At 45.6% G+C, this 69,024-nt stretch overlaps 2 protein-coding genes and 1 pseudogene across 4 annotated transcripts; 2 read left to right on the plus strand and 1 right to left on the minus strand.

Annotated features, from left to right (window-relative positions):
• Positions 1–6,133: 6,133 nt before the first annotated feature.
• LOC133922437 (uncharacterized protein At2g34160-like) lies at positions 6,134–8,753 on the plus strand. Its single transcript, XM_062367781.1, has 5 exons — positions 6,134–6,466; positions 6,725–6,773; positions 8,161–8,223; positions 8,301–8,365; positions 8,441–8,753. The coding sequence occupies exons 1-5, from the start codon at positions 6,320–6,322 to the stop codon at positions 8,534–8,536; spliced, it is 420 nt and encodes a 139-aa protein (XP_062223765.1). The 5' UTR covers positions 6,134–6,319; the 3' UTR covers positions 8,537–8,753.
• A 508-nt stretch (positions 8,754–9,261) lies between these two features.
• On the minus strand, positions 9,262–11,610 carry LOC133920662 (adenine nucleotide transporter BT1, chloroplastic/amyloplastic/mitochondrial-like; annotated as a pseudogene).
• A 14,421-nt stretch (positions 11,611–26,031) lies between these two features.
• Positions 26,032–60,003, plus strand: LOC133922438 (nuclear pore complex protein NUP205). 3 transcript variants are annotated; one of them, XM_062367782.1, is made up of 45 exons: positions 26,034–26,327; positions 26,426–26,521; positions 27,645–27,719; positions 27,820–27,924; positions 28,017–28,127; positions 29,655–29,814; positions 30,006–30,088; positions 30,210–30,332; positions 30,412–30,612; positions 34,391–34,480; positions 34,646–34,801; positions 36,698–36,814; positions 36,885–37,091; positions 37,827–37,928; positions 38,041–38,172; positions 39,565–39,695; positions 39,780–39,899; positions 40,382–40,487; positions 41,310–41,507; positions 41,600–41,718; positions 41,881–42,031; positions 42,118–42,230; positions 42,303–42,384; positions 42,467–42,553; positions 42,638–42,715; positions 52,470–52,664; positions 52,973–53,065; positions 53,141–53,254; positions 53,330–53,488; positions 53,575–53,630; positions 53,701–53,773; positions 53,862–54,052; positions 54,158–54,290; positions 54,365–54,442; positions 55,224–55,388; positions 56,425–56,595; positions 56,662–56,796; positions 57,295–57,438; positions 57,517–57,639; positions 57,732–57,824; positions 58,014–58,136; positions 58,352–58,452; positions 59,106–59,225; positions 59,315–59,390; positions 59,669–60,003. In XM_062367782.1, the coding sequence occupies exons 1-45, from the start codon at positions 26,181–26,183 to the stop codon at positions 59,750–59,752; spliced, it is 5,517 nt and encodes a 1,838-aa protein (XP_062223766.1). In that variant the 5' UTR covers positions 26,034–26,180; the 3' UTR covers positions 59,753–60,003. The 3 variants fall into 3 exon arrangements, 2 of the variants coding, with proteins under 2 accessions (XP_062223766.1, XP_062223767.1); XR_009910464.1 differs by lacking the exons at positions 59,315–59,390; positions 59,669–60,003 and having other exon boundaries at positions 26,032–26,327; positions 58,378–58,452; XM_062367783.1 differs by lacking the exons at positions 26,034–26,327; positions 26,426–26,521; positions 27,645–27,719; positions 27,820–27,924; positions 28,017–28,127 and adding an exon at positions 29,456–29,479.
• The last annotated feature ends 9,021 nt before the right edge of the window (positions 60,004–69,024 follow it).

Genomic DNA, 69,024 nt, shown 5'->3' on the forward strand with positions numbered 1-69,024 from the left:
GCGGCGGCGGCACCTCTCGCCTGAAGCCGGCCGCCACCTCAGCGGCGGTGCTCCGGACCGCTGCCCGGGCGACCTCCCCCTCAGCCTCGACCACTCCCTCCTGCGCCGGCTCCAGTGGGAAGTTCGGGTCCCTGCTTCGGTAGCAGGCCAGGACGTGCTCGGCCACGGCACGTGCCAAGCCACGTCCCTCCCGGGCAGCAAGTTCCTGGACTGCCCAGGGCAGGGTCTCGAGGCGCTCGCAGACCTGCTGCAGCCCCAACACTTGTCGTGCGGGGCCGTCGCCCTTCTTGTCGTCGACAAGCCATCCAAGACCACCCTTCTCCACGGCCCGTCGCATCCGCCGGAGTATGTCCTCCAGCATATGCTCGAGGTTGACCCGCGAGACAAAGGCAGTCTCGATTTTCTCCTTGGCGGCCCGCAGCTGTGCCTCGAGTCCCTGGTCCCCGGCCGGACCGGGAGCACCGCCAGCCACGGTGGGGACGGCAGCCTGCTTCGTCTTGGCCACCATCTCGGACAAAGCGCGTTCGCGCTCGGCCAGTTCCGCCTCGTGCTTCGCATTCTCCTCCGCCCTGGTAGCCGCGGCGGCCGTCACAGCAGCAGCTTCGCCCTCTCGGCGACTCAGTTCGCCTTCTCGGCGACTCAACTCATTCTCCCGCCGGGCCAACACATCCTCCTGCTGGGCCACCGAATCCTCCCGGGCACCAAGGTCCGACGCCGATAGCTCGTTGTCCACTTCCCGGACGGAGACGTCCTCCTCCCAGCGCTTGATTTCTTCTCTGATCTTCTGGAGATCGTCTTCCCAGCGCTGGAGATCGGCGCGCGTCTTCTCGGCCGCACCCTCCCGGCGGGCCAGCTCGGCTTGCCGCTCCTCCGCGGCCTGCTCCCGGGCTGCGACAGCCACCTCCCTCTCCTGCACCTGCCCCATCCTGGCAAGGGCCTCGGCAGCTTGTTGCCTCGACGCCTCAGCCAAGCGGGCGGCGTCTTCTCGTTCCCGCGCGGCCTCTGCCCGCGCGGTCTTCAGAGTTTCTCGTTCCCGCGCGGCTTCCGCGCGGATGTCTTCTAGGAGTTTCTGCTCCCGCGCGGCTGCCGCACGGGTCTCCTCCTGGGCGCCCGCCAGCTGCGCCTTCTCCAGTGCCAGGCGGGCGCACTCGGCTTCGAGCTCCCCCTCCTTGGCCCTCACCACTGCGCCCAGCTGCCCGACTGCTACTTGGACGCCTTTAATGGCGGCCAGGAAGGGATCGACAGGCCGGCCGGGCACTGGGGGGGCCAGGCTTCTCCGCAGGATGCCTCCAGGGGGGCCAAGCTCTCCGCCGGGCCTTGCGCCGCCATCCGCCCCGGGCTCTGCCTAACCGGGGTAGGCTCCGCCGGAGCCAAGGTTTCGGACAGCGGCCACATTCCCGCATCGGCCGCCCTGTCCGCCGGCCCCGGCAGAACATCCACCTCCACCATTATCCGCCCCGGGCTCTCCGCGTCCGGGGTAGGTTCCGCCGGCGCCCTTCTCTCAGCCGCCGCCTCCGCCTCTCTCCCAGGGGCCGCCACGTCAATTGGCATCTCCGCCGTTCCTATGCTGGCCTCCGCTGTTGCAGCGGGCAGGCTCGGCACTGGCCCCGGCGCCTGCTCTCTCTCCGTCACAGCAGCGCCTGCAGCCGGCCTACGGGAGACGAGTGAAAGTTGTCAAAACTCAGTTCGGGCCGGAAATGCCCATGGAAAAGCAAGCAAGAAGACTCACCGATACCGCCATTTTGCCGCTGGGAGCCTGATGTCCGGGTCCGGCGCTGTCGGTCCTGACTCCTCCCGCCGCCTCTTCCGTTGGGGGCTCGGCTGAGCCGCTGCGCGGGGTACGGGCGCCGTCGTGCGGGCCACGGGTGCCGCCGCACGGGTCTCGGTCTCCGCCGTGCGGGTCGCGGGTGCCGATGCAGGCCCCATCCGCACCAGGCGCGGCTCCAGCACCGGAAATGCCGCCGCTGCCGTCGGCGACGGCGGAGAATCCGGCACTAGGATCAAGGCCCGGGGACGCTTTCGCCGATCTCCCGGCGCCAACTCCTCAACAACTTCAGTGGCGCCCTCCTCTCTGGTACGGTGGCTGCCGCTTGCGGCGACCCCTTCACCAGCCTGCGCCGAGCTACCAGCGACCTCATCGCCAAGTAGTTCCTCCAGCCCGGGGAGTTCGGAGGCCTCAGGACTCCGGCTTCTTGGCCGGTCCACGGGCCCCTGGGCATCGAACTCCGGCAGCCCCGCCATAATGGCCACCCGGCTGGGGTTGGCACAGAGCGCCATCTCCGGCCACGGGAGTTCCGCCCGGCTCATATCCTCCGTTTCGGTGATCACCCTTGTCATCCCCCGCAGTTCCGCCGCCCCCAGATCCCAGCTCGCGCCAATCTGGGTCCTGGTGATGTCCTCCGACCCGGTGTAGAACCAGATCGGCCGGGCCCGTTCTCGCAGAGGCGCCAACCGACGACGCAGAAAATCCGCCACCACCATGACTGAGGTCAGCCCGCCCTCGCGCAGTTCCAGAATGCGCTCCAGCACCGGCTTCAGTCTCGCATCTTCTGGTGGCGGCGCCTCCCACGTTGATCGCCGAGGTTCCGCCGCATTCTCTGGCAATTCGAGGCGCTCGTGGGGGTCGATGTCGACGAAGAACCAGTCCCGTCGCCATTCCTCCCACTTGCTGCGCATCACCTGGGGAATGTAATGGTCCCCCAGGCCTTCCCGGAGCCGAAGGTTGCAGCACCCCGCGACGTCCGCCGTGGAGTGCCCCCTCTTCTTCCCCACCGGCCGAAGGACGAAGAAGTGGCGAAGCAGCGTCGCCGACGGCATCACCCCCACGAACATTTCGCAGAGATGCGCGAAGACCGCCAACGCCACAACGGAATTGGGGCTTAGATGCACCAGTTGAATGCCGTACGTCTCCAGCACTTGCAGAAAGAAGGCGGAGAACGGCGGCACTAGCCCCGCCGCCACGAAGGAGGTGAAGAGGACGGTCCGCCCAGGGACAGTCGTCGCCGGCGTCAGAGTCGCCGGCCTCACCGCCACAGCACCCTCCTGACCCTCCGGCACCAGCAGCTTCCTAATCTTATCCGCCGCCTCCTCGTTCCTCAGACGAGACTCCGGCAAGATACTGTCCGAAGTTTTGTCCCGTCGTCCTCCTCCAACCCTCGTCATCTCGGCAAGATGGGGGATGTTTTTTGGTGGTGAAAAGAGAGAGAAGGGAGAATGCTCCGGTCGCCTGGGAGTTTCCTGAGGGCTTCGGAGCACGAAGAAGGCAAGTGCAAGAGAGCGTAAAAAGGGGAACGGACCGATCCGTTCCCCCTTTTATATCTCAAAATTCGAAAACTGCCGCCCGAACGGTTCGCTCGGCGAAGCGTCGCCTCGATCGGCGCAACTGTCAGGCGAATCTCCCGCCGATCGCGCGATGTCAGCGATTGCCAGGCGTATTTTCCTCGATCTGCGCGGCAACCGCGCGTGCCGCCCGGATGGATATCATACCCTTCGGAAATTGTGTAGACACGCGTCCACTCATTTTCCGGTTGGAACATACTTGAGGTCTAGGTCCGCAAGGGCCACCCCTCGAAAGCTTGCCACATGGCGTCCGCGCCAGCCTTGGCCTCGGTCACGACGAAGGGCCCATTCGCAGTCTCCGTCCCATCGGCTACCAACGGGCCCGGGGGCTACTGTCGGTGTATTTAGAACCAGGGGTCCCTAAGTCCCGAGGCCAGGCCGGCCATCCACCACATATCACCACCCTGCAAGGTAGGTAGAAGCTAAGTCCCGGGAGAAGGTGCTCGGGGCCGCCGCTTCTGGTTCCCGAGCACCCTAGTTCCCCGATGATCCGCAGAGCCAAAATACCAAGAAGGAAGTGCTCGGGAGAGAGTGTTCGGGGCTGCACGTGGCAGCTCCCGAGGACTCAGTGCCCCGAAGGTCCCATCAAAGTGCTCGGGAGAGAGTGCTCGGGGCTGCACGTGGCCGCTCCCGAGGACTCGGTGCCCCGAAGGTCCCATCAAAGTGCTCGGGAGAGAGTGCTCGGGGCTGCACGTGGCAGCTCTCGAGGACTCGGTGCCCCGAAGGTCCCATCAAAGTGCTCGGGAGAGAGTGCTCGGGGCTGCACGTGGCAGCCCTCGAGGACTCGGTGCCCCGAAGGTCCCACCGAAGTGCTCGGGAGAGAGTTCTCGGGGCTGCACGTGGCAGCCCCCGAGGACTCGGTGCCCCGAAGGTCCCACCGAAGTGCTCGGGAGAGAGTGCTCGGGGCTGCACGTGGCAGCCCCCGAGGACTCGGTGCCCCGAAGGTCCCACCGAAGTGCTCGGGAGAGAGTGCTCGGGGCTGCACGTGGCAGCCCCCGAGGACTCGGTTCCCCGAAGGTTCGCGCAAGATCATTCAACGACCCGAAGGGTCCCGTCGTCAGGGTGTTATCCAGTCAAAGGCCCAATGCCGCATTTAATAGGCACGCGCGGTCTGACATCCTGACATCCTGATATTCTCAACTGCCCACGCCCCAGTGTCAGACCCTGCCATACACTGGCAGGGGGGCGTGGGTCCATTAAATGCACGGGTCCCGTTCCGTTTCATCCAGGTGCCTCGGGATAACGTTGCCAAAATCGAAGCGCTCGGCCTGCCACCCTGCCCTGGCAGAAGAACAAGACAGGGTGGGCGCACCGGGCACCTCTGAGGCTGCCCGGTGGGCCCCTTTCATGGCGCCCCGAGGCTCCCGCAGCGGCTGGTGGTCGAATGCGCGCCGCATCTCTCCACCGCCCCTGTCACTTCGCCAAGATGAAATGATTACGCCTTTCTCCGTGGCACCTTGGCATTCACGTCCCCTCTTTCCCATTCAGGATATGTTGAGGTCGGCGCGCCTATAAAAGGAATGGATGGAGAACACTAAAGGGGGGAGGAGAGAGGAAGAGCCCCCGACCACAAGACGACCAAGAGACCAGACAACCAACAATCTCCGGCGAACCAGGCCAAAGATAGATCAACAGACACTCGAACCAGCTCAAGTTAAGCTAGAACGGAAGAGCCTCAAGCTCTTTGTAAACAGTTCTCCCCTTAGAACCAGATATCTCCTTGAAGAATCCCCTTCAAAGATAAATATAGCGCTCATACAGGAGTAGGGTGTTACGCCTCCGTGCGGCCCGAACCTGTCTAAAACCCGGCGTACCCACTTTTCCTTGCATTAGGGTGATCGTCTCCCACCAGCCATCGCATTTATTTCCGTTCCCGATTATTTCCCACACAAGCTTTTCCAGGATCATCCCCCCGGCCGAATCTCTAAAAAGGGGTCTCTCGGGATCCCTGCGATAGGAGTTCACTCTCCGACACAGGTAGGCATGATAGAGGAGGCGGGTGCAAGGGCGGGTGGTGAGGCGATAGTGACGCCACCGACCACGAGTTGCGGAGGAAATCCGGTGGGCCAACGTCGGTGCGGGGGCGTCAAGCAAGCTTGGTTAGCGCGGTAGGGACGGCGGGAGCATATCAACTGCGGGAGCCGCCGAGATGGCTGCAGGCGACGGGAGGGGAGGGCGTTAGGATGAGATGGCTACGTCGCGATGGCGCCGTTCAGAGGTTGAAGATGACATTGTGATCGTCCATAATCGTTGACTGTAACCAACTAGAATTTTAGTCGAGTGAAAATTAGCAGCTCTTGTACTCTTATCCCTTTGACAATTTAGTTAGCCAATGCATAACACAAATACTATCTCGCATCCACAACTCCAGCCTATATTAATTCATAAACCCGACATGTGGATGACATGCCACACAAACATGTTGTGATTTAAATGGTTACCTTACATTCCTAACAAGTCCAACGTAATCTAATGCGGGAGAGAAATGTGGTAGGATCCTCTATCGAAAATTCATGGAACTAATTCCTTTAAAAAACATAAAGAAATCCTTCGCGGTCGATCAGTCAAAATTCCTAATCGAACATGATAGTCGCCATTAACTATTGTTCGAGCTAAAAAAAAGGCAACTCCGTATAAAATTGTGGATATACGAATTATCTCATATATCAATCTCTCACCTATTATATATCAATCTATTAATTTTCTTCCCTAATTTATATTTTTTATTTATTTCTCTCCAACACAAATCTTCAGCTAAATAAAACGGCAGTGGGAATGGTGGAATCCCCCCTGGAGCCAGACACGGTGCCGGCACACAGCACGCAAAAAAAGGGAAACCCCTCAACCCCCTGTAACCCTACCCTGTATAAAACCCGATGCAGCGATAGGGCTTCCCCCACCTCCATCGCCGCCGAAATCCCATTGCCTCTCCTTCTCTCGACACACCCAAGCTCTCAAGTTTACTTCTGCGGCGGCGGCGATGGAGGAGGTCACGGAGGCCGTGAACAACCTGAGCATCTCGGGAGGACCGGCGGCGGCCGGAGGAGGCGCGGAGGGGCACAAGAAGAACCGCATCCAGGTCTCCAACACCAAGAAGCCCCTCTTCTTCTACGTCAACCTCGCCAAGGTGAGGAGAGGGGAAACAAATCCAATCTTTTCTTTTGTGGTGGGAAGGACACCAGAGTCCGCGGTTTCTTTTGTGATTTTTTATCATGGGTTTTGATCTGCTAGCGGGGTTAAACCCTGGATAGAAGGGCTGCTTCCCGCGCTGGCAGGGTTTTTGCCTGAGGTATTCGCGAACGATTTGGCTGGATTCGCGCGTGCTCTGAGTATAGACGATGCAAGCGGAGGTGCTAATCTGATGTGTGGTGTTGTTTGTGTGCAGAGGTACATGCAGCTACACAACGAAGTGGAGCTCTCGGCCCTCGGCATGGGTAAATCTTTGCCTCCCGGATCTTCTCTTTTTATTAATTTAGGCACATGTTCCATTAATTTAATCTCCGCAAAGCTATGCTAGTATGCCACGAGTGTGTGCTTGACATTTACGAGTAGATTATTTGGGGAAAGATGTGTGGCATGGCTTGTATTATGGACGATTCATGATTGCATCTTATGTTAATGATTGTCATTGTGTGGTATCCTTGTACTTGCCAAAAGTTGCGGATGGTTACGTTGGTTCTTTTTTACTAGTTTATTGTGGCTCTTTATTTTTGGGTAGCATGGTTATGTGCTTGTATGCTGCACAGCTTTCCTTAACTCTACATCTGTGGGCAAAGCACTTATTGTAAAGTTATTCGTTAACTAAAGAACCCAGTGGCAGAACTAGTAATTGAGGACGGCCAGCATTCAAATTACCCCCAGGCCATATTGGCACGCCAATCATCTAGCGGCATGGAGGGAGTCAGTGGGGTGGTATGTGTAGTGAACTGGGGACAGCTATGACTGGCATCTTGTGGTGACCTCGTAGGAACAGAGGTGGCATGGGAGATGTGGAGAGGGAGGGTGCCGAGGACTTAAGGAGGTGATAGGGCTGCTAGGCAAACTTGAGAATTGGCCACATGGAAGGATGGTGTGGGCCACACAGTAGACAATATCGAGTTGGGCTCAGAAGTGGAAGTTGGATTTGGGCAACATGGGAGGGGAAGGGGGCATTGTGCCAAGCCAAACCTGGCCAGGCCTAACTGAATTCCAGATTACCATCTTATATCACTTGTGCGTTCAAAGGGGTTTATGTGAACTGTAGAAGCTAGGGCCAGGGTGGAAGCTTACGTATCCCTGTGCTTGTGTCACCCCTGAACAAACCAATATAGCCCCTGAACAGTTGGCGGTTGTCCACAACCTTGGATTTGGAAAATATGTAATGTTGGTTTCTTAGTCACTTTTGGCTGGCTTCTCTGATAGAAGGGTATTTCCTTTAGTTCTTAGACTAATTGTTTATGGAGAGTTATATTTGTGTGCAGTTGTTTCTGTAAAACTAGGCTGAGTGGATCACATAGATCAATTCTGAAACTACCAGGGTACACAATACACGTTTACCAAGAATTATGTCCTTTCTAGCTTGATGTTGTAAGTTGTGACTGAAGTCTTCGTTCTCAGCTATTGAAACAACCAAGGGCATTACTACTTCGGCTACAACTTGTTTTTAGCACCTTAGTATGGTATTTGACTTTAGCTTCTGTTGTAGACAATTTTTTACTTAAATTTGCGTAGTGCTTCAGGCATTGTGTTAATGCATACCTATTTTGTTTTCTTTGACTTTCGGTTGTTGTGTATCTACATTCCTTCTTTAGCTCTGCTAACATGTTAACTTTGTCCTTTCAGCCATTGCAACTGTGGTGACTGTAGCTGAAATTCTGAAAAATAATGGTCTTGCTGTCGAGAAGAGTGAGTCTTGCTTCTCATACTGTTTGATTTAGTCCGTATTCTCTTTCCTGTCTAACCTTATCAAGAATTACTTGCAGAGATCATGACATCTACTGTTGATGTCCGAGACGATACTAGGAGCCGCCCTATCCAGAAGGCCAAGGTAAATGTTCTTCCCATTCTTCAAAGTTTATTTTTAGGACTGTTTCCTTACTCCTATAACGTGTGCTCTGGTCAGATTGAAATAATGCTCGGCAAGACAGAGAAATTTGATGAACTGATGGCAGCGGCTGCAGAAGAGAGGGAGGCTGCCGAGGCCGAGGAGCAAAGCTAAATAGCTGGGAGGTACCTGTTGTAGCTTATTTTACTGTTCTTCAGCTAGACGCGTTGTGTTTTAATTTGTTGAGTCGGCAAGGGACAAGTGTTTGTATAATCAGTTAAGGGCGCAGCTTATTTAGTGTGCTTTGGTAACTTGTGTTCATGAGATTTATGCGTATGTACTCTTGATTCGTCTCGATAATTTCCATTTAAAAGATATCCTGTTGTTTCTACTTCTGTCTGATAGTGTTGCGCTTTTTGTGCTCTCCTTTAGGAATTAGGGGGTCTCTTTGGAATGCATGAATGGAAAAACATAGGAAAAAGAGGATTTTGAGAAGGCCAATCTTTACCTCTATAGAGCTTGATAGCAAATTTTCATATAGGAATTGAATCCTTCAAAATTCCTACAATTTTCCTCCATTCCACCAAAGGAGGCCTAAGCAGGCATGGCTGCAGTTTCTAAGGCATAGAGCCAGGATTTGCTACCCATGGATCTTCTCACTTATGAATAAAAAGCTGATTATTGTGCAGTGTATCAGGACATCAAATCTGATACTACTGTACCAACTTGATCAATTGTTTATTCCGAATGCAAGTTCCAACGCAACACTTATTTAAGGGTCTATTTGGTACAGTCTCTAAGCAGTGTTTCAAATAATTTTAAAGAGAGAGCTGATTAAAGTAATCTCTCCTAATTTTCTTTGTACACAAAATCACTTACTCTGTAAGGATTACTAACACATGATGCTTCACTAAGCACATCAAATCAAACTTCAAATACAGTACTCGTTGAACATAGACATGCACATTGCACATTGAACGTACGAAATCAAACTCCAAAGATGCTCCTGAACACACCAAATCAAACTCAAAATTTGTTTAAGCGTCAGATCCAGCTCAACATGCATGCTTTGCTCCATACTGTTTTTAACACAGAACTTCTCCATATCTTTTCCAAATCCATGCTTGATCGCATTCATGATTCACCATCTTCTTGGACTGTAAATCCACTTGATCACGCAACCTTCTTGTCCTCGTCGGCGTCTTCGCCATCCTCGTCCTCCCTGTCGACAAGGATCTTCTTGCAGGCCTCGTAGCACATGAAGGAGATGCCGGCGGCGGGCATGAGTTTGATGCAGCTGGGGCCGAGGCCGCGGTACAGGCCGCCGACGCCCTCTTTCCTGAGGATGCAGTACACGGCGTGCAGGACGTTCCGGTACGCCTGCCTCCCGGCCACGGCGCCCACCTGCATCTGCTTGCGCGCCACCTCCAGCGGGAACGTAGCCGTGCTCGCGATGGCGCCGGCCACCGACCCGATGAGCAGCGTCGCCGCGCTGCCTACGTCACCGCCGCGCCGCCCGGACGCGCGCCGGTAGAGCCTCTTCAGCGTCTCGTAGGCGTAGAAGTTGCATGCCGCGTGCGGCACCACGCCGATCAGGCTCGGCGCCAGCCCGCGGTACAGCTCCGACGGGCCTTCCTCACGCAGGATCTTCACGAACGCGTGCGCCACGTTGTCGTACGCGTCCTTCTGCACGCCGTCACACAAGGCGCACGTCCATGCATGAGGTTACAGCGTGATTTTTTCCCCATTTTGAAAATAGACCGTGGCAAAACTATTTCTAGTTTTGATCCAGTGATATGTGCCGCTCAAAACTGATACACGCCGTTTATCGGGGTCAAAACTAAAATAGTTTTAACCGTACTCCGTGTCACAACCAATAGTGCGGATATTAATCGTATACACGTCAGCTGTGATGGCACGAACACAATCAACATCCGTGTCGTTGACCGTGGCACGTAGTCTGAAGACACGTGAGACTATTTTAGAAAAAGTTTTCAAAAAAGGTCGAAATAAGGGAGAAAAATGCGATTACAGCTAGTGATAAGCATTGCAAATTTGCGAGCAGTGCTCACCTCGATGGTGACCCTGGTCTTGATCAGCTCCATGGGATAGGTGCACAGGGTTGAGGCGACTCCGGCGAGCGCTCCGGCGACAAGCGGCGTGGGGATGGGGATCATCGGCGGCTCTTCGGCCTTCGGGGTCAATAACTTCTTGGCCATGTCATAGGCGAAATGCTGCACCACCATGCAAACCAAAAACAGAGGAAGGTGTCACTGATGCGAACAACCGGCCATCACCGATTCAATACTCCGATGCCCTACCTCGATGGCCTTGCTCGGCGCGACGCGGAGGACGTTGACGGCGTTGCCGCGGAACAGGCCGATCCACCCCCCGGCCTGCATGATCCACCGGAACACCCCGGCCATGGATTCGGCGCTGCTGGTGCCCACCATGAGGTGCGTCCGGATCGTCTCCAGAGGCGCCACGAAGGTCCTTGACAAGGCGCCGGCGACGGCGCCGCTGACAAGGCGCCGCAGGTGCGGGTTGGCGATCTTGAACCTCACCTTCCTCAGACCGCCCTGAAGGTTCTTGCTGTCCTTCTTCTTCTCCGTCGCCGCCACCACCGCCTCCTCCTCTGCCTTCCCGGCCTGTTGCTCGGGCACGGCGGCGCCAAGCTGGCGCGCGATGTCGCAGTTGTCGACGGGTCGAGCCTTCACATCGTGCTCCCGCGGGTCGCGCGCCGCCGCGGCGCCAGGGCACGCGCTGAGGCCGACGCTGGCAAACAGCGCCCGGCGAGGGAACTCCAGGCCGCTCTTGCCCTCTCGCGAGTTCCAGGGGAGCGGGAGCTCCGGGAGCGGCAAGGACCGGCTCTTCTTGTTCTTGGTCACCATCGTCGTCATCGCCATTGTCGCCGCCATCGATCAATTCAGATCAAGTCCTTGCCTGAAAATGCCATGGTGCATCAATAAAATCATGTATGTAATCAGTCTAATGATCACGGCCAGAAAGGTCTACAGATTAAGGATGGCCTCGAGGAAGAAGCCCAATCTGACGGCTCTCTTGATGAGGCAACGGCTTCTCTTGCTCTTGAGCTGTGGCGAGGAGCAGAGCGCCATTTTATACCCGTTCCTCCTTGCTCATAGGTGCCGTGTTCACTGAGGAACAAAGCTCTCCTCGCCACTCCAGTGGCTTTTGTCCTCTATGCCCCTAAGCCGCAGGCAATCTCACATCACCGTCACGTTACTCAGTGTAGGCTGTTTCGGTGCAGAACTGCAGATTTGGCAGCCCTGTGGGTTAGCTAGCCAGTGTTTGCTTTCCAGCTGCAGGAATCCATCTGCTTGGCATGCACAGTGGACGTGTACTTGTGTGGACACGCACGTGCTGCTGCGTCTGGTGTGCACTCGCGACAGAAATGGCGCGCTTTGCCGCTTCAGTTAGTTCTCCGGGAGGAAGAGGCCGAGGGTGCCCCTTGACCCCTAGCGCGCCGGCGACGGTCACGTTCCGGGCGCCGCCGCTCGGCCTGCTGTTTGCTGGCGGCGAGCGCGCGTTCCAGCACTCAAGCCATTGCGTGGCATGTCGAAGCATGGCTGGCGACTGCGCCGCGGCAGCAATGCAGATCAAGCTAGTCCAAGCAAGGTGACAGTACGCCGCAACGCGCGCGCGGACGACGGGCGATGGGAGAGAGAGAGAGAGAGAGAGAGAGAGAGAGAGAGAGAGAGAGAGAGAGAGCGCCCGCGTGTCGCTTGTCTGCGTCCGAGTTGCCGTTGGGGGCGAGCAGGTAAAGGCAGTGGCGTGAGAGGGAAAAGAGCAAGGCTGAGACGTGCGCGAGGCGGTCGATCGTCTGGACGGCGGCTGGCCGGGGCATGAGTGCATGGCACGGGCGGGCGCGTGCGCGCCGTGCGGCTGCTCTCGCCTGGCGTCGCGCTCCGGCTGGCCTGAGGCCGGCCGGTGCGATCTCGCGAGCCCCGCGCCGCCTCGCGTGGTTGGTGGAGGACTAGGCGCGCCGTCTGGTCAGTGGATGCTGTCACCTTCTTCGGCGCTGCCGACGTGGTTCTGCCTGGCTGACACGTTGTCCACCCGTGAGCAGGCGCTGACGTGGCATCGAGGTGTCAATCTGACTTGGCTTTTCATGATTGGTTGGACACTATCCATATAGGGTACCAATCTCACGTTCTCACCCATCGTCCATGCGAACACTGATATGATGAACGGGCATCGGCACAGCTCCTCGTTTCCACTAATTTTCATTCAAGAATCAAACTTCATAAACTTGACCAATAATTACTTAGCAATATGTAAACTTTGCGATACAGAAATAGTACAGTTGAATTCGTAATCGAAAGTTAATACTACGATAAAAACTCACAGTCAAATCAGGATTTACTCACAGTCTATCGCATCATCGCTTTCAGATCCTTTGTACCAGCACTTTAGTACTCCAGTGATTTTGTCACGGCTGAGCTCACGCAGACGGTGGGGCCATGAGCTGGCGAATGTTCCATGGGAAATATTTTGAACCCTTGCTGGTTTACAAGTTGCCAGGAAGTGGACACCATCGGGCAATACCTGATGCTTTTCTAGATTCTTTTTGCCTTCGAATTCCGGATCGACTCCATGTCTCCATCGGGCAATACCTGTTGCATTCGGGTGTTTCTTTCCTCTTCGTCGTGCTAAATTACTCTATCCGCGAACGAACAACCTTAAGGGTTTTTTGATTTCCTGAAATCTTGGTATGGAACATTAACATTTCGTAGTGACAGATTCGGTTCTTTTATTAGTTCACACGGAGAAGCTGACGTGGTGTTGAGGTGTCAATCTAACTTGGCTTTTGACGATATTCGTGCAGGGTGCCAATCTCGCGGTCTCATTGATGCCAACAGTCATGTGATGAGCGGGCATCGGCACAGCTTCCTCTCGTCTCCGTTTGTTGGGGTCGCCTCGGTCTCCATGAATTTCATAGCAGAATCAAACTTTATAAATTTTGATGACAATTACTTGCAATATGTGATAAAAAAAAATACCGATGAATTCACATTTGAAAGTTAAGGCTACAGTAACAAATATTTAGTCAAGATGACAAGGTTTACTCACAATTTACCGTATCATCACTTACAGATCATACGAACACTTTAGTAGTGTGTTCTACCGAGTCAACTGAGAAGGCAGACCACGTGACAGTAAGCAAAACGTATATTTTGACTGCTCATAAGGCGAATATCTAGCTACAAAACCAGGCCGATCAACCGAGTAGCTTTCATTTTGTAAAGAGGAAGCCCCACAAAAGACGCCAATATCACATGTGCGCCGTTCCATCTGAGTAAGCTGGGATCCTGGTAACGCTAATAACGCTCGTTGTCCAGTTATCCATCTGAAGCCGCTAATCACGTCGGGTTCCTGATCACTCTGCCACCGTTCCATCTCAGTACGCCTAGGCGTATTGTAGTTATAATGGCGTGTATATTCTGGGTCTACACCTATTATAGTCTACCACTGTGTATCTCTAGTTACAACTCAAAAATCTATCAGACGGCCCTACAGAGACTGCTTTCTGTAGAACGGTGTAAGCTTAATGGTCGCGGGTGCCATTCGAGCAAGTATTGGCTTCGATCTTGCGGTCACGACCGCAACAAAAACCTTGTCCGGAAGCATCGCGGCACGCGAATCTTGGGTGGGAGGTAAATCCCCATCCGCCGATTCATCCAAAATCGTTAACCTTCCCTGTGAAAAGGGAGGGGAGCGCGCCATGACCTCAAGGTCTGTCTACACTACGAAGCCGAGTGCGAGTCGGGATAAAGAAACTGGACTCTAGGCGCAAAAAGGCTTGAAGGAAAGAAGGAATACAAGAGGATAACTCGAAGGACCTTTAAACACCCATCCTTTAAAAACACTACAGCGGCATCCCAACCAACACAGCATTCAAACCGCTCGAAATCCGAGTAGGCACGCAGAAAGAGACAAGAGTCATTTAGGTCCAATGGCAATAAATGTGCCTCCCCCTTTTCTCTCTCTCCCAGGACAATTAAAACCTCCCCCGTGATGCGGAATTCAAAATTGAACTTTGAGGACGGACGACGTCAATAACCACTCCTGGGACGAACTACGTTTGGCCTGAAACCCAAGTGGTAGGATCAGGCCGAACCGCGATCACGAGTGAGCTTGGGGGCTACTGTCGATGTATCAAGTAAAGGGGTACCCTTGCTAACAGGCCCCACGAAAGGTGCAAATAGCTAGGGGAACATGCCTCCTAAAAAGCTAAATCGGTTGATGGGTTACCACGGCCAGTGCAAGGCCTCCAGCGACCAATCTCGCTACGCCTTCACACGAACCCACGACCAGCCCCCTGGTCGCAGGGCCGGATTGGACGTAACTCATTCGAAGCGCCTTTATTGGACACTCGCCCAAACGCTTCTCTTCACCAAGCACCAGCTCCGACGGATAAGATCGTGGGCAGTGCAGGGGAGCGTTATCCCATCCCGTAGTATTAAAGGCTATGGAGTGAGACTCTATAGGCTGGCGCAGAGCTGCAGGCAGATGGAACGTTGTCAGACACCCGGCAGGGCAAGTGGACGGAGACGACGCAGAGAGGCAAGTGGACGGGGACGGCGCAGAGGCAAATGGACGGGGACGGTGCAGAAAGGCATCGTTCCATCCCGTCGTATTAAATGCAACAAGATAAGGCTCTACGAGCTAAGCAAAGACGACGCGCAATAGCACGACATACAATGTCGTCAGAGTAAGTTGCATGCCTGTTACTCCGTAATGATGATTTGAGTTAGATATTAGAATGAGCAGAGGCCATCTGTGTAGGGCCCGCATGTAAGTTCTCCCTCTCCCTACTATATAAAGGGATGAGGACCCCGTCTATAACCAATGGAGATCAATTCTGGCAAATTGCTAGAACACCGTCTGTAACCAAGTGAGATCTACGATAATACAAACACATGACGTAAGGTTGTTATACTCCGGGAGACCCAAACCTGTATAAACTCTGGTGTCCCCGAATACATTATCTACACACAGACGCACCCAGTCCCCGAAACACCGTTCACGCATCCACTGTCCAACATACCCCAGAATCACTGTCAGGGATTTACCCTTTAACATATAAGCCTGATTTTGTAATAGTGACTAAGGGTGTGATCTATAGTGAGCATACATGCGGGTACTTGCAGAATGCGTATAGGTTGCGCGCGCGTCCAACCGAGCAACCAAATAGGCTTTGGCGCGCGCCAACCCTACTAGCCTACCCTGTGGGACCACTGGATAATTGAGCGTGTTCCCACCTAATGAGTAGCGATTATAACGAGTCGCAACTATGTGCATAGAGATGTTACAACTATAAGCATGTAGTGATTACAACTACTTGTTGCAACTATAGACATAGAGCGGTTATAACTATATGTATAGCGAGATTGTAACTTAACTGTCCAGGTTGATTGATTATAATTAATTATGACCATGTTGCAATCCGTAATATTGTAACTATGTTATAACTATAGTGTCTACCATGTCGTAATTAGTCCACACTCGATAATGCATATCATAACTATATTGTAACTAGAGTGTTCACCATATTGTAACTAGAGTGTTCACCATGTTGTAACTAGTATTCACTCGACAATGTGTTTTCGTAACTAGAGTAACTATCATGATGTAACTATATTATTGTAACTAGAGTGTTTACCGTATTGTAAATATGTTTTTCAACATATTATAACTCGGTTGTTTCTAAATCATAACTGCAATCCAAATTATAACTGCAGTACGTAGTATAGCACAAAGCGCAATTAGATGACTTACATGGACGTAACTCTGTTACAATCTTAAAACTTTATCAAAATATAGTCTTCATGAATATGATTTTATTAAGCATATTTTTCCCAACAATATGCTTCAAATAGATCGAAAATCAAATATGTGGTTCTAAAGATATTGCATTTTAACAATTAGAATCAACAAAAGATTCCGAACATACAAACTTGTCTCATGAGTGAGATGATTGGCGACATGGCGCAAACTGATTGGCTGTCTCATTTTTTTTTTCATGTTGGAGGTGGAAAAGGAGCTAAAGCGCATCCATCCTAACTTATGCGCAACTTGAGTGTGCTCTGCGCGTATGTATATTTTAGACTCACTGTATATATATATACACCTTTTCTCCTACACAAAAGGAGAGAGGGAACAAAAGAATTGCTACCTCAATGCCACAACAACGGGATAGTTTCACGTGGATGACCTATCAAATGAAGCAAAAATACCCTTCAAGTTGTTTGAAATGTTTCAAACAAGATCGTAGGCGTATGCCTAGTATTTCAAGTTATGGACCTATTTGCATCTCATTCTGCAAGGTTGGAGGCATACAGTGCAGTTTACTCTTTTAGACTAAAATTGAGTAGCACACGAAATATCATATGACCCATGTCCGATAAAACTTGTTTTTCTTCCGGCCAACCACGTAGTGGTACTACAGATACATGACTCTCGAATGATATATCAAGCGTCAGGTAAAAAGAGGAGGGGCGAAATTCGTTAACTCAAACATACACTATGCCGAATTTCTTATCGAATTCTTGATATGTGCCATCGGAAAGTGTGCAATTTTTACATATGTATGCCATTTGATGGCTTAATAGTTGTGTGGATTTTGTTTATAGGATACTGTCCAGTGAACCCATATAAGATAGCGCTAATTTCGATCTTTTACCTCTTTAAACGAGAACACCGTTGGTGTCCATTTAGAGTCTCAAATCTGTCTTATAGTGGATTCGAGAAGTTGGCTATTGCTACTATCGATTGGGGATTGTTATCACAATTGGTAAAAAATTCAATTCTAATTTCGATGTTCTACTTTGCTCAGCTATTATAGAGAGGTGAAGAACTATGAATGTTATTAGAGGTGAAGAAGAGGATCTTGTTGTATTATATTTTTTATCTTCTTTGTCTATGTAATATGTGGTGTATTTCAGTTCAATATAGCCCTATTTGCAAAAATAATGTATGCGGTACTCGCACACCATATTTGAATGATAGTATATTTTTATATTTTAACCTTGTTGGGATGAATTTTACATAAACATAATTCAATTACAAAACTCAGAAAAATCCCGGTTTCGAAAGACACCTCAGAAAACAGAATGAGTAGGCAAGAGACAACGGAAAACCTGACGCGTTCTGGGCGATGCATGAGAGCTTTGAAACTTGTCATTGCCCACGCCCCCGTACTCCTCACGCTACCACTATGGCGTGTTTGGTAGTCTGGATGAAGCTGATCATGCTCACCGCGTGTAGCCATGTAAGAACATTGTCAAGCGTTTCTCTTCACAGTCCAAATTTTTATCGTGAAGGGATTTTCGTTTCCTTCACGATTTTTGTCACGAAGAAATTCCCAAGGTCATTCCCTCCAGAACGGAATTCTCTCTCCTTTCACTTCACGATTCCCCTCGAAAGGAAGATGTTGGAGATGAGAGAAAATAAAGAGAATGGTAACGGGGAAGAGAATTGTGAGGAACCGTCCAAATAATATTCTAATTAATCATTAGGAGGATCATTATTCATAATCACAGCCTCGATGATTAACCAGAATATCATCCCGGTAGTCCCGGCACGTGTTTTGTATCCAAGATCAAAACACATGCTTTTTTCAACATATACATCACAACAAAGCTTAAGAAAGAGCGAGTAATCAATATTATATTACAAGTTCTTAAGCATGTAATAAGTTATCACAATTTACAGCAAAAAAGAGCTAGAAGGAGACTAAAACATGCTCAATTCCTAAACAACAAAGAATTAAGCAGCGGAAGACTAAAAGCTATACAACAAAAGGATATGGAGCCACATGCCCTTAGGCTCCATACCAGAACACTGAGTTCGGAGTAGAGTGTGCTACTCCTGCTCGCCACCCTGATCGGCAGGCACAAAGTAGCCAAACACCGCCTCTTCCTCAACGACAAGAGTACCTGAAACCGCAGGCATGAGTACGAAAGTACTCGCAAGACTTAAACCATATAGAGCACATATACATAGCTCGACTCCAAGGATTATGCATTGATCATTAGTAAAGATGAACCACATGTTAAGTAAAACATATACACTAAGCATCCTAGACATATGTGTGAGCGATTAAAACTTTACCAAGCATATGAAAACTACCCTGCACCTAACAACTGAAACATGTAATTGTAACAACATGTATATCAATAAGTAACAAGTGCCACATCACCATCTCCCACATATCAAACCACAAACCATACTCGAAACTCTACGACTGGATGCAAATGAAAGAATAGCATGCTCATGACCGAGAGCTCGGCAGTTCAAACTGTTTATACACCATGCAAGGTATTCCTGTACCCACACGACACGAGGACCATACGGCTTGTGCCACCCGCTAAAGTGTACACAAGGGTACCCGTGATAACCTTTCTCAACCAGCTCCAACCGTGTGTGACATGCAACGCTCGGCGTGGCGGTACCAGAACTACTTCTGGAGCAAACTAGTACCGCTTACAAGCCCGCCCGCTCACACCGTCATTGTTCAGGCCCCACAAAGCCACAACTGCAAAGGTATTCAACTCGCTTTACCATTAGATCGGCATGTGGTGAGTAAGGTAAGTGCTAAAGCCAACTACCCGACGATCGGCCTTAAACGATGCAAGCGGTCTACAGTGTCCGGTCTTCCTCTACCGGCCTACCCAGGGAAACTCCACAGCCGGGCAGGACAAAACACCATCATAGCACTGCCCACATCTCGTCTCATACTCACCACTCATACAACCATCCCAACCTCAATAAGTGTGCGTAACCATAAGAAGGTCCTATGCTCGCGAACAACATGATGAGCTGTCGTTCGACTTCTACCGAATGATCTAAGCATGGCTAAGTATATAAGTCGAACTCGTGTCTAAACATTGACAATACCTCACGGCTACAAGGAATGTAAATACACAAGTATTCGAAATAGAAAAATGCAATCGGCATGGGTTCTACCCATTGGTACCCGATACTGACTCACTAAACATGTATACATACATAAGTATAATTTATCAATTTTAGACTTATCCAATTGCACAAGAGGGATCAATATGCTTAGTTGCTTGCCTTGCTATTCAGGTGGCTGTCCAAAAATCTCCTTCGCTCTCCTGGAAAACCGACTTGACGTTCTCTAAAAAGAATAACGCGTGCAATGCCATGAGTATGTCCTGGAAAACCGGCTTGACGTTCTCTAAAAAGAATAACGCGTGCAATGCCATGAGTATAGATAAAATGCAACAATGCATGCCATATGATGCGTAAAACATGTTAAAAGTGCAAACATGCGAATTAGAACAAAAATAGGACTCAAACCCATTTGAAAAGTTACTGAAAGTGCGGAACCTCCGGAACCTTCGGATATATGCGGACTATCCGTAAAATTCTGCGGAACATTCGGACATTTGCGCAGCTCAAGCAAACTCCAGACTATCCGGACTTTTCTCCAGATACTCTGGACAAGTGCGGACCCTCCGGACTGTCCGGACACTCCGGACCTGGCTGAAAATGTATCTTTCGACGATTTGTCGATCGATTCAACTCCAAACTTGAATCTATGCTACATACACCTACGCATATACCATACCAAAGGTTATAGACTAACTTTGCAGCTTAAACCTAGGAAAATCTTGAATACAATTCAAAATACCATTTTTCCAGAAAGTGCGAACCCTCCGCACTTTGGTGCGAAACCTCCGCACATGTGCGGACTATCCGCACTTTTATGCGGTTACTCCGCACTTTTCCAGATCTCTCCTGATTTGGGAAAAAACTTGCCAAATCGAAATGTGATCATTTCCAAACTACATAGGAACTTGTTTGGGATGGATTATGGAGTCTAGAATCCATTCATCAACCTAGTAATTCGATTCCTAGCTCAAAACTTATCTATATCCTCATTTTGGTCCAAAACCTTAAGAACTCATGAACTTTGCTAAAATTGAAATCGATCAACCAAACCACGAATTCTTGCCATGGGAAGTCTAAAACTTACTCAAGATACTTGTGGAGCTGAGTGACCGTTGAGGAGTGGAGGAAAATTGAGGGAAGTCGAAGAACTTTGGTGTTCCTTGTGCTTAAATCATGAACACCAAAAGATATCAAATCCTGTTCGAATCTTTAAAGAAAACAAAAATGAATTAGATGGATGAGTAGCTTATGAGCTCTAGAATACAATGGTTCCACATGCATACCTCCAATCCTTCACTTGAGCTCGAATTTGAAAAGAAATGGAGAGAGTGAGTGAGAGCTTGAGTGGGGAGGAGGAGCTCCAGTTGCTGCTGCACGTGAGAGTGAGGGGAGCAGGTGGGAGAGAGAGAGTAGATGGGCTGCCCATTTAAGTAGTTGGAGGGTGGAGCCACATGTGGGGTACACATGTAAGTGAAAGGTGTCAATTTTCATTGCGAAATCAATTCTTTTCTCTCCCGTATTTCTTTCTCTCATCCAAATGATTTCATACAAATGCATTAATATTCTGAATTATAATTACGCAAAAATTAAACATAATGCTTCAAAAGCATGATTATGATTAATCGCGTGATTAAGAATTTGGGTCATGATAGGAATCAAGAAGGAAACGAAATGAAAAGAATATGGTTGGAGATGGTCTAAGAATGTAAGACCCCACTTACCGGGATCTCCTGTGCCGCCTGTATCAGTCCCTGGATCAAGTAGCTGATACGCACAGTATAACAGTCGTAGTATCACAGTCAAACTTCGTACATAGATATAATGGATACAGACTACAAAAGATTACAAACCACTGCAATTTTACAAACCTGGCCCAGCGGCCAGCAAAAGTACACAGCAGAAGCAAAAGCCCAAGCCACAAGCAGCAAGGGTGCGGACGCGACTTGCGAAACTACTCTTCATCCCCGGCTTCACCTCCAACGAAGTCAGGATTGGTTTCTTCATCTGAATGACAGCAAGAATGAGTACACAAGGTACTCAGCAAGCCCTACACTACTTTCAAGATGTTGATAGATGCATATGGGGTAATTCAAGGATAAGGCTTCAGGGCTTTAGTTTTAGCGTAAAGCAGTTTTATGCAGGTATACATTTTGCTTCATCTACCATTAATCTTAAAACGGTTGAAATGGTTCAAAACAGTAGAAAGCGGTATCTGGGGCTTTTGGTCCTGGGAGGGGCTACACCTCACTCCGCAGTCCCTTTTCACACTTGGTACACTTCTAGCATCACGCAGCTTCTGGCGGGTTAAGCCATGAGCTTCATCATACGGACATCTAGTCTACACACTCACTCATCAAGACACATGCACCCTGAGTCTAGTCAAGCGTGACCATGCCTTCGCATGTCCATGACCGCGGACACGGCTATTCGAATAGGTTTACACTCTGCAGAGGTTGTACAGCTTTACCCATGCGATATGCTCAGCCTCCATCCGTTGCAAGGGGAGGAGCGATTCATACCGAGACCTTTCCAACACCTTCCCTGCCGGGCTTTTCCACGACGCACGTCAAGGACCAGAGCTGTATGTTCCGAAGGCCAGCATCCCTTTTTAAGCCTAAGCCGGTACCTGAAACCTCCAAACAGCCGACAGGATAGTCACTTGACTGCTCGTTGCTCTCAGCCTCCTGGTATTATGCCCAACCCAGTCTGGTGAAGGGAGAAGTCAAGTCCTGCCCATACAGGACGCATGGTTGCACGGGATGGCTAAGCATGACGGCGCAAGACTCGGTCCTTAAACGGCCGAGGCAGACATCTCCATTGGCACTGAATATCCCCATGATAACTCAAGCCCCCAAGAGCATCCTCCCCGGAGGACTACTCTACCTGCCCCTGCCAAAACAGTTTTCACCCATTTTTACACACCACCCACCATATCCCACACCACTTCAAGGGTTTCACAATCAACACAGAATTCACAACCATCAAGGATCATGGCATATGATTTAATAATTGGGAATGGTAAATCGTCATCTCTGAGGAGATTTAGTTTTAAAAAGCGACGTCTCCGAGAAGACGTATTCAATCCTAAGTATGCTAGTTATCAAGACGTCATCTATTGTTATTATAATTAACAACAGGTAATCCTAGGGTGATATGTGTTCTGGACGATATTTCAGGCATGGCAATTGTTGGATAGGATTAACTACTATCAACAGTTTTTTAAAATAAAACGCGATATATAGCACATGCGATATAAGTCACATTTTAGTTGGTCATATAGATTAATTGAAAACCATAGGTTCAGTATGGTTAAGGAAATAGGACTTGCCTTCTTCGGAGTTTTCCTCGAAGTCTTGGTTAAAATCCGGATCTCCTTCGCTCTTGACACTTCCTGCGCAAAACTCGCAGAATTCTGGGTGTTCTGCAATTACGACTACGATCAATAACGTGCTAGACTAGCGATGAATCAAACAACACCAACGAAAAACCAAATAATCTCTAATAGGCATTAAAACATGATAGACGTGTGGAGCTCGATTTTAGATGAATTTCGGCGAAAGAATTGCCGAAATCGGAGTTGAAATGGATGAGCTATGGCGTTCCGAATATTTGTCGGAAGGGAAACCTAAAAATCAGATAATGCTACTATTCCGTGGACTCGGTTCGCAATTCTGTGGACCGAAGAAGCTGTGAAGGGAGGGTTCACCGTGGACCCTAGGCCATAGACTTGGTCTGTGGGCCGGTGGTGAGCCGCCCGGCTGGTCCACCGTGGACCAGGGGCTGTGGACCGGCCACCCAACCGGGGAAGGGGCCCACTGCCCAGGGGCAATCCGGCCAGGGGATAAAGACGAGGTGGCCGGTCCTCCCTTCTTTTCCCGTGCGTTGGTTCCGAGAGAGAGAGAGAGAGAGAGCCGGGGAGAATGAGGGAGAGGGAGAGCCGGCGAGGGGGAGAAGAAGGCCGGGGGGGGGGAGAAGAAGACCGGCGCCGGAGGGGAGAGAGATGGCCGACGGCGGGGATCCACCGGTGGAGTTCGCCGGCGATGAGGCCCGGGTCTAGCGAGCTTGGCGAGACGGCGTGGAGCGGCGGTTGGCCGGCGGAAGAGAGAGAGTTGGCCGGCGGTGACCCTCAGTGGCGGCGGCCAGGGCAGCCACGGCGTCGAGCCAGCGCAAGGAGAAAGGGTGCCCGGAGTTCTCGGCGACGGCGGCCACAGCGGCACGCCACTGGGCGGCGGGCCTGCGGCTGGGCGGCACGTCTCGAGGCTCGGCGGCGGGGCGGCGCCCGGAAGCTCCGCGACGGGGTGGCGCCCGGGAGCCCCGCGACGGGCAGCACGCCGAGAGCTCGGCGACGGACATCACGCCGGGAGGCAGAGGGTGATGGAAGAGGGGCTCACCGGTGAAGGACGGCGACGGCGGGTCGGTGGCTCCGGCTGCTGTTTGGTTGGTGTGGGTTCTGCGTGGCGTGGGGAGGGCTGTGATGCTGGTGTGTGTGGTGTTTGTGCTGGGGTCGTGCAGGGGGGGATGGAGAGCAGAGGGGGCACCGGCGAGGGTGCTGGGCCATTTGTAGGCGGAAGGACCCCGGCAGGCCGGCATGGCGAAACAGGGAGGGGCATGGGTGGCTGGGTTGGACGGTGCCGGCCATGAGAGAACGGGGAGAGAGGGAGTAGGTGGTGGCCGGTGAGTTGATTGAGGTGATCGGGCACGGACGACTGATGCTCGGGATGGGCTGGTCGGTGACCATAGGGGAGAGAGAGAGGTGTGATTTGATGAGAGAGAGATCGGTGTGATCTGTGGAACTGATGTATTTTGAATTGTGAACTTTGATGTGTATTAATGCAATTGTATTTGAATTGAGAATTGGAATTGTATGATTCAAGCGAATTGGGTTGGATTGAATTGGAATAACTTTAATTGGAGAATTTGAATTTGCAATATGGCTTTGGATTAATATCAACTTCAATTTAATTGAGGTTGACTTAATCTGGTCCTCTAGCTTTTGGTAATAGTTGGAATCCTTGAACTTGGATTTGAATTGGAGCTGATCAGAATCTAAGAGTGAGTTTGGATTGAGAGACATTCAATTCAAACCCCCACCCAAAGAACCGTAAAACCATTGATGCATGCCAAGCAACCTAATGCAGTGCTCATGTTTTAACTAGCATTGATAAATCTTGGAACATCTACTGAACTTAGCACCTTCAACGTATGAGTGTGTATGTACGGGTATACATACACATCCCTGCACCTGTTCCCACATACTTAGTTGTCCTTAATTTTTTTTTTAATTTGGAGCTAATTCTGCAATTATACCTTAAGCTAAACACAGGGTGTTACAAAGAGCATAGTGTTTGTTTGTCTGGACAGCTCGCTTGGCTAGCATCATTCGATATAAATTCATTGTAAGCCTGGCTTCTGGGAATCTCTCGAGCCAAACTACACTAATAACATGATTACCGTATAATTAGTGAGTATTATTTAAAATTGGATTAAGATTTAATATGATAAATTAAGTACTATATGGTGTTTTTTAAAATAAACATCATACTAACACTTGTTTTTTTATTTCAATATCATACAACATATACTTATACGAGCAACCAAACATAATCTTTTTTAGTTAGACTAAGCACATGCAGTCAACCAAACAAATAACACTGCATGCAGCTAGCCTGTCTAAAATAAGCCTAGCTCATTAGATATGAGTCAGGCTAGACCATGCGGACAACCAAACGGGCCCTAAGTCATCTCCTTCGCGCAACAAACGAGGCGTAGCCTGGATTGAACGATGGGGGAGAGAGCTAAATTATCGGTTCTATAAGCTATTAAATTGATAATTGTAAAAAAATATAATTTTATCTTAATATTGTTTAATATATTCTTAAAAGAATAAAATACATGTGTTACATAAATCAATAGTCCATAATCAATTTAAAATATCTTTTTTTTCCTATTCATACACAAATTGATCCACCATATCAGATGTATGGCCTTTAGATGAAGATATCTATCCATTTAACATCGTGATATTATCTCTGCTAATTTAATATTAATCTAAAAAAATCTATGTCTGAAAATAACCAGAGCTCGGATCAATAAAAAAAAATAATAATAGAATGTGGATCATGACTACTAAGACATGTTTAAAACTTAATAAAGTTTGGTAAGAAAAAAAATACTTTGTTACATGTAAATTATACTTGATAAAATCTATACCGTAACGTGTTCTTGAAAAAAAACATAATCTTTGAACATAAATAATAGATAAAACTGAGTTTATACATCAGTGATCTCGTAAGTTTTTTAGTTTTTATATGCAACTCATTACATAAATATATATGTAATTGCATAGGCATAGGTGGTGCCGCCCAGGATATGACCACAAGGTATCTCCTTGTGCCACAACATGTAGGATAAATTTGTCATGCCTAGTATTAATTATACTTAAGATTTTTAGTTAACTATTTAGTTACCTATCACAGTTTATTGTTAAGATTTTAGTAATAAATTTTTAACCTTTGGGTTATAGATTTAATTTTTTAACTAACTTTGTTACACTTATAATTAAGAATTTATTAGTCACAATTTTTTACAAGTCACACTTGCTAACCTTAGATGCGAACTAAATACACCGTTAGTTAAAAACTAAGTGTATAATGTACATGACAATAAGCTAACAAAATATAACTTAAAATAATTATAGTTAATAGACCGGAACCACACGAACCAAAATGGCCCTAAACGAGCGCCCATCTCCAAAACCAGGAGCCCGCGCCGAGCCCTAGGGTTTTAAAATCCATCCCCTCCTTTTTTTTTTCCGCCGACCACCGCCGACTACTCGTCCTCCTCCTAGGGTTCCGGCCGGCGAGCGCGTTCTCCGGCGATGGCGTCGCCGCCGCCGCGCGAGCTCCTGGCCGTCATCGAGGCCGCGCTGCTCGGCCCCGCGCCGCCGTCGCCGGCGCAGCGCGTGGAGCTCTTCCACGCCGTCCGCGACGCCGCCCCCGCGTTCCGTTCGCTCCTCTCCTACCCGGTGCGCCCCTAGCATCCTTGTTTCAGGATCCCTCGATGTCGGTCGGAACTCGGTTTGATTGGTCTGGGTATTGGGCCCTGTCGCTTGTGTGTGAGCAGGGGCCGAAGGCGTCCGATCGGACTCAGGTGGAAAGCAAGGAAGTGAGGCTTCCCGACATGCCGCCCATCACGCTGGACGACACTGATGTGCAGACCGTAAGCTCCCTCACTCCTTCCCAATAATTTGGTGGAGGTCGTTTAGCTAGTTTTGCTCCGGGTGTCCGCGAGTTGCCTACTTCTGCTGTTCAAACTGAGCTCTGTGTGAGTGCTTGCTCTCTTGATTGGAGCTATGTAATGAGAATGTCGCTTCATGCTTTAGTTAGAGCTTCTCGGTGCAAACCTGTACGTTTGGACTGGCCTCTGATAGAGAACTAAGATGAGGTTATCTTGCAAGCATATGACTTCTGACTTTTGCTGAGATGAGCTATGGTTACTTCAGTATTTTTATATTTCTTTGTAGTTTGATACTGAAATGACCATTCTCCTCGTTGAAGCTCTAATTTCTTTGTGTTATACTAGTTCTTTTCTTTTATTTTTTTAAATGGTGGATTGGGTGTAGTGTTTTTTTTTTCCGGGATGATGGTGGAATGTGGCTTCTTCTACAATGTTCCGACTGATAGGTTGCCTTTTGGTACTTGGTAGCACTTTTCTTAAGATGATGAACTGAAACTGCATGTGACAATCTTAACACTTGATGACTCCTTTTTTCAAAGGATTGAGAAAATAATGTTTCTTGCATCAATGCCTTGCTAAATAAACGCTAGGACGCTGTTAGCTTCAACAGCGGGTAGTAAAAGTGTGGCTAAGCTCATTGATTCCTGGCGTGATGTTACATTGTTACTGTTAACCAAAGAGCAATGTTCAAACTATTGCTCCTGTTTCCTGTAGGCTTTTATCTTCTCATATCATAATGCTTAAAGTAGTACACCAACAGTGTATTGTGTGATTTATGGTACCTGTTTGCCCCTTTGGTTATGCCAAAGCACTTATTATCTATGATAGAAAACAAGTACAATATATTCTTAATTCTAATTTGCTAGCCGGAGATTCTTACCTGTGGTTGCACCCACAAATCTTCATCATATGCTCTTGTTAATACCTAAAGCTCAGATCTGGAATGTTTTCCTGTGGCTGTGCTTGCGTCTATGAATCTCCATGGGACAATGACTTGTCTTTTTGTTTATCGATCTATTTACGCCCTTTGATTTAGGGCAGCAGTTTGTGGGCAGTTGCACTTTTGCTTTCTTTCAAGACTCAAAATTTGCATATCTGTTTTCAGGCCCTTAAATTGAGTGATGAACTCAATCTTAATGAGATTGAGTGTGTTCGTTTGCTAGTTGACGCTAACAGGGAGGTATAGTTTACAGAATTGAAGTTTGTTCTGGTTTATCAGTGTCATCCATGTTTGAACTGCTATCTGACCCTTACATGCATTCATGGTGGTGATTTTGTAGTGGGTTTTATACGGTCGAGAGCCGTTGGAAATATACAGACTTGCAGCTGGTCTTTGGTACATGGAGAGAAGGGATCTTATAACCTCTCTGTACATTCTGTTGCGAGTAATCTACTGATCTTTAATCTTTTTCATTCCAGTTATAGAATAACTTGAGATTTGAAGGATGATTTCGATGATTTTCTTTATCTTTTGTAGTCTGTTGTACTTGACCAAGGTTGTGATGCTGATCTGATGTCTGAAATTCAAGAGCAAATGGAGGCTGTATTTAGTGATGGTCTCCGGCAGCGGATAATTACCCTTGTAAAGGTTGGACCTGATGAATCTTGAATATACCCTATGCTGCCTCAGTTTTTCTTTTCCGTTTAGTGAGTCACATTGGACAAAATTTGAAAAACAACTATCTATGCAGCACCGATACAAATACATGTATCGGTATCGGCCCAATACGGATACAGGGATACACTATTTTTCTTGAAACCCGATACACGGATACATTTTACTATTTTTTTAAAACATAAATAAGTTACTGGATAGAAAGACCTACTAACGAATCAGCTTATGACATATTTAGCATAGAAAGACCTACTCCATGAGAAACAATGCAGTAAATCTATCATCTAATCATTGGCAAGTACTCTATTTTTTTAGCATAAAACAACCAACAAGAAAAGGAGAGCATCCCCAAATATCTCCTCACAGATTCGAATAGATGACATGGCATGCAACAGGTTCGAACAGTACGATAAATTTCACAGTTGGCAAATTTGTGCTCCTTTGTTCTAATTCCTTCAATCATAATAATGTTTTCCCCTCTTTTAAGTTTGCAAGCTTGGCTGAGGAAGTGCCCATAAAATGCAAATAGCCAGAGCCATGTGAGAACTAGGTCCACTAACTAATATTGTCCTACTGACTCGGTGACTCCCAGACTTGGTTGCCTATGTGAGAACATGCCATTTGAGAACACAGAACAGACCACCTGGTTGTCGAGTGTCGACTCGGCTGAAGGAGCCAAGGAGAGCAGACCATGTGAGAACCAGGTTCACACATAGAACAGAGAGCAGAGAGGGTTAGTCACAAGATCTGGAGGGTGGTGCCGGCTGTAGGGAGTGGAGGCCTGGCCGCGCGGGCGGGCGGGGCGACTTCTGGCTGGAGGCGTGGGCTGGCGAGGCGGCTGGAGGCTGGAAGCACGGGTGACCGTCGGTGTGGTCGTGACCAGCGACGGTGAGACGCCTCGTGTGCTAGCGGCGGCTGGCGAGATGCGAGGGTTGAGGGGCAGCTGTCGAGATGCGATATGGAGGTGTATCACCGAGAGGATAGCACCTGATTAGTGGGCCGAATCGGACTGCTATTGGGTCGGGCCGTATCAGCGAGGTATCCATGAAGTATCCCTGAGGTATCCGATATTCTACTAATTATTTTTTTCTGGATACTCCTCGGATACATATCCACACCTTCCTGGTAGTATCCGTGTTTCACAGACTACTATGGTGAGGCTAAGGCCACATGCTGTAAAATGTAAACTCAGCCCTCCTCAGATATAGGTTTGGAGTTAGCCCTTTGAGCTCACGTTTAAGGGCTTAACCATGTAAAATACTGGACAAGGGCAGGGGTGACATCTTTTGCACTAAGCTGGATTCGCTTCTGTTGGTTCTGTTCTGGTTTGTCCCTGTTCATTTGTTCATTATTTTATTTGCAGTTTCATCTGAAGCTAGTTCCTCACTGCTATTTCTTAGGCTCTTAACATCTAATACAGCTAAGAAAATCTATTTAAAAATGCACCTGTAGAGGTTTGTGAGAAATGCTGACTGAGGTATTGTTACTTTTCCACTAAAGGAACTTAACCGGGAAGAACCAGCTGGAATTGGCCGATCAAGCTCTGAGCGCTATGTGCTTGATTTCAGAGGGGCTCTCGTGGAAAGACGGGCTGTTGTCTCGAGAGAGAGATTAAGTTTGAGCCACTGCCTTGCTCTTTCCGCACTTATCAAACTAATGAGTAAGTTAAACCTTCTGTTAAATTGCCAATATCACCTTTTCTGACTTTGTGATGTGCTTACCAAGTGAAGTGAATCATTTATTGGTATGCATCAGCCTTCCTGCTGTGCGTGTGTAACCTTTTTTCATGTCAAGTTGTAGAGAGCCAGCACTAATGCTACTAACACTGTGCCTTTACGCAACTTCATTTAGGCCCCAGGGAGGTTAAGGATGTATTTTCTATATTAAAGGATTGTGCAGCTGATGCAAGCGAAAATGCTAGTGTGGAACTTCAGGTTTGAAGTTTGAACCAGTTACTTTGGAATGATATGATGGTTGTAGACATGCTATTGGTGCAGATTCTCATAAATCGTTGTAATGAAACGAAAACTTACTATTTTTTTTTTATCATTGCAGATCACCTATGGAGTTCTGTTCTCTCTTGTAGTAACTTTTATTTCTGATGCCCTAAGTACTTCCCGCGAGAAAGCATCATTGCTGTTGTCTGACTCCTCATTTAGACACGAATTTCATGAACTTGTAAGCTTTAAAATATTTTTTTACCAACCACTGTTAACAAAAAATTTATCGTTGCAAACTATGATTTTTATGATTTCAGGTGATGAGGACAGGTAACAATATGACTGTTGAAGGATTTGTTGGTGTTGTGCGACTTGCATGGACTGTTCATTTGATGTTAACCCAAGATCAAAGTAGTTCACGAGACATGTCAGATATTTGGTCTTGTCTGGAAATTATCTGTCGTCAAAATGCTTTTGAGTTTTTGCGGGAGCGAGTTTTGAAAACAGCTGCATATCAGGTATAGCAAATCTGGACCTCAATGTTGTCTCATTCAACTGTATGCCCAATTACCCACGGTCCTACTGGTTGTGCAAATAAATAAATATTTTTTTTGTAAGTTTGAAATATTTTACATTCTGTACGATTTACATTATTCCTTTAATGCGTTTGCATAATCTTGCCCCCAATAAATTTCTCTGCATATTTCCCTTCTGTTTTGTCACGCTGATCTGTTGTTCGTACCAATTGTATTTTATTTAGTTGACTTTTACTGATTCTATTACTTTTCAGTTGCTGTTTCTAACTTCATTCCAATCATCAGCTTTACTCACTTAAATTGGTTTCCTTGTGCTATTGAAATCCTAGCACATTTAATCTGCTTTTATTGATCTTTCAAAATTACCTTCTTTGGAGTGCTAATAGTATCAAGATGTAAGAAGTTAAGAGGGGAAAATTGAATTAACGAGTTTATGAATGTAGCATATGCACTTCATTAACTTTTCTTCCTGATATCCCTAGCTGATGAGTTCTCAAACTGTGAGGTACGTAATATTATTTGGTTACTGGCTTCTGGGATTGAAGAATGTATATTGGTATTCTGCTTAGATAAATGATTTTCATGAATCCTGATTGTGCAAAGGTGGATGTGTCTGTTTCCCTGCCAATCAGAAGATATCTTTATTGCTGTATCTTGCTTGAGATTGAGTTTGTGCACCACTGTCGGGAGATTAAGATGCCTTGGTTACTAGGGGTGGATCTTGACATGGATGATTTGAGAATCATATTACTAAATCCAATGGGATTCATATCTGGTTAAACTATGTTATGGATATTGGATTGCGGAGTATCTGAATCCAAATCCAACAAAATGATATGCTTCAGCCCAGCCATGACAGATATAAGTCCATGCTTAGGAAGTATTTACTGAAATTTACAGCACTTATAGGCATGTTTGGTTGCCTACATGAGGTCAAACGAGGCCCATGGCATGCATAATCTTTTGGTCCAATGTCTGGTTTTTTTCCTTCATGCAAAAAGGTCCCATGGACAGATGCAAGATTCCCCTTTGGACCAGACCCATGGAAAATGTCCAATTCGGCCTTGGCTGGGTAGCAGGTCCAGCTAATCATGCTTAGTAAATGATTAGTGCATATTAAGTAGATTAAGGCTTATAAGGTAAACTAAGGGCTAACATAGTATTACTGCAAAATATACACCATGACAACACCTGTTTTCTCATGTTTATGTAATGTGCCATGTTCATGACCACCTTTTTTCTCCATGTTTATGTAATGTAATGTCTTGGTGCAACCAACCAAACAACATCTCCATAGGGCCAGGGTGACCAAAACAAGCAATCAAACAATCCTTCATTGCATCCCTAGAGGCTAGCTTGGGCTACCTTGGTCCAACCCTTGTCTAGGTAACCAAACATGGCCTATGTGTAATTGTTATGTGCGGTATTGAGTTAGTTTGGCAGGTCATATCAGTAGCGATATTTTAGGAGAGTAGGATTAGGAGTAGGCAAGTTGGATTTGGTTAGGATAGGTTTGCATAATTGAGTTTGGTAGGAGAAGATAAGTTTGGTAGGAGTCTGTTTAATGCCATACAGAGTCTGTTTAGGATACAGACTGAAGCTCTCTCTATATAAAGAGCATCTGCCCCCCTTCAGTGAATTAAACAATAAATCAATCTAGTTTTTCATCCCTATTCTCTACTTCTCATCTCCCTGTTGTTTCCTCTGTTCCTCATCCCCTTGCTGCTACAACCGAGGCCTAGGCATCCTATCTTTCACCACAGGCAGGAAACTGGCCAAGGAGCGGTTGACCACCTCCCATAGCTATCCTATCAGGTCATTACCTCAGGGTTGTGACAACTTGGTATCAGAGACCATGGCTTCAGGCATTGAACAAGAGCAATTCAAGGCGTTGCTCGCTACTCAATACTATCAAATGCGCAAGGAATTTCAGGATGGCTTCAATGCAAGTACACACTGTCTGATCTCTCGCGCGAAGTAACATGCCTCATGGATCATGTGATGGCTGTGCAGAAGTCCAAAGGCGTGGATCATGCTCTCATCATGGGTGATTCCGTCTCATCGGCAGCAGACCACTCCAAGTAATACAATTAGTCTCTCTCACAACCGACGTTTCCCCTACTGGGCGGCGTCAGTATCCCGCAGGGCGACGACAGAACCCCTGTACCACCACCTGCCCCCACCCCACCTCTCTCCAGCGGCGGCGGTCCACACATGACTGAATCTAGGCAAGATTTGGGCGGCAACAACTCAGGGGCTGTGCCACACTTGTTCAAATTAGAGTTCCCGCACTACGATGGCAAAGATGATCCCTTGCCTTGGCTGACCAGGTGCGAACAATTTTTCGTGGGTAGAAGTTGGAGGAACAGTACAAGGTCTGACTAGCTTCATACCATATGAATGGCAATGCACACCATTGGTATTTCCACTTGAAATGCAGCCGCCGCGAGCTGCCCTGGGACGAGTTCAAAGCCCTCCGCAACACCCGTTTTGGGCCGCCCATTGGGTGAACTTCAGAATTCTAGCACTGCTTAGCCGGACTGACCCTATGACTGAGCATCAAGAGAAGCAGCTTTTCACATCTGGTCTCGTGGAGGAAATCCGGGTGGATGTCGAGCTTTAAGACCCACGTGACTTGGAGGAGACAATGAATCTTGCACGCGCATATGAGAAGAAAGCAATGTGTATGTCACGTTTCAGTGGCACCTCACTACCGCTGTCCACGACATGTTTGGTAGCAACCACGACATCCAACACAACTATGAACCGCCAAGTTCTCCGTCTGACACCGTCAGAGATGGGGGAACGTCGCCGTCAAGGGCTTTGCTTTAACTGTGATGAAAAAATCATTCACGGTCATCGTTGTGCCCACCTATTCTTCATCGAGTTCGAGTATGACGACACAACGACTGGCAACTACAATTGGGGTGCCGAGGGTGACTAAGCTGCGTTTCAGCTCGAGGACGAGTTGTTTCCAAAGGTGGGGAGAGATGTTATGTGCGGTATTGAGTTAGTTTGGAAGGTCATATCAACAGAGATATTTTAGGGGAGTAGGATTAGGAGAAGTAGGTAAGTTGGATTCTGGTAGGATATGTAAGCAGAATTGAGTTTGGTTAGGAGAAGATAGATTTGGTAGGAGAGATTGTAATCGAATTGGATTGTGATGGAGTCTGTTTAGGAGTTGGCTAATGCCATATAGAGTCTGTTTAGGATTCGGTTGAAGCTCTATATATAAAGGGCAGCCGCCCCTTTCAGGGAATTAAGCAATAAATCAATCTAGTTTCTCATCCATGTTCTCTAGTTCTCATCTCTCTGCTGTTACCTCTGTCCCTTGCTGCTACAACCGACGCCCAGACGTCCTACCTTCCACCATGGGTAGGAAACCGGTCAAGGAGCGGCTGACCACCTCCCACAACTATTCTATCAGGTCATTACCTCAGGGTCATGACAGCAATTGTGCATCTTCTTTGCACTTTGCATCCTCTCAAACTTGATTTGACACATTCAAGTGATCCACTGTGCGCGCGCGGGCACAGTTTTCTACTATCGTATTACCACCTATCAAACCTTGGCTACTAACGTGTAGAAACATATAGATTGGCCACATTGAAAAAGGTGTCAGTATTTCTTATGGTCAATCCTGATATTTCTTACATAATAGTGGTCAAATTACGTTTTCAAGAATATCAAACATCTGCTTTTCAGATATGATACGAGAACAATTTTCTTGGTTAACATTATTTCTTATCATTTTATGCAGAATGATGACGAGGACATCGTCTACATGTACACTGGCTACGCACACAAGTTGATGATGTGCTTTCTTTCCCACCCTACTTCTAAAGATAAGGTTAGAATACTTCCTTGGAGCATGGTTACCCAGCAGGATATCTAGTTTCCTTTGTTGCAACCAATGGTGATCACTCTTTGATTAGTGTTCTACGGACGCAGATAACATGCTAAGTAACTATCTTAATTCCTTGTGGAAAAATGGTAATCTTATCTTCTTTAACAGATAAAAGAAATTAAGGAAAAAGCAATGACTGCCCTCAGTCCATATGGGCCACCACAAGATCATCGAGAAGATCCTGGTAGAGTTGGGGACCAAATTGGTCAGCCTACTAATCAGCCTTTCGTATCTTTGCTGGAACTAGTCAGAGAAATATATCAGGTACTGCTTCTGCCATTCATATAGTCAAATAAAATATGTGAACCTGAAAACATACATGATTTAGCTTGATATGGGTGTTTGCATTCTCTCACGCATTATGTTTGCTTTGCTTTTATAATTGTATCATCTTCTGTAACCACTTGGTACTGGCTGCTGATAATGCTTCCCAAAGATAATGGTTGCCTCAATGCACTATTGCAAAAAAAAAATGTAGATATAAAACACAGCATCGTGCATTATTCCTGCATTGCTTTTCTTTTCGTTTGTCTACATCATGGGTGAAACGGACTTCAACATTTTGCATGTGCGCACAACATTGTGTACTCGCCCATGAGTTATTTTGGGTGCACAAACACATTTCCAAATACCATCATGGTACCTATTAGAATGCCAAATTCGCATGGCTAATCAAGTGTTACTTTGACACCTGAGTCCAAAAATATTTGTCGGGTCCGAAACCGTGTTCTTAAGGTGGTAAGGTGAGGCATGGTGACCCACCCCCCTTCACAATGCCTTAGTGCATGTGGGGCAAGGCGAGGCGAGGTGACGCCATACCAACCTATAAACAGCAAAACAGCAACATGGAGGAGGAAAGAGAAAGGAAAAAAGAAAAAGAAAAAAAGAGAACAGGGGGAAGGAGAAGGGAGGGGTTGGCCCTTCCCCTCCCATAGTACACTAGCACTTATCTACTAGCCCTGATCACTCTCTTGCAGCAGTGCCACCGCTCGCTTCCATATCTCACTCTCTTCATCAGCCCACTCCTTCTCACTGTCGCTCCCCCGCCCCTCTTTGTGCTGCCCCTCAGATAGACCGCGTGCTGCTGCCCTTTCAGATGGACCGCTGCTGGAGGCGGCGGGGGTGGGGGAGGCGGCGGCTCTTTGGCCAAGCGTTGGTGACGCCTTGGTTTTCCGCAACGCTTTGTCGCCTAGGCGACGCCTTAAGAACCATGGTCCCAAACTTGAGGCCGAGTTGGATTCCAACACACGTGTCCAAGTCCAAGCGACATTTCCCGCGGTCAATTTTTTTACCAAGTTGGATACCCCAAGTCAGAGTCGGATTCGAACATCCATGTTCGTATTCAAGTAACAATGAAATAATGAAATGCCATGTAATGGCTCTATTTATTTTTTCATCCTCCCACGCAAAATTGATCCATCTAATTCAGCCACAATTTGTTTTCCTAGTTGAATGCAACCTTTTTTTTTGAGGGAAATACAGGAGGGGAATCCCCTACTGTGATATATATAAAAATATAAAAAAGAATAAACAGAAGTGGAAGAGTAGTAGGGCTACTCGGTCACGAGAAGAGAGAAAGACCAGAGCTAAAGCAGGCCAAAGAAGAGAAAACGATCTGAATGCAACCTTTAGTTTGAATGTTTATACTTTGATATAAATTTATATCAAGAAACATCCCTTTCTCACCGATTGCCGGCTAACTTGGCAGGGATTTACACGGCTAAGCTAGTTTGTATTCCGTTTATAACTTTATATTTAGCTGATTTCATGAACCGTGTTGAGTGATTCTTCAAAGTTGAGTCTTGGTCTGGTTTGGGGGTCAAGACTCAAGAGTAAGACCTGTTCTCCCCTCTTGTAACTGCTTCCGTCTGTTGTAATTGTGACCACCAGATGGATCTTTACATACTTCTATTTGTGAAATTGAGAGAATTTTTCGGGTTTCACTTTGAACCTCTTGTTTCGATGTTTACAACTGTACATGAAGCGGTAATGAAATTTCGACACTGCACTAGATGCTCATAAGGTTATTGCATTTCTTCTGAACACATATTTGATTAGCCTTGTTGTGTCTCTATGTGCAAAACTGTATGCCTGTTGTTGTCAATAAGAGGCATATTTTTTGAATGATCTCATGTCCATCTTTTTTTGTGTTCTCATCAGAAAGAGCCTGAGCTAGTGCATGGAAATGAGGAACTGTGGACCTTTGTTATATATGCAGGAGAGGACCACACCAACACACAAACTCTCGTGGCTTTCCTTGGACTTCTCAGTACTTTGGTATGCATTATGGTTACTGCTCTATTCCATTTTCCATCTTTTGCTCTGACTGAACTATTGGACTTGTCAGGCTTCCACCGAAGTTGGTGCTGCCAAAGTCTATGAGTTGCTCCAGGGCAAAGTTTACCGCTCAGTTGGGTGGAGCACTTTGTTTGATTGCTTATCTATCTATGAAGAGAAGTTTAAAAAATCCATTCAATCTTCTGCAAGCATGCTGCCTGATTTTCCAGAAGGGGATGCACAGGCACTTGTTGCTTATTTAGCTGTTCTTCAGAAGGTCTGGAATTTCTCTCATTTCCTATTTGTTTGTCTTATGTCTTGGTCAAATTTGATCACATTAAACTGAACTTTCACTTCCAATGGTTGAATATTTTGGAATCAATATATATTACTTTCAACATTACCTGCTGTTTCCCACAGCTATATCATTTTCGTCAAGTGATCGTGTTCATCATAACCTATGTCGTGGATTTCATGATTTTGAGCTGTTGTATCATTTACACCGAAATCCAGTAGTTGTGAGCGAACATCATCAGCTATGTATGTTTCTTTGTGAAATCAGAAATTGTAGCCAGACTTTGCCTTAGCAAATGCTCACTTTCGCTTATCTTATAACCCGTTAACTGGTTATTTTACAGATACATTGAGGTTCTGGAAGCTTAGTAGAATTTTCCATGAGGCTATACTCTTCCCTTAGCTGTGCTGGCCATAAATGAGTACTAACTAGCATGCTGTCGCACGATGCTACTTAGTTCTAACCTGTGTTGTACTCTGTGTATTCCTGATTTCAACTCTATGCCTTTTCCTGTAGTCTTGTTTACTTTGTCAGTGACATATTGTGTTGTAAAATGCTGTGTATTGCCTTTTTTTCTTCTTTTCTTTACGCATAATGTTATACAGATTACTGCTTCTGCTGTCTTTGTTGCTGTGATATCTGATATGTCCTTTCCTAAGGAAGCAGTACTCACTTTGAGCTGTTTATTTTATTTCATAAATTATGAACATGCTGTAGGTGGTGGAAAATGGAAATCCTACTGAACGAAGGAAATGGTTCCCTGACATTGAACCTTTATTTAAGCTTCTGAGCTATGAAAATGTGCCTCCATACTTGAAGGTACAAGCCTTTTCCCCTTGAGTACATGCATACTTCTGGCATCCTTTTTTTGGGTAGGTGGGTGGTGGCCCTGGTGATGTTTTCTCGTAATATGTGCTCGAATCATGTACAGGGGGCTTTGCGAAATTCAGTAGCTGCATTTATCAAAGTGTCACCCCTGCTTAAGGATGCTATTTGGAGTTATCTTGAGCAATATGATCTTCCGGTGGTTACGGCTCCACTTGGCCACCATACAGCAACACAGGTACCCTTGATTTTCACTGTTTCACTAATTTTCCATTGTAACTAGCTACTCCCTTCAGTCACAAATAAATGTCATTTTGGACATCGACACGGCCCCGAAAACACATCTTTGACTACTACTTTTTGGTGTAATATGTTTATAGAATACAACAAAATTATACTATTGCGAAACTACTTTTCGAGATAAATCTACGTGTATCATTTTCAAATATCCAAACTCAATACATAAAAAGTAATTTGTAGCGAAGTTTAAAAATGTTGATTGCACGTAACCCAAAACGACACTTATTTGTGACTGGAGGGAGTACTTTCTAACTCATTTTTATGGTCATCAAGCAAAGCAAAGTAAAAAGAAAGAAATTAATCCTATTATCTTCTCGCATATATTTTCTGAAGTAAAGTGGTCTAGGGAAATTAGTCTGGCGTTCAAATGCTAGATTTTGTCTTTCGCTATTGTGACGAACAATGAACCTGGGCATATATCCTCATAACTACACATTTGCTTGTTTATATAGCTCATAAATTTGTGCCTTTATTGCTACCTTTTCCCCTATTGTTGTTAGTTACTCGACTACTGTATTTGGTTTGTTATTTAGAAGCTACTATGTTTGGTTTTTAGTTGGGATTTGGGACAATTTTCTCAGTTTATCTGATTTTACTATTTAGATGTATATTCCCAAATGTGTATCTTGTTTTTGGTTGCTTTTTTACTAGTCTGTGGAAGTACGACTTTCTGAGTATGCTTGTTCTTTATGACAAAACTAGCAAACACTTGAATTAGGTAATGCAAGGTCTGATTCTTAATTAGTTCTGCTTCCTCTACCGAAAGGCTCGGCGCACGTCATGATACATTGGAAAGCAGCAAATAAAGTTTGTTGATACTGCAATGCATTTTACTACTTGTCCATTTAGGGATATGTCTTCCCTTATATGTATATTGATTTTGTTTGCCTTATCGTCATCTCTGGAAGTACAGATGCTTGTTCTCAATGACAAAACCAAAAAATGCTTAGGTTAGGTGAAGCAAGGTCTGCTTCTTAAGCTTTAAGCCCTTAACTACTTCAGTTTCCTGTATGGGAAGTCTTGGTGCCCGTCACCTGATGCATTGGAAAGCAGCAACTAATGATTGTTGATACTGCAACTCAATGCATTTTAGCTCCATCGTTTTAGGTTTAACATATGGGGCAACAAATACATGAAATACTTGAATACATTCTATGCTGGCAAAACCCTGCATGGATCTTTCTTCTGTTTGATGTAAAATAACCTTGAGCAAAATCTAACATACGATCTACTAATCTAATATTCACAATATTGATGGTCCTTCTGTATTCATATTAAAATACTACTATAATCACTAATCAGCTTGGTTTTTGTTCTATGTTGGTAGCAGGTCTATGATATGAAATTCGAGTTGAATGAAGTCGAAGCAAGGAGGGAGAGTTATCCCTCGACCATATCATTTCTTAGATTGGTGAATTCACTTATTGCAGAAGAAAGAAACATAAGTGACAAAGGCCGGAGGTGCTTACTTTTTACTCTTTATTATTTTTATTTCCTGATCTTCAACTTTTTACTCACATTTTATTAAGATACTTTTGCCTACAGGTTCATGGGTATCTTTAAGTTTGTTTATGAGGATGTCTTTGGGCCTTTTCCTCAAAGAGCCTATGCTGACCCTCATGAAAAATGGGAACTGGCCCTTGCCTGCCTGGAGCACTTCCGCATGTGAGTAGAATGCAAAATTTTTTGTTTGAAAAATTTAAATTGCTTGTTTGTAGACAGGAAACCATGGGGCACCCGAAGTTATGTATTAAGAGATTGTACATCAAACCCTTTGAGAGTCGCACAACTTTGAATGCACAAGCCTAGGTTTCATTTGAGCTGCTTACTCCCTCAAGCACTTAGATTTGTGTGACTCCTATTGAAAGGGTGAAGCGTAGCTGTACTTGGGGAAAAGTTGGTGTACATTTCTTTAACTCCTATTGAAGTAGTGAAGCATAGATGCACCAAGCTAGGAAACAAAACTGCTATCCTGAAGTTCCAGATAGCTCTCAGATATAGCTTGATTCTTGCATTGGTGCAAATACACCCCTTAACTGGGATACCTTCTTCGACCTTCCATTCCCTTTATTAAGATTTTTCAGTTGAGTTTTGCCATATAATGCAGTGGTTCTCTCAGTAACAAGTTGGCTATTGTTCAAATACAGGGTTTTGAGCATGTATGATATAAAGGATGATGATATTTATGCTTCTGTTAACACATCAGCACCTTCCTCTATCGAGAGACAGCTCCCCGTGCTAGAACTACTCAAAGTATGTCCATGTACTGATTTTGAGAAGCCCTAATGGCTAACATATTACACTAGCTCAATGTGGGATTATTTACAGTACTGAAACAGACTGTTATATTCCACTGTTACAGTCTTTGACAATCTTGCCATTGGAGACACTTTTCAGCGTGAACATTCCACACTTCTTAGAGCCTTACTACAGATTCCTTGCTTGATATCGAATGCAGTGACCCTTTAGCAATATAGACTGTTATATTTCTTAGCTAGTGTTTCTGTTTCATTTTTGAAGGGCATTTAGCATATTTGCATCATTACAATATTTAGTTAGTTATAGTTTGCATTATTTGGAACTTGGAAGGCTGAAAATTTATCTGAATATCTCTAACAAACATATAAAAATACATATTGTTCTACTGTATTCAGAAACTAAAGGCCAGAAAACATTAGGGTCACCTGTCAATAAATGAGTTGTGAGCTTTCTTTCCATGTATCCTGTCTTCATAGCAACAGTATCTTCTAAAAAAATAATGATCCTTTCTAGAATGTACTGCTGATTTGATTTTCTCATGCTTGTCAATTACATGGTTGTTTTCTTGATAAAAAACTTTGCTTTACAGGCTAATTGGTTTAACTTTAGCAGATAAGTATATGTTCTTCGGATCACTTGAAAGTTTATATGCTTTACATCAGTGGATAACTGCTTGCATGTTTGCTTTTGTTTTATGGCACACATGTTCTTCCATATATATACATTTGTTTAAAGATATTAATTCCGTGCATGAGCTTCTATGTCACCTTTATATGTACATTGTGTATAATTTGTGGTCATGCAATTCTGATTCAGGATTTCATGAGTGGGAAATTTGCTTTCCGGAATATCATGAATATCACATTAGTGGGTGTTGACTCTCTTATCAATGAGCGAACTACCCAAACATATGGCATTCTTCTGGAGAAAACTGTCCATCTATGTCTTGAAATATTTATTCTTGTCATGGAGAGAGATTTGGCTCTTGCTGATGTTTTGCGGCCGCTCTACCAGGTTTTGTACTTTATTTATCTCAGTTATTGGTTTTGGTTTGGCGAATCTGTTATTCATCTTATCGCTTTTCTGTTTTCATTGGGATTATGCAGCCATTGGATGTTGTATTATCACAAAATCATAGACAGATTGTAGCATTGCTAGAGTTTGTACGATATGATTATCTTCCTCAAATTCAACAGTGTTCAATAAAAATTATGGGCATCCTGAGGTACGTCCAAATTACTTCTATTTTTGCGTTGTGCTGCCTGTCAACTTGCTAGTTATTGAATATCTACTTTTTGTTCCATACTAACATATGAGATTACTGTAGCGAATTTAAGTATGTAAGTTTGCTTAGTTACTTCTTACGACTTGTTTATTTTTATGGCAGTTCTAGAATAGTTGGCCTGGTGCAATTGCTTTTGAAAGCTGATGTTGCAAAAACTGTAATAGAAGATTATGCTGCTTGCTTGGAGTACCGCTATGATGATTTCCAGGTCATAGAGAACACGAAAGATGATGTTGGTGTTCTAATACTGCAGGTTGTTATTTCTATTCCTTTTTAGCTTTCTTGATGAACTATATAATGACCTGTGTTTTAATTATGTTAATCGATTTTTATATGCAGTTGCTTGTTGACAATATTTCTCGTCCAGCTCCAAACATTACACATTTGCTCTTGAGGTTTGATGTCAATGGATCCATTGAACGAACAGTTCTAAAACCAAAATCCCACTACAGGTTAACTCCAGGCTGTGCCTTTATGTGTAGGGATATACTTCATTAATTAAACTGACTTTCATTATACCTCAGTTGCTTGAAGATAATCCTTGACAATCTCGAAAAGGTGACAAAGCCAGATATAAACGCCTTACTGCATGAGTTCAGTTTTCAGGTTTGATTTTTTTGGCTTAGTAGTCAGAAGTGAGATTTTCTTATTTTTATGTCATAATTGCATTTTCCTTATCTGAATTCAGCTTCTCTACGAGTTATGTCTTGATCCTTTAACTTGTGGACCTGTTATGGATCTCCTGAGTACAAAGAAGTACCAGTTCTTTTCTAAGGTTCTCAGTCTTCTCTGTTCTTTTGAATCAATATGGCTAAAAGTTTCAGTTAGAACTCATATTTTCCTTGCCTACTAATGCCAGCATGTTAGAACCATTGGAGTTACACCGCTTCCTAAAAGGAACAATAATCAATCTCTTCGTATCAGCATGCTCCATGAGGTATAGTCCCCTTTACATTGAGCTTTCTTGCTTTCATGAAAATTTTAGTTACTTAGAACACACAGAAATTAGTAAAGTTGGCAACTAATCTTGACTAATGTTTCATGATGTCAATATATTGTAAAATTAACACTACATTGAATTATTCTTGATGCTTGGCATAATACTTTGGAACAGAAATCGAAAGCCAGAAATTCTGAATACATAATGATTTATCGACATATCTAGCACATTTTGGTAACCTTTTATTTTTGTAATGTTACTCGTCTTCTGTAGATGTGTTAGATTTATGCCAGAATGTTAACACATGCAACAACTGAAAAATGCTGGTGGGGGTGAACATCACATCGTTTCATTTTATGGTATTTGGTTAGAATTATTGGATAAATTTGGAGTTAGAAGTAGAACTGTTTACTCTTGGAAGTTAGAACTGTTGTAGTGAGCAAAATTGCAGATGGACTGCCCTCTTGAAAGGTTACTAAGGCGAGGCAAGGGGCCTAGGGATCACCTGGATGCCTAAGCGATGCCTTGTCGCCTGAGGCCTATATTGGCCGAGGGCTGAGGAGGGTAAATATAAAGGAAGAGAAGGGAAAAAAAAGAGAGAAGAGAGGGGAATGGGAGGGTGGCATGACCCATTATATATGAGGGCAGTGCTAGGTACTAATTCAATAACGAACTCAATGTCTTAGTCTGGTGGCATACTTGGCAACTCTTCAGGGAAGACATCCGGGAACTTTCTGATTACTCTGACTTCCTCCACTGCCTTGGCCTAGTTGAGCTTGATATTCTCCTGATTCTGCTGTGGCTTTTAACTCCACCTTGATGCCACATGTATGTGTCAACTGAACTGTCTTGGTGGCACATCCTATCATTCCACCAAACTTGGCCAACCAATCCCTTCCCAGAATGGTATCTATCCCTTTAGACCCCAAGACGATAAGATTTGCAGGGAATTCTATCCCTTTTATATCAAGGCATACATGCCTCGATTCCATTTCTCCGCCTGGAGAACTAACTATCAACCGTTTTTTCATTATGGCTATCGACAGATTATGCTTTTCTACAAACTTATTTGAAATAAAGGAATGCGTTGCTTCGGAATCGAATAAAACTGTAACGGGGTGAAAGTTGGCTGGAAACATACCAAACACCACATATGGGGCGTCCTGGGCATCCTCTGCTACAACGTGGTTGACTCGCCCACTCATGAAGTTCTGACAAGGCTGCTGTTGTGGCTGAACTCCGGGGTGGTTCTGCTGCTGGTTGTTGGTCTGACCTTGTTATTTCTTAGGACACTTATTAGCAAGGTGTTCAAAGTTTCACAGCTGAAGCATGGGCCAATGTTACTGGACCCCTGGCCAGTGCGACCCTATTGCTGCTGGTTCTAGTTCACTGGGTGTGGGGCCTGGTAGTGGGAGCGCTGCTACTGCTGGGGCTGCTGTTGCCTTGGCTAACTGAAAGATCCCGAAGTCTGGTTAGGTGCCCTCTATTGCTGGTTCTGGCCTGCCTGACAGTACACCTGTCCTGTGGGTTGAAGCGAGGACGGATGTTGCTGCCTGAAGATTGACCCTACATCATTCGCTTGCATTCCTCTCCTAAATTCTATTTCTTCTTCTTCGGAATGAAGGCTCTGTCAACAAGCTTCTGGAAGCTCGGGTACTTATTGGCCGAGAGGGAATGCTAAAGTCTAGAGTTCAAACCTTCCAAGAATCTGTCTTGTTTCTTCTCATCAGTGTCCACATCTCCGGGGGCATAGCGAGATAGTTGTGTGAATTTGGTAAGGTATTCACGTACTAACTGTTAGTCGCTGAATTTTTACTCTTGGTAGTAGAAGAATTCTTACTCTCATCGAGAGAGGATGACACTAGGAGTTGGGGCAATTTTTCTATTTCTCACACAAATGCCATACCAACCTGAGGGGTTGGGGATACATATTTATAGGCCCATGGCCAGCCAAGCATATGCCAAGATGCTAGTCTAAGATGCTAGTCTAAGATGCTGTCCTAGATGCTGTCCTCTAGTCTAAGATGCTAGTCTAAGATGCTAGTCTAAGATGCTGTCCTAGATGCTGTCCTCTAGTCTAAGATGCTGTCCTAAAGCATATGGGCAGCAAGACCACCATGTGGCAGCCCCACAAAGACTGCACAAGGACTTATCCTATCATTCTCCCCCTAAGTCTTGTGCGTCGTCTTGTGGGAAGATTGAACCATCCCGGTCCTGGAGCAGAGCTCAAGGAACTTGAGCCTCCCAAGAGGCTTGGTGAGCAGGTCCGCAAGCTGATCCTTGGTGTTGATGTAGCTCGCCGTGATGCTCCCTTCCTCCAAACAGCCTCGGATGAAGTGGTACCTCACCCGGATGTGCTTGCTCCGTTCATGGAAAACGGGGTTCTTTGCCAGGGCTAGAGCGGACTTGCTGTCCACCCTGAGCTCCACCGCTCTAGTGTCTCTGCCGAGGAGATCACCAAGCAGTCGAGCGAGCCAGAGCGCCTGAGTTGAAGCGGTGGAGGCTGCGATGTACTCGGCCTCGCAGCTGGACAGAGCCACCACCTGCTGCTTGACCGACTGCCAGCTAACGAGGCACTTGCCGAGGAAGAAGAGGATCCCGCTCGTGCTCTTGCTGGTGTCGATGTCGCCGGCGTGGTCGCTGTCGCTGTACCCGACGAAGTGTGCCGCCCCAGGGCACCTAGGGTAGTAGAGGCCGTGGTCGAGAGTCCCCGCAACGTAGCGGATGATCCTCTTCACAGCCTGCTGGTGCTCCGTCGTCGGTCGCTGCATGAACCGACTAACGTAGCCGACGGAGAATGCCAAGTCCGGCCGTGTGTGGGCGAGGTAGCGAAGGCTCCCCACAAGACGCCGGTACTGCGTAGCGTCCACCTCCTCCGTCGTGCTGTCGCGGCTCAGCTTCAGCCTCTCCTCCATCGGAGTGAGAGCTGGGTTGCAGTCGGTGAGCCCAGCTAGCTCAACGACGCGCTTGGCGTAGGCGGTCTGTCGAAGCGTGATCCCGGAGTCATCCTGGTGCACCTCGATCCCCAGGTAGAAGGAGAGAGGTCCCAGGTCACTCATCTGGAAGGTGGCCTTCATCTCTTCCTTGAATGCCGCCACCTCCGCATCCTTGATGCCGGTGATCACCAAGTCGTCGACGTAGACACCCACCAGCAGAGCAGTTCCTCCACTGCCCCGTCGGTAGATGGCCGCCTCGTGCGGGCTTTGCTCGAAGCCCATCCCTTTTAGCGTGGAATCCAACTTGGCATTCCACGCCCTCGGTGCCTGCCGCAAGCCATAGAGGGCCTTGCGCAGGCGGAGCACCTTGCCCTCCTTGCCGGGGATCGTAAATCCCGACGGCTGGTGCACGTAGACCTCCTCCTTCAAGTCGCCGTTAAGGAACGCCGACTTGACGTCCATGTGATGAACACGCCAGCCCTCCTGGGCAGCTAGCGCAAGGAGGAGTCGCACGGACTCCATCCGTGCCACGGGAGCGAAGGCGTCGTCGAAGTCGACCCCCTCCTGCTGCACGAAACCTCGTGCCACCAAGCGAGCCTTGTGCTTGACGATGGCGCCGGCTTCATCCCTCTTCAGCTTGAACACCCACTTAAGGGTGATCGCTCGGTGACCACGAGGGAGGTCAGCAAGCTCCCAGGTGCGGTTCTTCTCAACCGCATCCATCTCCAACTGCATCGCGGCGCGCCATGCCGCGTGTCTCTCGGCCTCTGCAAACGACCGAGGCTCGCCGTCGTCACACGCAAGGTGCAACTGCGCCTCCAGATCGTGAGGCACCAGTCCTGGCACCGGCTGGTCGCCGAGAAGGTTCTCCATCGTACGGTACCGCAACGGCTCGCCGTCGTGGTACGCGTCGATGCGCTCCTCGTCGTGAGAGAGCGGAGTAGCGAGCTCAACCGGGCTATGCTCGACACGAGCTGGTGTTGGAGTAGACGTGCCCGGAGAGGTGCCTGTTGGTGCTGGAGTGCGTGGCGTTGCCGGCTGTGGTGGAGCCGGCGAAGAACTCATCGCAGCCGAGGTTCTGGCTGGAGAACGTGGTGCTGTCGAAGTAGCAGGCGCCGGGGTCGGTGGAGGCTCGGGGACTGGGGTAGACACGCTCGTCGAAGAAGAGCTGCCTACTCCCCCAGCTCCTTCGAAGTGGACGTACTCGACAGTGAAGTCGTCGTACGTCGGAGCCGATCTGTCGTCCATCGCCTTGTCCCACGCCCATCCTCGCCCTTCGTTGAACACAACGTCGCGCGCCGTGTGCACACGCTGTGTCTTCGGGTCGAGGATGCGGTAGGCCTTCGAGCCCTCCGCGTAGCCTATGAACACTCCCGGAGTGCTCCTGTCGTCGAGCTTGCTGATGTGGCCAAGCTCCTTGGCGAACGCGAGGCAGCCGAAGACCCGCAAGTGGGAGACCGCCGGCTTGCGCCCGTGCCAAGCCTCGTACGGCGTCCTGCCGTCGAGCGCCTTGGTAGGCGAGCGGTTGAGGATGTAGACGGCCGTCACCACCGCCTCTCCCCAGAAGACAGCCGGCATCCCCCTCTGCTTGAGGAGGGCCCGAGCCATCCCCACAACCGTCTGGTTGCGCCGCTCGACGACGCCGTTCTGCTGCGGGCTGTACGGCGCGGAGTAGTGGCGCTGAATGCCCTTTTCAGCGCAGTACGACGCGAATTCAGCCGCCGTGAATTCGCCGCCGTTGTCGGTGCGCAGCACGTGCAGCTTGCGGCCGCACTCCGCCTCCGCAGCAGCCTGTGCGCGCCTGATGGCGTCCGCAGCCTCTCCCTTGCTGCCGAGGACCATCACCCACATGTAGCGGGAGAGGTCGTCGACGAGCAGCAGGAAGTAGCGTCGTCCTCCCGGTGTGGCCGGTGTCACCGGGCCACACAAGTCCCCGTGCACAAGCTCGAGCCTCTCCTTGGCTCGGAAGCTCGCCCACTGGGGAAAGGGGAGTCGCCTCTGCTTCGTCAACACGCAGACGTCGCAGAGCTGCTCCACATGGTCGAGGCACGGCAGGCCTCGCACCATCTCTGCGGCACTGAGCCGCTTCAGGGCCTCGAAGTGAAGGTGTCCGAAGCGCTCGTGCCACTGCCACGCCTCGTCGTCCCGACGAGCGGCGAGACAGAGGGGTTGTGCCACCTGCACGTTAAGGACGTAGAGTCGATTTGTGCCTCTGGTTACCTTGGCAAGAAGGCGACGACGGCGATCCCAAATCCTCATGACTCCATCCTCAACAACCACGCGCGAACCGTTCTCATCCAGCTGTCCCAAGCTGATGATAGAGTTCCTCAACGCGGGAATGTAGTAGACTCCGGTGAGCAGCCTGTGCTCACCAGACACGGCGGTGAAGATGACGGAACCGACGCCCTTGATCTCCACGCCGGAGGCATCCCCAAATTTGACGGAGCCTCGGACGCTAGAGTCAAGCTCGGTGAAGAACTCCCGGCGACCGGTCATGTGATGGGTGGCGCCGGTGTCGAGGCACCACCCGTCAGTCTTGTCGTTGCCGGAGCCGTCGCCGAGGAGGGCGTGTGCTTTTGGCTCGTCAAGGTGGAGGAGAGCCGCTGCGGCCGGTGCCGCTGGAGGTAGCTCTATGCTCGCATGAGCCATGAACAGAGCCGGCTCCTCCTCCTCCGCCTGTGCGACGTGGGCCTGGCCGCGTCGTGGCTGACGACAGTCCTTGGCCCAATGGCCAAGCCGGCCGCAGTTGCGGCAGGTGTCGTCTCGTGCCGGCTTGTGCTTGCCGGCGGCGCCGCCCTGGGCGCCTCCGCGGGCATCACCCTCGGCACGTCCTCGCGCCCCGGCCTGGGCGTCTCTGCGCGCCTTGCGCGGCTTGCCACGCTTGCGGCCGCCTGTCGTGGAAGAAGGCTCCCCCTTCCTCCGGTCACCCTGGCAGGCATCCCACTGCTCCCGAGTGAGAAGGAGCTTCCCGCCAGTGGTGATGGGCCCCGAGAGAGATTGTGGCTCATCGCTGTCGACAACTTTGAGGCGACCTATCGCCTCCTCGATCGACATCGTGGAGAGATCCAGCAGAGACTCGATCGAGCGAGCCATCTGCTTGTACTTCTCGGGGACGCAGCGGAAGAGCTTTTCGACAGCTCTCTCCTCGCCGTAGGTGTCATCGCCGAACTGCACCATCTTCTGCAACAGAGTGTTGAGACGGAGAGCAAAGTCATCAACGTCCTCACCTGGCTTGAAGGCCAGGTTCTCCCACTCCTTGCGAAGTGCCTGCAGTGTGGACTTGCGGGCGCGGTCGCTGCCGATGCGTGCCGCAGCGATGGCGTCCCAAGTCTCCTTGGCAGTCCGCTTATTGGTAAGCGAAAACTGCATCTCGGACGGGACTGCTGCGATGAGGGCATCCAGCGCCTGTCGATCCTGGTCGTAGTCGACGTCGCCGTACCGGACTGCCTCCCACATGTGCCGCACCTGGAGCTTTACCCTCATCACCGCAGCCCACTCGACGTAGTTGGTCTTAGTGAGGGTAGGCCACCCACCGCCGGGGCCGACGTCCCTGACAACAGCCTGGAACCCGTGGTGACCACGGTACCGATCCGGGGAGAGAGAGCCACGCCGCCTGTAAAGGCCGCGCTCTCCATCGACCCGTCCGCCACCGTTGCCGTGCGCGCCTCCTCCAGGAGCGCCGCCGGCGCGTCCGCGCCTGTCTGGGCTGCCGCCCCGCTCGTGGGCGTGCGCCGCTGCCCACTGTGCCGCCCGCTCTCGCGCTGCCTCTGCCTCCGGCAACTTGAGGTCCGCGTCGGCGCTATCGTCAGCAGAAATGGAGCTGCCGGTGCTGCCGCGCAGAGCCTCGACCTCCGCTGCCGCCGCACGCGCTGCAACCGCCGCCGCCGCTGCTTCTGCCTCCGCTCTGGCTGCTGCTAGCTCCGCCGCTGCCAGCCTCGACGCCCTTGCCGCCGCCGCAGCGGTCTCTGCCGCCGCTCGCTCGCGTTCCTCTGCCGCGGCAAGTTCGGCCTCCTGCCGGCGCCGCGTGCTCGAGGCGACCGAGCGCTGAGACTGCCCTGCGGACATGACGCGCTACCGGGGAAGGGCTGCTGCGTGGGGAGAGGGCTGCTTCAGACGAGCTACTGCTGCTCTGCGCAGAGGGAGAGGGGTGAGCAGGAGCAACCGGGGCTGCTGCTGCTCTTAGCTGGGGCTGCTGTGAGGCTGAGGGGGGAGATGAGCAGGAGATGCTCAGGCTACAGGATAAACAGGCTCTGATACCACTTGTTAGTCGCTGAATTTTTACTCTTGGTAGTAGAAGAATTCTTACTCTCATCGAGAGAGGATGACACTAGGAGTTGGGGCAATTTTTCTATTTCTCACACAAATGCCATACCAACCTGAGGGGTTGGGGATACATATTTATAGGCCCATGGCCAGCCAAGCATATGCCAAGATGCTAGTCTAAGATGCTAGTCTAAGATGCTAGTCTAAGATGCTGTCCTCTAGTCTAAGATGCTAGTCTAAGATGCTAGTCTAAGATGCTGTCCTAGATGCTGTCCTCTAGTCTAAGATGCTGTCCTAAAGCATATGGGCAGCAAGACCACCATGTGGCAGCCCCACAAAGACTGCACAAGGACTTATCCTATCACTAACATGGGATCTTGTTTTAATCCAAGAAACTCCTTCTGTTTCAGTTTCACTTTCCCTGCTGACACTGGTGCCTGCGGAAACTATTCTTGAATTCTCTTCAGGTGATCTCTTGGTGGTCATCATGGGCTTCAGTGTAAGCTATCAATCAATATGAAGCTGGTAAGAAGCAAAGAGGACTCTATCCCTACTTGTGCACTGAGAAATCTGCAGCTTACTCTCTATCGTCTTGAGCCAACTGCCGACGTCCTTCAGTTCACGAAGTCCTTCAACTTGTTCTGCAGCTGCATTTGCGGTGGCGGTGCCTGATAAGCTGGGGGTGCCTGTTGAAGTCTTGCCACGACCTGTGCCAGTCCCTGTAGAATCTGAGTCTGCGCGGCCATCATTTGCAATTGGTCCACTGGGTTCCGATTGGTGTGCCTGTTCTATGAGGGAAACACGTTCTGTTTGTCGTCCTGGATGTGAGCATTGGGGTTGTTGTCTTTGATGTTGTTCCTATTAGCTCCAGCATTATTCACATTCCTCGTGTTCACCTTCTGAAGGTTGCAAGAACATGAGATTGCGAAACGAGAATAGGGCAAGGATAGATGAAGAAAGACGAAGAACTCACAAGCTAAAGATAGATACAACTGCGAAAGACAAACTTTCACATCGCATCGACACACACAAAGCAAACCTAACACAAGTTCACAGCATGGAAAGCAAACAGATCCATTACATCATGAAACAAACGACTCTAAATGACACTAAGCTGCTACTTGGGTAGACCACTAGCTCAGGTGCTGTCTGCACCCTCAGAAAGGTCTTGCGGTGCAACACGCCGAGCTGCGTCGAGGCGGAGTTTCTTGCGGGAGGGAAAGCGGGGCAACTCTGGCTCGGGCCTCTCCTCTGGGTCCTCTGAGTCATCATAGCCTGAAGGGTGCGAATCCTCTCCTCTGCCTCGGCAAGCCTCAAGTGCACGTCGTCTAGCTCGTCAAGGGCTCTTTCCAACTCCTGAGTCAAGGTGTCGGTGGGGCGAACCTGCTCCACCAGTCTGGCGTCACCCTCCCTGTTGGTGGCGGCAAAGGTGACCTTCAACCTGCCACTCCTATGTTGCGGGTAGAAGCTGTATTGTGTAGTCTGAATAGTGTTGTGGTATTCTGCGCAGAGGATTGAAAGTGCCTGGCGAGCTGCATCACAAATCCCAGCTGCAAAGGTCTCTCTTGGGGCAAAGACCGAGTGGATCATGCGCACCTTATGGCCGTCGTCACACAGGTGCTTCTCAAAGACAATCACCTCCATCATCCAAGCATAACCGTGGTTGTTGAGCGAGGTTTTGATTCCTTTGTAGATTGGGAGCTCTTGGTAGCCGAAACCCTCGAGGATCATCTAAACCTTGCAAGGGAACTCCCCCGCTTGAAGTCCAGAAGAGTGAAACTCTGCGGGCGGTTGGAACGCACAAGTAGCCTCTGCGGGAGCTCTAGCAGAAACGAAGCCTCCAACCTGCTTGTGGGGCGTCTGCTTCGTGCGGAGCATCTAAAATTTTGAAAGAGAGAGAGGAGTCGGTAACTATTTTACAAAGATTTTATAAATAACAGCAATAGAAAGGAGGGCAGAAACGACACTGGTAGAGTAAAAGATTTTCAGAAATTAGTTTTTGATAGAGATATGTCCTTAATGACGACCATTTCTAGCTAGGTTTGCGTTCTACGCAGACCTCATCCCTAACCTTAGTCACTTCTCTCCTCTCAAGTCATAGTCCTTGACTTGAAACAAGACGTGAACACAAGTAAGCAGCTGGTGTTGGAGTGAGAAGCTGTGGTTGGCAGCGAAATAGAGTGATGGAGCCCCACTTCTCTCTCTCTCTCTCTCTCTCTCTCTCTCTCTCTCTCTCTCCAGCTACGTTAAACTATGCCTTGGTGATGCCATAGCACTCAAGGCTGGTGCCATATACAAGCAAGGTGCGCCGATGGGTGTGTGGGAAGCCCTTGAGCACCTTGGCACCTATGCGACACCATGGTAGCAATGCTCTGGAAATATAAGAGTGCATATTAGAACTGTTGAAATTCTGCTTCTTGCCAATTTCATCTAGATGGCAAAATTTAGATGCCATATTTTAAGGGTGCTATTGCTTTTGATGGTTGCCTGCTATTTATTTAACTATGTTGATATTTATCATTCTGTTGAAACCATAAATTGTCGATTTTCAGAGGGCGTGGTTGCTAAAGATGTTAGCGCTGGCATTACATCAATCTGATATATCATCATCTGTATACCGGGAAGCCTGTATGGCTATTATTTATCATACTTTTGGTCAGTGTGCCGAGAACTTCAGGAGTGCAAACTTGTTCCATTCACCTGACACTTCGACTGGCATTAGCAATGGACCAACGAATAGAAATAAGGTAACATTTGGTTTCTGCTGTTTATTTTATTTTATTTTTAGGTGATGAATGAATAATGTCTCATCTGTTTCTTTGATTGTTTTAACCTTTAAGTTTTGTTTGTGCGAATCTTTGTCTGTATATACGGTTTGAAGCTATTTTCATCCGGGTATTAAAACCTGCCGAGAAGTCTTAGACTTTATATATGGTTTTTAGAAACTAGTTCGATAAGGGGAGCCTTGAACCTCATTCATCAGCTGGTCAAGTATGGTGTTTTATCTACTTTTCCATGCTGTGGAACCTTATATTATGTGTGATTTTGCACTTAGGTTTTGGACTTGCTTGAAGTTTTACAGTTCAGATGTCCAGACACTTCAATGAAGTATCCCCAGTTGCTTTCCAACATGAGAGTTGAATCAAAGGTTTCCTCTTTAAATCTTACAGTTCCTTTGTTTATTTTTAGTTCTTAACTTCTCACTTGATTGTGGTGTTCTCAGATTGAAGAGATCCTAAGGAACTCTGCAACGTCTGAATTTGGTGGTGTATATTATTATTCAGAGAGAGGTGATCGACTGATTGATCTGGATGCTTTCCATGAAAAACTTCTCCAGGTTGTATGTCCATTCTTATGCATCCTTGTTATATATATATCTTGTTTTTAATGAGTTGGTTCTTTTGTTATTCAGGTGTCACAAGAATTGAACTCGCAGTTGAGCGAGTCTGAAAAAGCCGAACTAAAAGTATCCATTCATCATTTTCTGAAATGGGCTTGGCGATATAACAAAAATCTTGAAGAACAGGCGGCCCAACTTCACATGTTGACTGGCTGGTCTCAGATTGTTGAAGTGAGTTGGGTTTTTGCTTGTGTGCTTATCATTTGTGCAGCTTGTAAATTTGATGTGAGATACCGGTTACTATTTGTGAAATCCAGGTTGCTGTATCTAGAAGGATGTCATTACTTGAGGATCGTTCTCAGTTATTGTTTGAGTGAGTGCACTCCCGTCCCATAGAATGAAAACTCTCATTTGGATGACTGTACTAATATTGTTGGATGCAGGCTGCTTGATGCTTCATTGAGTGCCACAACATCTCCAGATTGTTCAGTGAAAATGGCATATGTTTTAACCAATGTAAGAACCATGTATCAAATACCAATCTCCTAAGCGAGTGCCATACCCTCTGTACCTTTTCTGAACTTATTTTGGTGGTCATTTCAAGGTAGCGTTGACCTGTATGGCTAAACTGCGGGATGAAAGGTTCATATGCCCAGCTGTTGCAGATTCTGATGCGGTTACTTGCCTTGACATTATTTCGGCAAAGCAGTTATCAAATGGAGCTTGTAACTCGTTATTATTCAAGCTTATGATGTCAACACTAAGAAATGAATCGTCTGAAACCTTGAGAAGACGGTAATTTCATTGTAGTTGGTGACTATGAGCACCACTAACCTACTCCTTGTTCCACATGTTATCCTCTCCCTTTTATGAATACTGACTTTTAGTTGTCTTCTGCAGCCAGTATGCATTACTATTGAGTTATTTTCAGTATTGTCGTAGCATTCTTGATTCTGATGTCTCTCCGTCAGTACTTCGGTTCTTGCTCTTTGAGGAACAAGAGGGGGGTGATGATGACTTCACTCTGCAAAAGGTCTTTTTCTGTTGCATTATTTTTTCCCCCTTTTATAATGTGAGTAACCTGATCCTTCGTATGCCCTTTTAAAGGTTCTCAAGGAGCATAATGAATTAGCACGTTCCAACTTTTCCATCATAAGGAAGGAAGCCCAAGCGATCGTTGATTTGGTACGCCATTCTTCTGTTTATGTGAAACTCTCATCATCTTGTAATGTTTGTGTGTTTGTGCAAGGAAAGCATAACTTGCTGAAAAATTTCTAGCATGTCTGCCTCATGGCATGGATAGGCGATACCATTAACTCCTGCCTGTCATCACATACCATGTGATTGTTTAGTGCGATACAATTCTGAACTTTGCACTCCAGATAGCTTCCGGTGCCTGTCAGTTCCTTCTATATGGTTCCAATCTATTTGTTGTTTTAGCTCTCGGCACGTAGTACAGGAATAGGGTTATTACTCTATTTTCTTGACACGTTTTGCGCCCAATTATGAATCCGTTTATTTGACATCGCTGTAATAGGCAATCAGTAGAGTTTTGTTGGAAAATGGTGCCAGGGAAACTCAACCAGACATCTATAATATATTTGCATACCCAAAAAAAAAAACCCTTCCTGTAATGTGATATAATTTGGAACTGGAGGTAAGACCACAGTAGTTCCAATGTTATGTGTTTATTTTTGTTGAATTTCATTATAATCGAACTGCTTCAATGTTCTAGCTGGTTCTCAATGATCAGATATATATTTTCCTAATTATAATTTATGAGGTCCTGCGTCAAATTATAGTTGTGGAAATGTGCCTCGTTATTTACTCTTTACGCTTTCAACCAACTATAGCATTTGTGTAATTAATTATGTCTCGTAGAGGTTGGAAGATGATTTTATTAGCCAGTCAAATGGTTGACCATAGTATTATGATATTCCGTACATCCTTTGTATTCTTATTACAGGTTACTAAGGATGCTGTCCATGGGAGCGAAGCTGGGAAAGCAATTTCATTCTACCTACTTGATGCATTAATTAGTATTGACCAGGAAAAGTATTTCTTAAACCAGCTTCAAAGTCGAGGGATTCTCAGATCATGTCTAAGTGATGTTACAAACTATTTGTCAAAGGTCTGTATTTTATTTGCCACTGCTCTACCTTTAAAAAAAAAAAAAAAGAGACTGCTGTTCTAGTAGCATACATTATGCTATCACGCATACTCGTCACTTTCATATTGTTGATTTTCTGGAAAATGAAGCAGTCTTTGTGGACTTCTTTTTCTTGTTCTGCATGGTGGGAAAGAAGGATAGGAGTTTAGAGAAATTATCTGGGTTCTTTGATGATTGAAGAAGAATTTTCAAGGCTTTTATTGATTAATCCAGTTGCCAAGGTTGCTAGTTCTATTGTCTTGTTTCAAGTAGGGATGAAAACAGATAATTTTTTATCTATTGATTTACTAACCTATTCAAAACTATAGAAATATGATTTAGATTTTCCCTTATAATAAGTAGCTTGCCTCTATTCCAGTTTGTATTTGTTTTCGCAACAAACAGTATGGATGCAAATATGGTTTTAGGTTTTTCTACCATCATATTATCTGTGTTATTTATATACGGCATATCAATGTTCATATTTTATTGTAGCATGCATAATTACTTGGACAGTTTTTTAAATTTAATGCGAGTTTTCGTTTCTTTGTGTTGAATAATGGATTGTAATCATTTGTTTAGTTGATTATGAGAATAACTGCCATTAATATTTTGCTGCTGCACATGGTATGTGGATATCTGAACTTGCCCGAAATGAGTAGAATTTTTATTCATATTTGTGTTTGAGCATATTCATTGTTTCCTGCATCTCTATCGATATTCTCCAAAACTGTGAACTCTAGTTTTGCTCTGTTTGTTTTTCTGAAAGACAGTGCACAAACATCTGTCTGTTTTGTTTTATGATGCCTGAGCACTGCATTATATCCAGTAACATGTCTTGTAGTACACATTGTAAATTATGAAGATGAACTATGAACATTACCCCAAAATTAAGATGGGCTCATCTGGGAAATGTTCGTGGAGGTTTTGTGGTGATAATCTATTTATTATGCCACTTCTTTGTCTACCATTTATCCCTGTTATGTTGTCATCAGTTTTTTTTTTGGGGGGTTTTCAGGATTCGGTATTGGCATCGGAGTCTTCACAACGGTTTTGCACTATCGATGCTCAGTTATCATTACTGCTGAGATTAAGTCATCATTATGGCAAACATGGCTCTCAGATTCTGTTATCCATGGGTGCTTTACAGAATCTTTCATCATGCAACCTCATAGGTTTGCAGAAAAAGGTGCTCCTTGTTCGCCAATATAACTATATATCCTTATGAATTCACACTTACAGTTATGTGTATCAGGGAAATTCAAGGGTCATCTCCAATATTGTAAAAGAACGGGCTGGTGAAATTGACAAGAAGAGGTCACTTATTGCACCTGTACTGCGGATAGTCACCTCTTTTACGACACTTGTGGACTCAGCTGATTTTCTTGAGGTTAGCTGATTTTTGGGAATTCCACATTTTCTGCCTGTCATATATGTAGTGCATTTGGTAAAACATAAACTCAACCAAATGTTGCAGTTCTGTTGTAGCATCACATATACTTGTCTGGATTCATAAACGAACAGAGTCCTAATCTTAGTGCATAATGTTATGGTGTATAATTTGTGATTAAAAGGGAGAAATAATAATGAAGAAAAATTGTTGTGGTACTTTGGTGGTTCCACGCTGAAAGTAATTTAACATTATGATGAGCCATCAGCTAAGAGTAAGTAGTAATTTGGTATGCACCTAGTTATGATAACTGGATATTACAGATCTTTACACTTTTACAGATGTATAGCAGCCCGAAATTTGAGAATCTGGCCACTGGAATGACATTATTTTGGTGCATTACTGATGATGAATTTCACTGGCAATGCATTTTTACTTTGTTGTTCTGTGGATTTTCCATATTATCATTTCTTCTATATAATTTAACTCTTTATTCAGGTGAAGAACAAAATTGTACGAGAGATAGTGGACTTTGCAAAGCAGCATCAGTTGGTTTTTAATAGCATTTTAAGGGAAAACATGTCTGGATCTAATCTGCTCACATTGGAGCGGCTTAATATGGTGGTTTCTATTCTCAGCAAGGTTTGTTATTCACTTCTCATTTGGTTTTGGTGACTCCTAATCTGTTGTAGAAGTTCACAGGTGCTAATTACTTTCTAGGTTTGGGCATATGAGGAAAACGAGGAATGCAGCTATATCCAAGATCTATTTTCCTTGATGCATTCTCTTTTTAGCCTCGACTTTGGGTCTCTGAATTTTATGCAATCACCAAACATGATTGAGGTAAGCTTAGTCCTCTTTAAAAATAGTCATGATTACCACAATGGCTGTTTATGTACCCACATGACTTTTCTAATGGTTGTGCTGCTTACCAGAATCAAAAGTCAGAAACGATTGTGTTTGGCCTGTGCTTCAGCCTTATCTCTTACCTATATTTTCTGGCTACAAAGAAGAACATGCGATTTCAAGTGAGTGAAACCTTAAATCTCTACCCAACCCCCCCCCCCCCCCCCGGGCGCCAAAAAAACTTTTCAATATATATGTTGCAAGTTGAGTTTCATTTTAAACATCAGACAGCACGAATGAGGGGCAGAGGGATCAGTTCTTCTGTCCAAATCTTTGGCACTGACTGTACTCACAACAACTTGACCTTGCAGGTTTCATATGGCCATAATAGCGACCAGCAGCAACCAACGTTACAAATGGTTTCTGATCTTTTGAACTCAATAACACTTGCTCTAGAAAGAGTAGGTGAAGAAAAATATTTGCTGTTAAATAAGGTATTGAAATTTCTGACCTGCATGTTCAAATATTTACTTGAAGTTAATTTCACTTTGAACGGATTAAAGTACAGAGAAGATAATACATATATGGAATTCTGGAGTTGAGTGAAATGATATCAATGATTTAGTAGTTCATATGGGTTTGGAGGAAGTATATCCTGGGCAATCATACTTTTTTCTGCAATAGTTAACTTGTCAATTTTGCTGTTTAGATTCGTGACTTAAACGAATTATCCAGAAAGGAGGTTGATGAGATAATAAAAGTATGCATGAAGCAAGATTGCATCTCTCCCAACGATAACATCCGTAAAAGGTAACTTTCTGTTTTGTCCTCTCTCTGTTTATTCTTCACTATATTCTTGGTTCTGACACTGGCTGCTTGTCCCCTCCCCCGCTCTCTCTCACGCTTGCATGCATTTCAACAGTGTATAGTTAAATAAAAATAGAACGAGCAAATAAGGAAAACAGTTTCCTGATCCTTCCCACTAATTCTTGGAACATGTACATATGAAACTAAACTACTTACATATAGAACTTAAAGTTGAAATTCTTAATGCATTATAGTAACAAGGAAGAAAATTCTGACAGATAATAAAAACAAAATCTAAAAAAGAAAAAGACAAAACCACTGTAGACGTGGGCCAAAAGCACCCTCAGGATATCAAATAGGTTTTCATAATTAATGTGAAAAACTGTTTTGGAGTTCAGGGTGAAGCTTACGCCAGTCATAGTTTAGGGGCCAAAAGTATTCTTCCAATTTTCTTTTCCTCTTAAAGAAGACTTACATTTCTTCATTCTGCTTAGCACTGCCAGTATTTGAAAATCTATCAAAGACAAAGCTGATATGATCAATGCATCATACAATTCTGGTCAAGGTTTCTTTTTTTATACATAAGCTGGTGGTGCATGCTTTTGTAGTTAATCCTACAATATGTGCTCTTAGGTAACAAGTTTCTCTATTTGCAGGAGGTACATTGCTATGATAGAATTGTGTTGCATGGCTGGCAACCGAGACCAGCTTATAACCCTTCTACTCCAAATAGCGGAATGTGCTATTACTATTATCCTTGTTCATTTTCACGACGAGTAAGAATGTTTATCAGTTGTGACTAAGGGCCCTACATCTCACAATTCTGTTCTTACAGTTAAAAACCATCATTTCTCTGTATTTGCAGGGCTTGTGCAAATGATCTTTCTTCATTTTCTGATGAATTACTTCCTTTACTGGAGAGGCTAGAGCATTTAAAAGAGGTATGAAGTTCATATAAATAAGTTACGTATGCTTTAGACCCTAGTAGGCTGCCATGGTGTACTCATTCTGCTTTTATATTCTGGGCATCTACAAACTTAGACGTGTAAGGTTGGAATATGACTGGCTATATTATAACGTTAGATTGAAATATGTACATTTGGTCGTTCAATAATTAAACTGAAATTTAAAAGAGAGACCCTGCTTCCACTTATCTTTTATGCTGGTTTTATCGGGATTAATGTGGTCTGAAAAATTGAAACTTTTGTTGGCACTGCAGGACAAAGTTGGACGTAGTCTGAAGTTGTTCCACAGATCTGTCACCACTCTGAAAGAGATGACCATCAGAAGCATGGCCCTATGAAAGATGGAGGGATGTGTACAATATACATGTTTTGTAGGATAGCTAGACTTCGCTAGATTTGTAGGTGTAAAACATTGTTGTTGTGTAAGTTCACTTATCGAAATATATCGTATCTTGGACTGTCCTGAGGCGGTGAGCTGTATATTACGATTTTTCATGAGAATTGGTGGCCGAGTGAATGCTGATTAGGTTTGTTGCCTGTTCTGCAGCGTGTATGCAATTTTATGGATGAACATGGTTTCTTGTGCATTTATGCGTTTTGTTCAACAATGCTCTTCGTCAACCTCATTGGCACCTTAGAAGATGTTCCTCGACTCCATCGGCTGACGAGGGTGGTAGCTTTCCTGTGAGCATCCATTGACTTCAATTCGGATCGCTTTAAGTTGTTAGTACTTTCGTTTCCAGAGCGAAATGAAATGTTCCAAGTCAAAGCTACTTTTCCATCACATTTTACAAGCAAATTTGGCTGGACGATATTTACGAGCGATACTAGCCGAACCAATAATATATCATCTTCTATGTATGTGTATAAAAAAACTACTTCACCCGATTATAAATACATGTTTTAATTAAGATTCGGTTAAAATTTCGAAACTTTGGTCATCAATAATTTTTAAAATATTTAGTTTCAAAAAAAATTATGTGTAGATTTGTCTTCAAGAATATTTCAAAATATTATAAATTTATTGGATTAAATGAATATATTTTGGTTAAAATAATGATCAAATATATGCATCGAAAACTACCCTACATCTAACATGTAAGTTTTTTTTTTACTGAAGGGAGTAGGTATGTATTACACTTTGGGAGCGCTGAAAGAAGGTACAACCGAAAATAAAAACTAAATTTCGAGCGTGCATGCCGCACGATGATATCTTCGGCTGTTTGTTCAGCACCGGATATTATCGGTTGGTGTGCTATTGTATGCATAAGAAAGAAAAGATGATAAAATCACTGAGGTCATTCACATGAAACTCCATTCCAAAACTTAAAAAAATATAGTTTCCAAACCGAGCATCTAAATTAAAATTCGATTGTACCATTATGTTTTGTGCGATAAAAGCTTCAAAACTAGACCCCATTTGAGTATATTTTGATAACATTTTTTTTCAACATCAACTTCATATAAAAGAAGTTCTTCTGAGTGCATTATAATTTGCTTACGATTTTTTAAAAACTTACTCATAACTTTAAAAAACTTGCTTATGTGACTGATGGTTGATAAAGTGATTTTTTTCAACATCAACTTCATATAAAAAAGTGCTTCTGAGTGTATTATAATTTTCTTACAATTTTTTAAAAACTTGCTCATTACTTTAAAAAAAACTTGCTTATTCGACTGATAGTTGATAAAGTGAAGTACTGATGTGTATGTTGTGGAGAGGGTATGAACGGACATGTATTGAAACATGGTGAATAACAGAGTTGTATATGTGAATGTTTTTTTAATGTTCTAATATAGACAATTTAAGAAAATTACTTAAGTATTTTAATTGAATTAGTCTAGCAGTTTTTCAATTCTGATGTAGGTAATTTGTGTCTGCCCATAAAATTACACCAAAATATAACCAAGATGGATCTCATTTTGTTGATAAAAATGTAAGCACTACAACCGTGCAAATAGATCAGAGATTAGATACACGGTTTAGAAAATATAAGTATTTGTATTTGATAAAACTATATTTTTCGTGTGTTCATACTTGTTCTCTTCTTTATATGGAACACGTGGATATGATTTACCTTCACATGGTTCTAATTTGCCTAAACGGGTGTGCTAAAAGGATCGTGCCTCAATGAGTTCGTGCCGTATCATGCCGGGCCGCTCATTTGACTATTTTCTGATTTAATCAGGATATATAGACAAATCAGAACCACTTAAATTTTTTATATAAAGATCAAATAAAATTTACTTCATTACTGACTCTTTCCCTCCAATCCGATCGTGTCGTTTCCGAGCACGAGGGGAACTACATGCCCCCACTGCTTTGAACTCCTCTCCTCGTGGCAGCTCGATCGACACGACAGACGGAGGTAGCAAGGCGTCCAAGCAAGCGGCTGGCCGACGATCCTCTGCGGCGGCCGCCGGAGTTCGCGTTCCACGTGTCGCCGGACGCGGCGAGCCGCCGGCCGACGGCGCGGTGGGGGCCCTCACGAGTCAAGCTCTCCGGCCCCGTTGACCTCAGACGCGCTCTCCTGCTTGTTGAGATAGTGTAAAAGGAAGAATAGATGTATTTTACATTAAGATTGTGCTTGATTTTTATCACACAATGATGGTGAGATAAAAAAAATTAAGTTCTAAACACTGAATGTTAATTATTAAAAAATAGAAAATATATGTATATGTTCAGACCAACTTTTACTGAATACGATCATGCATGCTAAACTATTGTGGTATGTACGATCGGAATTTGGCCATATACAATAAACAATTGATGGCACTAGGTAAGTCTGACATATTCGAAGCAGACACGCACCAGAGTCCAAAACCAAGTGACCATACGGGCCAGGGCACACAGAATTTCCAACCCAATTCTCTTTGGGGGAACCGAATATCCGAGGATCCAAAATGTACCGGTTTCTACAAAAGATCTTACTATTTTTGATGACATGTATTTTCTCTCTCTTCTTTAATCGACCAAGGATATATACCAATTCAGAACCACTTAAATTTTTTTATAAAAAGATCAAATAAATTTTACTTCCTGACTGCAGGTCCACTCTTTCCCTCCGATCCGATCGTGTCGTTTCCGAGCACGAGGGAATCTACATGCCCCCACTGCTTTGAACTACTCTCCTCGCGGCAGCTCGATCGACACAACAGACGGAGGTAGCAAGGCGTCCAAGCAAACGGCCGCCGACGATCCTCTGCGGCGGCCGCCGGAGTTTGCGTTCCACGTGTTGCCGAACACAGCGAGCCGCCGGCCGACGGCGCGGTGAGGCCCTCACGAGTCAAGCTCTCCGGTCCCGTTGACCTAAGACGCACTCTCCTGCTTGTTGAGAATGTCGCTGGGCTTAAAAAGGGCACATTGGTAAACCCCTTGAAGATTCCTTAAGAGGTACGAATCAATATCTCACGAGTTCTCGTGCGCGGTTAGCGTGTTCGAGATCTCGTATGAAAAGAGTATGAAAAGAATATATTCGGTAAGATAAGTATGGATAAGTTAGTCAGACATTTGGATCAAGTGAGTTCACTCTCGAAAACGTACACTTACATGACTATTTGTCGCATATACGCACGTGATCCATATGGAACACCATATACTTTTGTTTATCCTACTTTTCTAGCCAGATCACTTCTATTTATATAGAAAAAATTAATCATGTTTATATGTGACTCCCTAACATGTGCGAAAAATAGATAAGGAGGGAAAACATTTTGTAGCATAAAACTTTTTGTACGCCATATATAACTTCTTCAGCATTTGTTTTCCATTTTAAGAGCATATGGAGATTGCACATGGCATTTGGATATCTTAAAAAAATGCAACGTTAAGGGTTTAATAAGATGGTAATAGTCTGAATTATTCTAGACAACATTGCTAACTTCATTTGTGATCATGAACCTCTTCATAAAACTTAATAAAATATGGTACAAAAAGTTTTTTAAAGCAAATGCAGACGCACTTTTTAAAATATATTCACGCAGAGATACTCATAACCAAAGTTGAAACTTCTGATCGCACACGCCGTGAGAGTCGCAATGTTTTTTTTCTTTCATGTGATAAATCCAAATAACATAAAAATATTAAAAGCGGAAATTATTGTGATCATTAATATAGTATTTTCTTTCCATGCAATATATCCAAATATTTTTCGTACATGACAATGGAAGTTTAGAAAGATCATAGGCACATTATGAAACTGCACATATTTTTATTCCATGATTTTTCATCAATACGCAAAAGACCAGGCAGAGAAACGACGCTCCCCTCGTTTTTCTCATCCCGTGGGACAAGTGTTGCCGCCGCAGCCACTTCAAGCCTGAAACAAATGATCGGGACCAAACCTAGCCGTGAACATGGGAAGCAAATTCTATAGTACTATCTCTTCTGTGATGACGTGTATTTATTCACTCTATTTTCTCTTCAGTTCAGCTATTAGATTACAAGATAGATGATATAGATGAAAACAGTCCCTAGAGTTTCCATTCTCTGTGACCTTCTCTTTAGCTTAGACCGAAAGGTTCTTTTCATTATGCAGCAAACAGATATGCTCTTAGTTTTGACCAACAGATAGTTCCAACCATACCAGAAACTCCGACATATGTTGCTGTGCATCATATCCATACTTCATCGGCAACATACATGTCTAGTTCTATTGTTATGCATCAACTATACCGCATCATGGCCACTTTAATCTGCTCACATACCTAGGGACGTTTTCTCTTGCTAAACCTTCACATGGGTAACAAACCAAAAAGCGAAAAAGACACGGAAAAAACATCATGAGAAACTCTGCAATTTTATGAACGCAAATTGAGTGGTCGATGTATCGATAAAGATAGACAAAAATTGGAAAATGACATTACCAAATGCAGCTCTAGGACCATGTTATTCTCTCATTGCTTGTCATTCTTTTCCAACTCACGCGTTGCGGTGTTACCGTGCAAATTTTATTTCTTATTTAGGTAATGTTACCGAGCAAAATTTCTCATTTCTATAAGCACTCTAACACGTTAAGGCTTTTGTTTCTTTTCTTTTTTTTGGGACTGCCTACCTGACAGTTAGCTAAATTTCCTTTCCATCACAGTCAAATTTTTAGCCATGACCCGTCACTTTGACCATCGGGTAAAAATTGACTGCTTCTCTTAATTATTGCAGTCAGCTTTTTGTTGCCAAAGCAGCAAAGACAAACTGTCTGTATTTCTTTTTGTACTTGTGTCATTTTTTTGTTTGTCAGCTAAAAAGATTTATGTTTTCAGTCACTTTTTTAACCGGCTGATCAGTATACCAACGTTCAGATTTGACATGACGATTGTCCTTTCTCTGAGTAGCCTGTTCTGAATTTTTGTTAACTACGACATCAAGGTACAATCTCTGCTTGTCCAGTGATTGACAGGTCCAAGCAAGTTTAAAGACCAAGGAACAGGGCTTGGGTCTACATTGCATCTCTAACGAGAAACAAATTTTCTCCTGTTGCTCACTCGAATAAATAGTCAGTTCAAGACAGAAGCAAACAGAGACAACAACGCTGAGGATTCAAACATAATATTTCCATGCTACAAATAATTGAAAAAACTCGAAACTCAACTAGATCTCGTTGTTTCTTGTTCTTGTGACGCTGGTCATTTAACACTTGCACATTAAACAAAAGCCTATGGTCAGCTTGAGTAGTCACTAAGAGAAAAAGAAACCTACTAAAAGACCAATAGGAAAAAGGATAATATTATACAAAACAGAACCATAAAGATAAGACAAAAAAGCTAAGCAATCATTGGTTGGATTTTGGGAAAAAATAGTAGAGATTTAGCAGGCAAAACTTTGTAGCCTAAAATTCTAAATGAATTACATGAACGGAATGGAGAAGTAAAATCAAATAAACTTACAGTTCAACTTAACAAAATTACAAAGAATGGGAAGCCTGTAAATTTACCTTTGATATGATGTAACTAAAAATGTCGCCAAATTTTCATCACACCCACCAGATTCCAATGAAATATTGAACAACAAATATATTTTGTGAATGTTGGTCTCCTCGTAGCAACACAGTACCCAAATACGAAACCCATGACAAATTTATATGTTATATCAGAAAAGTAGATGATTTGAATAGCACGATAAGCAATAATAATTATGAACAATACGTTACAACTGACAAGCATGTTGACTAGTACAACTTCAAAAACTGTTTGTTCCATTGTATTAGCTGGTCTCTAGGTACAATAGTAGTCGTTCAACTAAACCTTCTTATCAATCAAATGGACAAAGGCGAAAAAGCTAAAACTAATTCTCTTTGCGTTATACAAGAGAAATATGCTAAGACAAATTCAAATCAGAAGTAAGTAAAGCAAGACAAAAAAAGATAAAAAGAATGCTTTTAAAGTGCTGCATGATACCCCTGCACTACAACCATCAATTTTATCTAAAATCACCACAGTAATATAGGAAACCAATTTTTTTTTGGATATGGGAATAATGCAAAGACAAATTCATATGTCGTCTAGCAAGCATAAATTCAGGACAAAGCTGTTGTTCTAGAATAAGCAACACTTTAGGAATCACGATTTGTGAACCTTAACGAAGATAAAGGTGAAATAGACTCCACGTGTACTTAAACAATTACACTGAAGTAGAAAAAAGAACTTTAGGATTTCTAAACCTCACAAAGATAAAGATAAATATAGTCTACAATATACTTCGCTATTATTATTTCCGTAAAGAAGAAAAAATGTTAGGACCCGTAAACCCAGAACTATGAAGACAAAAAGTACCCTAAAAATATAACCAAAATGTAAGGAAATTTGTCATTCTGAGAAGTACAATGAAAAAAAAAACAGAATCCAACAAGGTAGAGTACAAAACCTTGATTCAATTCAGCGAGTCTAGATTGCGTACATTGCACTAAACATATCAAAGATGGCTTATGCAATATGATAGCAGCACGGATGCAGTTAAATTCATGCAACTACTATAGGATATGATTAAAAACAATTCCTCATTTCCGTTTTCCAAAAAAATATTATTTACCCGGAAGTAAAAAAAAATTACACCTTCTGAGGTCATGTAATACTACTTTCTACTTCTTGTAACTACCCATATGAAAGACTAACCATAATTTTTTTAAGGAAATACAGTGGGGAGGCCCCCACTGCTTGCTTTATTAAAAAGAAAAAAAAGGGGGAAAGGTGTACAAGGGTCGTAGCCCAAAGAGAAAAAAACAATAAAGAGCTAAGAAAAGGAATCTAGCCAGATAACACTACGCGAAAAAAATTAGTGACGAGTGATAATCGGTATTAGTGATGAGTTTCGTGTCTGTTACTCTTATCGTGTCACTAATGTTTAGTCAATAGTGATGTGTCGTAACTATAATCCGTCATTATTGACTAAGCATTAGTTATGAGTTGTAATCTTGATCTGTCATTAATGACCGATGAATATTTTTTTATTTTTGGATAAAAAAAAGTTAAAAAATATATATTTTTTTTCACCCGAGTCATTCTAACGCAGGCTTATTTCATATGCCTCAAAAGCCACGCCTTTTTCATATTGCTTTCAAGTTTGCGTTCTATGGGAATCGAACATGTGACCTCCTCCTCGCGTGTATAGCCACTTTACCACATCTGCTATCATGTAGTTGTGATAGAAATCGGATATTTTATCCTTTTAACTTATTTGTCGAAGTTTATTAGTGACGCGTCATAACTATGACCAGTCACTAATGACTAATTTTGTCAAATTTCATCGAGGGTAATAATTTGATAGGTGACCCGGAGTGCATTCGGTAAAACGGATATAACTTTTACATACAGACTCCAATTTTGACTTTTTTTTATTCTATGGTCATCTTAAAAAAAGTTACATACGTTTCTCCCCTGCATCTTAAAAAAACTATTCTACTTCGTAAAAGTAATTATTCCAATCATAGAGAAGAATTGTTATAGGAGTGAAGAATAATTGTTCTGGATCGTATCTCATCTCTTTCCTCCGCTCTGACGAAGGCAATGCCACCTCTATGGTCATGGTGCTTCATTGCACTTCCTAGTGTCGCCTCTTGTGGCACCATTGCGCTGCCACTCCTCACGTCGCCTTCCCATCGCAGCCTCCCTCCTGTCTGGCTGTCCTCGTCACATCGCCTCGCGGCCTCCGTGTAGCGGCAGCTCCCTGTTTCCAAGCCACTCTTGAACCCTAAGACCATCTCCAACCATATTTCTTTTATTTCGTTCCCTTCCTGATTCCCCTCCTCATTCTTATTCCTTTTATTTTCTCTCATCTCCAATAGCTTCCCTTCGAAAAGATTCGTGAAGAGAATGCAGAGAGAATCCTGTTCTGAATGGAATGACCTTGGAAATCCCTTCGTGATGGGAAACATAAAGGAAAACCGTTAGAATGCTGAAGAGAATAAAAATTCTTTCGTAAAAAAATTCTGAGCGCTAAAGAGAAACCATTGTAGATGATCTAATGCCCGCTGAAGGTCCGACTTAACCCTCCGCTCCTCGAGTTTTTTTATTTTTATATTTTTTCGAGTTTAAATTTAAATAAATAGATTCCCGGTGAAAAGATTTGCAAAAGTAGGCGCCCACCGCCCTCTCAGAGGGCTGGTACGGGTGCTAACCGCCCCCTCAGAGGGCGGCAAGAGGGGCTAACCGCCCTCTCAGGCCCTGGGGGGCGGTTAGCCCCTAGCCGCCCTCTCAGAGGGTGGTTAGGGGCTTTTTTCATGTAAAATTAATTTTTTTTTCCATTTTATCCTATAAAAATGTATTATTTTTGTAATTGAAGAAAAAAAAGAAGGGGTGTAAGGAAATTAAGAAATTAAATTTGGAGTAGGTTATGTAATAACGGGAGGAAAAAATCAGTAATTAGTAGTTGCAGCATTTTACGTGGGTATGGGGTTCGAACGAGGACAAACATAGTATTAAACACACGGTGAAAACATTATAATACACTGTAACCGCGACGACACGATGAGGAAACAAAGGTGGCATGTACGGTTCGCACTAAGACCTTATTAGTGCGCCGATCCTAATCATAACATGCCTTAGGGAAGGAAAGTATGTTGGGTTACATTAGGTACTCTTTACTGCGCGCATCTAGGATACTTTCCCTTTCGGAGGGCATCGGGACCTGCCGACTTAGCACGACAGGCTCTCTCCCGCTTCCTTTCCCTCTCAGCCTCTCGAGCCTGAGCCACGGTACGGTCGTGCGCCGCCTTCCTCATGCGCTCTTCTTCCTCCCGCTTGAGACGAAGTTCCTCTTGCTGTTGCTCGTACTCCCGACGTGCGTACGCTTCCCATCTCCACCTCATGTTCATGTCGACCCACAGCTTCTGTGAGTCATTTTGCTCATTGTCGAGCCATTGAATAAAATCATAGAGCGGTGGAGGGGACTGAACAAATGGAACAAGATGAGCGGTTAGTAAAAGAGGGTGCGTAATTGGAAGAGATGAGGCGGACATCTGTTACCGTACCGGTCGATAACCAGTTGTTGCATTGCGAGGCTTGTCATACTCGTAGTTGGCACACATGAAGAAGCGTAGTCCATAGGTGTATGAGATGTCCTGCGACTCGCGGAGCTTACAAAGGTCACCACATAAGCACATTGGTGGTTCGAGACCTT

Source organism: Phragmites australis, chromosome 6, assembly GCF_958298935.1.
Source record: "Phragmites australis chromosome 6, lpPhrAust1.1, whole genome shotgun sequence".
Taxonomy (NCBI): Eukaryota; Viridiplantae; Streptophyta; class Magnoliopsida; order Poales; family Poaceae; genus Phragmites; species Phragmites australis.

Excerpts from the sequence above, each read along its gene's own strand:
- LOC133922438 (XM_062367782.1), top strand. The coding sequence starts at position 26,181 with ATGGCGTCGCCGCCGCCGCGCGAGCTCCTGGCCGTCATCGAGGCCGCG. Across the intron at positions 39,696-39,779 it reads ATAAGTGACAAAGGCCGGAG|GTTCATGGGTATCTTTAAGT; the intron begins GTGCTTACTTTT and ends TTTTGCCTACAG. Across the intron at positions 42,032-42,117 it reads TTGGTGTTCTAATACTGCAG|TTGCTTGTTGACAATATTTC; the intron begins GTTGTTATTTCT and ends TTTTATATGCAG.
- LOC133922437 (XM_062367781.1), top strand. The coding sequence starts at position 6,320 with ATGGAGGAGGTCACGGAGGCCGTGAACAACCTGAGCATCTCGGGAGGA. Across the intron at positions 6,467-6,724 it reads TCTACGTCAACCTCGCCAAG|AGGTACATGCAGCTACACAA; the intron begins GTGAGGAGAGGG and ends GTTTGTGTGCAG. Across the intron at positions 8,366-8,440 it reads GCCCTATCCAGAAGGCCAAG|ATTGAAATAATGCTCGGCAA; the intron begins GTAAATGTTCTT and ends TGCTCTGGTCAG.